This window comes from Stenella coeruleoalba, assembly GCF_951394435.1.
Source record: "Stenella coeruleoalba genome assembly, chromosome: 5".
NCBI classification, from domain to species: Eukaryota; Metazoa; Chordata; class Mammalia; order Artiodactyla; family Delphinidae; genus Stenella; species Stenella coeruleoalba.
The window spans coordinates 114,463,721-114,535,809 of record NC_137150.1 but is presented as its reverse complement, the minus strand read 5'-3'; positions in this window follow the sequence as shown (position 1 = coordinate 114,535,809).

The window sequence follows — 72,089 nt, the reverse complement described above, 5'->3', positions numbered from 1 at the left end:
TAGATTTCCTTTGCTACTTCAATGAAAGTTAGGGGATCCCTGAGGAAAACAAAGTGGGATGAGTTTCTTGGGCATGGAAAAGTGGGCAGGAGGAGAGAATGAAATGGAAGGTGGGATACTGAAGAGTGAAAACCACGAGCGATGTTGAAAAGGGAATGATCTGGGCAGGTAGACAAATCAGTACCTGCCCTGGAGGCCATGAGTCCTCAACAATGAGTAACAGGCGTTCTGATGCCATAGTCCAGTTTATTGGAAGATTTCCTTAATTCATGAAGACCAAGGAAAGTCATTGAGTACCAGGGAACTCCTTTTCACTGTTGCATGATTCTAAGAATCCTTGAAAGTCATGTTTTTTCAGGAGAAAATATGCTTTTTCCCCTAAAAATCATGATCAGTATATCATTGTGACCTTACCCTGCTTTTCTACTTCAAACCCTCAGTTCTAGGCCACAACACAATTTTTTTTCAAGCCCTTTCTCAAAGGTAACTCATAGTAATACAGTATTAATACAGCTGTTCACTGTTGCCTAGCGTTGAATGATCAGGTGCACAAAAGACACCTTGTCAGTAACACCAACTCATGGGGAGTTGTGCGGCTTTGTCACTCTTCACCACTTCCAGATACTTCATTAAGTAAAATTGTCATCTTTCGGGGACGAGGATTTGGCTGTCCAGAGAAGACACCATTACATGGCCGTATAAAGAGCCACTTAAACAAAGATCAGGTCCCAAATACCATGAAGGTGTAAGAATAAGGTTTAAAATAAACCTTTGATATAATTAATTTACTTTATCCCTTTTCATAAATTAGATGAATCTCAAGAAGCCAAAGCAATTGTGTAGCTGGTGCTTTTTGACATAAGTAACAACACAAATAAAAACTTTTCTGCAATCCCATCAGTAGACAGTGAACTTCAGGTGGGTAGAATTTAGTGTTGTTCTATTTTGTGTGGTGTTAGGCATTTTCACATTGCAAATGCTCAGTGCATTCATGGTTAAAGGAGGCTGTTAAATGTTGCTAAGTACTCCCTACATAAAGGCAGTTTTTATACACAAAATTGGTTATATAGCAGAAAAAAATTCCCCTTTTCACCAATAAATGTTTTGTCTGGAACATTGGCTTCAGTGGATAGAGGAAGACAGAACTCTAAGATCAATGAAAGAAAGCCTGCAGTAGTTAATAACTCATAAGTAGAAGTGCAGACTCAAATGAAACCTGCCCATCTTTTATGTAAACTGGGCTTTGAAAAATCACTTGAAAACAGTCATGTAGCCTTATTACCTAATGGTATGATTTTAGCTATTTTATTTTGAACTTGAATATAATTTGCATATTGAATCCATGAAAATTTTTTTGTAAACTCTAAGGTAAAATCATTACTGTATACTACTGGTTCTCAGTGAGAATTTACAGCTTTCTGTTTAAAGAAAGTACCTTTCTATATCGTCCACAGTAAATGGTAATCTGAAATATGTGAGGCAGAAAGGAATGGTAGTATTTCATTGTTATAGCATACCCCATCCTGCTTTTATGTGCATTCCCAAGATGTGCATACACAAACTCTTTCTAGGGAGCAGGCTGTGAATGGTTATTGAGAATGACAAAGAATGAAGCTTTACAGGTTTAAATATTTGATGTTAAGAATGAAATGTTTTGGGCTTCCCTGGTGGCGCAGTGGTTGGAGTCCGCCTGCCGATGCAGGGGACGCGGGTTCGTGCCCCGGTCCGGAAGATCCCACATGCCGCGGAGCGGCTGGGCCCGTGAGCCATGGCCGCTGAGCCTGCGCGTCCGGAGCCTGTGCTCCACAACGGGAGAGGCCACAATAGTGAGAGGCCCGTGTACCGCAAAAAAAAAAAAAAAAGTTAAATGTTTTGGGCTTCCCTGGTGGTGCAGTGGTTGAGAGTCCGCCTGCCGATGCAGGGGACGCGGGTTCGTGCCCCGGTCCGGGAAGATCCCACGTGCCCCAGAGCGGCTACGCCCGTGAGCCATGGCCGCTGAGCCTGCGCACCTGGAGCCTGTGCTCCGCAACAGGAGAGGCCACAACAGTGAGAGGCCCGTGTACCGCAAAAAAAAAAAAAAAGAATTAAATGTTTTTACATGCAATAATTGTAACCATATTTTGCATATTAGAAAGTAATATAGTGGCTTTTTTTCCTCTTTGAAATATAATTAATTCACTTCTAGATGAAATTTATGTATGAATAGTTTATCAGGTATTATTTATATCTGTGTTATTTTCTAGTGAGAAGGAAGTTCACATTATTTTTATCATTTAGAACAGTTTTCAATGTTGACCTTTTCATTATTCACTGATTTCTTTTTCTGGTAATCCCTGTTGTGGTTTCTGCTGTAGCCATTTCTCAATGTTCAAAAGACTGATTTTCTCAAATCCATTTGCAAGTTATTTTCTGAGACTTGAATCCATTTCTTCATATGAAACAATTAAGCAAACAATTCAAAATGTTAAATGGTGATTTGAGATTCTTGACCAGTTCAAAAAGGACTATTTAGCCTAAAATGCTGTATAATAACCTAAATACTCATCAATGGTAACAGACTTGAATCCAAGCTACCTTGAACTCTGTTTTTCCTTAGCTATAAATCTGTAAGTTTTCTCATCTCATCTCCCAGCATACAGGTGGAAGGAAGGGTGGGAAGCAGCAAGAACTTCATCTTGAACCCCTCTGGGGAAGTTGTACTGTGGAGTTAGGTAAACAGTTCTGCAAGGGTGAAACCAATCTGTTTTACCATTAGTCCAAGATTTAAATAGATTGCTAAATAAAGCAATAATCATGTAAGAGAAGTTTGCTGATGAAATGTAAAAATTGCCTGCCTAATATGAGGCAAGTCACTTTTCTACACACAATGAAAACAATAAAAAATAAAGGTAAGGACTCATGAGGCTTACGTTCTTAGTGAGAGACACAGACAAGTGTTCAGAGCTGTGGGATGTTGTTGAAAGGCTGAGATGTTTAGGCTTTCTCAACCTCAACAGTATTGACCTTTGGGATTAGATAATATTTTGTGGTAGGGGGGCTGTTCCGTGCACCGTAGGACGTTTAGCAGAATCCCTGATTTCTGTCCACCAGATGCCAGTGGTAGCACACACCCCCAGTTTTGACAACCAAAAATGCCTCCAGACATTGCCAGCTGTCCCCTGGGGGAAGGAGAGGTAGGCAAAGTTGTCCCCAATAAGAGCCACCATGCTAGATGAGGAGAGAAAATTGGTCTTTGTATATAGTAAGATAGAGGTCATTAATGATCTTGATAAACACCCTTTGAATAGGAGGGCTGAAAATGAATTTTAGAATGGTGTGGATGAGTGAGTGAGAAGAAAGAAATGGAGACAACTCTGGAGAGAAGTATTTTCTGTGAAGAGGAGGAAATAAGAGGTACAAAAGCTAGTGGTGGATGTGGCATCAAGTTAGGCTGTTTTTGTTATTTTTATTTCTTGATTGTTTTCTCTCTTTAAAAAATGAGAGATGCTCCTACATATTTGTAAGTGTTTAGGTGAGATTCACTAGGGTGGGAAAAGTTGGGACGGAAGAGGGTAACAGTCCCTGAAAAGGAGGTTGGGTGAGGATTCAGCCCGAAAGTAGAGGAGTTGACTTGATAAGATACTTTTTACATTATAGCAGAGCATAGAGATTTAGCAAAAGTACAGCACTGGTGATACATTTGCTTACTGAAGTGGAGAGCAAGGTCATCCACTGAAAAAAAGATAAGAGTAGGTTGTGGAAGTAATAAAAGCAGAGTTCAACTTTATATGCATCAAAAATGGGTAAGGTCCAGAAATTCTCTGTCAAACTCTCTGACACAGATCTTGAAATAATACATTCTCCTAATTCTAAGTTTTATTGCTAGAAAAAATATACTTTATGTAAAATTAATCACAATTCCCATTAAAAACTTTTTCTACTAAAACAATTTTATTAGCCTTGTTCTTGTAGTAAATAAAAACATATTATTTAAGTCTTCGACTTCAAAATTAGGAGCAAATACATTTTTGTAGATCATTTTGCCTGTACAACACTGCATTCCAAACAATAGCAATAGTATAAGGAAAATTATTTTTAAGGAACAACTTTATCATTAAATCAGTATAGTCTCTGACTTGAAGTCAGTTGGCTTAGAGTTTTATATGGGTTTATTGAGTTGAGTCATAAAGGATACAAAAGAGGATACATTTGTACAAGTTCAATAACATAAAAAGAAAGTGTCCCCCATGAGAAAAACTCAAACTCAGTGTGTTGATGAGTGCACAAATTTGGGAACAAAGAAAATTATTTCCTACTTTGTCACAAACTTGGAAGAAATCTGCAGTCAGTCTGCTACCTTAGCCTCTCTTCTGACCTAGATATTCTACATAAGATATATACCAGTGGCTCATTCTTTAGAAAGTAGTAACTCACCCCAGAGAACTGAACATAAATTGAGGAAATGTTCACTTTGACCTTTATTTTAAAAGCTTGACCAATGCTTTAATTTCATCTTTAGTTGAAATTTTCTGACCTGGAAGAGTGAAACGTATTTATATTATGAAACATATTTACATTTATAAAAAGCTCTGACTTTCATGACTAATGGATGTTAATCGCTATGACAGTGACCTTTTGTATCTTACCCGTATTTCTGTGTTACCTTTTATGGGAAAATCTTTGAGAACTAAATTACCAGGGCTTTTAGAAAAACTAAAATATACTGCTTTGTAAAAATACCAAATTATTGCTAACATAAAGCTTCATATAAATCACGTGAGATTCTAAGACTTTTTATAAATTTCTTTGAAATATATTGTACTTTAATAAATTTGGCTTTTTTAAAAAGGGTAAGTAAGTAGCTACATGTACAAAAAGGGTTATTCTGTTTTGGGTGTTTGTAGAATCGTTATTTTACCAGTATTCTTGCCGTATTCTGGTCATTCTAAAGAAGTATAACCCTTTGAACTAGCAAACAGTATTGAAAAACCAGTGGCTTCCTTCTGATAGTATTTTATAAATGCTGTGGTGTTTTATTATAATCCTTTCTAGCTGGTTCTGCTTAGCCTGTTCTTCTCTGTAGGGCATTCCTAATCTCATTAGTTTGGTGGGGACTCAGTTTATAGGCTAAGACATTTAAGGAAGTATCTGAAATGCACTTTGGTCTCTACCAGAAATACCTTGTCTATCTACTGTTGCCAAATGTGTTTAGCTCAAATCCAGGGAGAAATTTTCAATTTTGAAAATTATAAAGAGAAGTAAAATAAATAAAGGCTGTTCAACTTGATGATTAAGTAATAATTAATGAAAAGCAGCTAAATGGGACTTCCAAACTTTTTAATTTTGTGTACCCAGATTTTAAATGTCAGTCTGCCCGATCTTCGCTTTATTAAGGTGGCCAGATAAACTCCACACGTCTTTGACAATAAGTAAAGAGTTCCTTGCCAGTAAATAGGCCTAATATTTTCTACAACAGAACTAAGCAAGAATCATATTTTATTTATTTATAAGAGTATAAAATTTCTCTATAGTTTTTAAAAACTTAATTCATAGCATGACTGCCAAGTATCAAGATTAAAAACTTTATACTGATTTCTAGAACACGAGGTTGGGAATTTAAGAATTACAGGTAAGAATGACATTGTGTTTCTTATTCTTTTCTTTTGAATGTCCAGGTTTCATTCTTCAGGGCACTGCGAAGTGAATAGCATTCTTTTTATCCATCAGTATAGTAGGGTAAGGCCTATGTAGGAGTTATAAATATAGTTATCTGTGAATGGTGGGTGACGTATCACAATTTGATGTCACCTCTCATCAGTGATGTAGTTTATTTTTGGTAAAATATTTATTTTTATTAGCTTATTCTTGAATCAGGCACCAGATAGTAAGTGAGTAACTAATGTCATCACATATGGAAAGTTACTGCTTTCACGACAGTAGATACAGGTCTATCTCTTTAGATTCCTGACAGTGATCAGATTCTTCGGAGATGCTGTGTACAAAGATTAGACGTTCTGCATATTTTAGCTAAGAAAGGCACTCCCTAGAACTCCCTCATACCCTTAATTTTTGTGTATTTCTAAAAGATGAAAGGCTAGCTGATGATCAGATCTCAGTCAGAATTAAAATTTGAATTCTTACAGTTTAGGCAAGTGAATGTTTCATAGGTAAAAGCTGTCTTTGTTCTACCTGAATAAAATAGAGTCGTTTTTAAAAATCTACTCTACCTGAAAATACAGGGCAAAGAAGTTTGTAAGCACACACACAATGGAAATATAAAGGCTGAAAGGATGATGTAAAGAAAGGTTCTCAGGGTCTCTATGAATTAATATTCCATTTAGTTCACAGAAGAGATGAGACCATATTTCTCTTACCTCACCCCAAATAAAGATTAAAAAGACGTGTGAAAATGTATGTGCTGGGGTGATTAATTACAACTGTAAGACTGATTTTCATGTAAGCCTTTGGAAGCCGGTTAGCTTTTTATAAGCATTTCACACCACATTAGAGTTATTTGGTTTTACTATTATTCTATTTTTGAGGCTGAATAAGACCTACCTTCAGCAATTTTTATTTGTTAAAAAGGACTTGTTGGGGCTTCCCTGGTGGCGCAGTGGTTGTGCGTCCGCCTGCCGGTGCAGGGGGCGCGGGTTCGTGCCCCGGTCCGGGGGGATCCCGCGTGTCGCGGAGCGGCTGGGCCCGTGAGCCGTGGCCGCTGGGCCTGCACGTCCGGAGCCTGTGCTTCGCGGCGGGAGAGGCCACAACAGTGAGAGGCCCGCCTACCGCAAAAACAAACAAACAAAAAAAAGGATTTGTTTTGGAAAACAACACATACACTCAAAATCAGTACACACACAAAATCAATGTCCTCATTCATTGCATAATGAAATTATTTTAACTCCTTAATTAACCTTGTGATGAAATCCAAGGGATGGGGATATATACAGTTAAATACAATCAGATCTCTGGCCAATAATATTATGCTGAGATATTAGCAAATTATTATGCACTTTTTATTAGCACACTCTTTTAGAGAAATCCTGTGTCAGGTAAGTATTTTCTGACTCTCTTTGGCATCACAGGATGGCTGCCAGGAGCAACTGGGACAGTATAATCTAGGTCATGTACAAGGGCAAACAATTTTCCTCTCAAACTTAGAACACAAGTCCTGCACTCCTCTCTGATTGGATGACCTTAAGTCAAGTGCCAATCTCCCAACCAATCACTTTGGCTAAAACTAAGAATTTCGCAAATTGGTTTAGGCCCAAATCAATAATGAAATAAAACTTTAATGAAATAAAAACTGAGTAGTTACTCATAAATGAGAGAATGGATCAGGTCAACTAAGAGTGTCATGCAAATTTTGCTGGTGATATCTGAACAACTGTGGATAGTATTTAACAATTAAAAAGTTTTACTCTGAGCAAAGAACTTATATTCTACTTTCTGAGAATCAGGTGAACATAAAACAATTTAATGAAACAAAAGAATGAGGTGGAGGACAGAGAAGAATTAGATATTTTAAGAAATATTGTCATTTTTGAGACTTTTATTCTCTTTCATGATCCATTTTTTTCCTCCTATGCTATGTAAGTCTAGTACCTATATTGCTTGAAACATCATAGAAACTCAATAAATTCTGAATTATTAAATATAAACTAATGATGGAAAATCTGTGTAGTAACAAGTTGAGTTTTAATGTAGCCTTTAAAAAATTCAATTAAAAATTTAAACTCAAGTAAATATTTTAAAAGAGAATGGTTGGTTGTCCTACTTTTTTTCTCAAGGAAGTATGACTTTTTAGCTTGAATAAAATTTGTGCTATGAAAAAATGCATATGTTCATTCTGGCCTATTCAAAGAGTGCTACTTTTTCTCTTCCCTGAAAAAGAAGAACTTTATACATGATTTCTTCAGCTTTATACATGCGTTATTGTCTACTTACTTTTAGCTTTCCCTGCAAAAGACAAGGGACTCAGATTAATGACCTTTTCTCATTCTACGAATGTTCTATAAAATGATCCCTTGCCTTTCAAATTACATTGGAAATCAAAAGTACATATATCTTTGAAACGACTTACCTTTCCTTAATTTATCTGAGGATTTATCTTTTTGCTATTAATCTTATTTGGGTTCTAACAAGTTAATGTTGATGTTGAGCTGCTGTATTTTGAGGAGAAATAAGTAAGTATCTACCATTCCAATCTCTCTCTCTCTCTCTGGATATAGATTCTGCTTTATGAATATATTGATGGATCCCTCAATGGATAGAGATAGATAGATATTATATAAATTAATCACAGAAAATAGAAGTTTATTATCTCTGTCTCTGTCTTTATCTCCTCAGGTTTCCAGTGACTAATTTTATCTCAGGTTCTTTGATATCAACAGTTAGCATGTTTTTCAGTACTACGCCTCTTCAGCTATTATATATGAGCCGTAAAAGACACACTGTAATAAGATACAAGTCCAGAGTTTTATTCTAGATCATCCTGGAATTACATTGTTTTGGATTATGCCATGTTTTTCCTTCCTAGGGGGAAAGAGAAGGAACAATGTGTGTATGTATATTTTCTTAGAGCTGGTAAAAAAAAAAAAAATGGCAATAAAAATCAAAGTGGCCCATTTCCATTTAGAATCTTTCTTACCTCTATTCCTGAGGGTAACTTTCTTTGTGTGCTGGGGCAACTAGATCAAGTGTATCACATTACAGCTCCATGGCAGTTCTTTTGTACGTGTGAGGATAGCTATTACATTTTCTTTGAGCCTTCTCTGCATTTCCTGCAAACTCCCTCTTCATCCCTGAGGAACTCTCCGCTAGACACACTCAAATCTGTGTCAGGTCCTTATTAAAACATGTGATTGGTTTCTTATCTAGGAATATATGTAAACACAAACACCACCTGTTCCGTTTATTTGACCAATGAAATGATTTGCAAAACAGTGTAAGAGAGAATTTCATATGGTAGCCGTAAGTGACTCTGAAGGAGTTTATGGCAATTTTCTTGTTCAGTCTATTTTTCATAATGGCATTGTTTGAGTATGTGTAATTTTTAAAAACTGACATCTCTATCTATCATTCATAGATGTTTTAAGTTTTTAACTGTAATGTATTAAGACTCAGGTTTGACCAAAGAAAATGGAAGGAATTTGTGTTAATATTATGACTTAGAGAAATCTACTTTTATACCTTGTCATGAATAGGTGAATACAACTGCATTTGAATGGTGGTTGGTTACAGTCAAAAATTAAAATACAGTTAATTTTAAATAAAGGAATCAGATTTTATTGCTTTGAACACTTCTCTTTATAATTTTACTTCAAGTAGCTTTTCTTAAACCTGACTAAAACCTAACACATTTCTAAGTACTATAGAAAAAAAATTTCAGCCCTTGTCAATATCCTGTGTAAAAAGGTTGTCAATATGCATTTTTTATAATAGTTGATTTTACACAAGTAGAATGCTCAAACATCTTTGTATCTAGTTTAAATAATTTAAACACGTATTTTCCCTCTGAAATTAGCTTGTGGGTTTAATTTAACGCAGGTGTCAATTTAATTTAATATTTGATTTTTGGAGGGAAGGACAAAAAACATTTTTATAGATTTAGGGGTCTTTTTTGGAAACTCTGTCCCCTATGATAACAGGAGAGAATTGATGGCTATAAGATGTCCTAAACTCTATATAAACAAGTTGCTATGGGGCCATCAAATAGATCTCCTATTTATCACATTCTTAAAATTCCTGAAACCTGGTGATACCTTTCAATCCATATAAATTTAATGTGGCAGCATATTTACCCTAAATATTTGTTAGTAAATTAACAGAAGGTCCTAAAATTAAAGGTCAGGATATTGGATTGTTGTCTCCTCCCCACCATAGTGGCTTGACTGATAAATAATATGCATTAAAATATTATTTGTATTAAAAAAAAAGCTGAAAATAATAGAAGAAAATATAAATGATGATTAATATTATGTTGTATTGATAGTTATTTCTAAGCCTAAAATTAAAGATAAAAGTCACAAAGAAAAATATTAATTAATGAGCCTTCTGCATTAGAAAGCATCTTAAAAATTTTTAAAGCCTGTATATTTATTTGTAATATATATAACATGCTTGATTATAAAGTTTTAAAGATCAATTAAAATATGAATGAAATACTAAAAATAAGAACAGAATACTATATATAAATATAGTTGTTAATATGGAAATAATTAAATCTCACTAGAAATAAAAGACCATTAGAACACGTATGTATATTTTCACCTAGTTTTAGATTTATTAATGATATTTATTTGTGACATTTATTTGTTCTTTTATTTTTGAGTACAACACCCAGGGTTAATAAACTATGGGAAATCATATAGTAGGGCTATAAATTGTTAACAATTTTAAAGGATAATTTTAAAAATACACCTGAAAAGTGTTTAAAATTTGCATAACTTTTGATCCAGTAATTCTAATTTTAGGAATTTGTTTTAAGGAGGGTAATCACAGATATACCTATATAAATCTATTAGGATGTTCATCACATTGTGATTTGTAACCCTGAAAAGAAAACTAAAAGTATCTAAAATTTAACTGCATAATTCTGATTAAATACATTTTGACTTATCTTTCTCACAATAAAATATTTATGCTTCTTTTAAAATAATGTAATTATTATTTTACAAATACTGTATGATATCACATGTATGTGGAATCTAAAAAATAAAACAAAGTAGCGAATATAACAAAAACTAATTATAATAAAGTTATAGTAGAATATTTAATGAGGTATATTGTACTGTATTATTAAATAAAAACAGTATACAAAATGTATAGTATGATACATTTTTATAAAAATCTGTACATATGGAGAGATTCAAAGACTGAAAAAATACAGACTGTGTTAATAGATGTAATTTTTAGACGTTTAGATTGTGTATGATTATATTTTTATTTCTTAAATATTCAAAAATAGTCATGTATTATTTGAAACAACAACTAAAAATAAACAGTGAAGGTATTCTGTATGATACTTTAATGGTGGATACATGTCAGCATAAATTTGTCTAAACTCGTAGTATGGACACCACCAGCATGAACCCTAAGGTAAACTATGGACTCTGGATGATTATGATGTGTTAATGGGGGTACAACAATTCTTAGAAATGTACCCCTCTGGTGGAGGATGTTGATCATGAGGGAGGCTGTGCATATGTCAGGGCACACAGCTACATGAGTAATCTGCTCAATTTTGCTGTGCCTCTAAATCTGCTTTTTAAAGATAATCTATCTCAAAAGACAGAAATAGAAATGTTTATTTTCTTTTCCAATTGTATACATACAGCTACTATACAGTCATACCTTAGAGTCAGCCCAACTTACATTTAAATAGATGAAACTCAATGTAATTATTCGTTTTTTTAATTGAAGTATAGTTGATTTATAATATCGTGTTAGTTTCTGGTTTACAGCAAAGTGATTCAGTTTTATATATATATATATTCTTTTTCATATTCTTTTCCATTGTGGTTCAGTTCAGGACATTAAATATAGTTCCCTATACTATACAATAGGATTTCGTTGTTTATCCGTTCTCTATATAATTGCATCTGCTAGTCCCAAACTCCCAATCCAACCCTCCGCTGCCCCTCTCCCCTAAGAAATCAATGGGATTATTCTTAAAACCAAATTGAATAGACTCAGAGAGAATAAATTTAAAAATATCAGAGTACTTTTCTTGCTGTTCCTGTCCTCAGTTGCTCACAGTTTATTGGGTAAGATAAACATATCATCACAAATTCTAGCTTGAGTAGAATTTATCAGGAACGGATGTAAGATATGGATATTCTAGGCAGAAGGACCAGCATGAGCAAAGTCATGAAGGTTGAAATAAAACAAAAGAATACATACCATTAGGTGTTCAAGTTTTGTTGGCAGGGCATAGGCCAAACTATGTGCCTTGGAAAGATGACTGAACTTTCTCCTATAGACAATAGTGGGACATCAAAAATGTGGTATTGAGGCTGTGGGTGATTGGTGGTCACTAGATAAGGGCTTGGTGGGGCAGAGTCAAGAAAGTACAGCCCTGGGGATGTGGCCACAACAGTCATCTGTGATACAGTCTTTTTCCTCTGGATCAGTCTTGAATGTCCTGAAGTGCCTAAGGATGAGGAGGTTTTAGGAATTAAAGTACACTTAGTGCTCTGCCTCAAAGAATTAGAATTGTGTTACACAGAGTGTTCCTCAGAAAGATAAGTTCCACCATATCTTGCTAGGTTTGCTATGAAAATGAGTTCCATGTCACCGAAAAGTCTAATGAATCCTGAATTAGAAGTTAAATATGTTTCTCTACTAAAGGATATAGCAAAGAGTTTAATACACTAATTTACATTCTGAACCTTTAAGAGAACATAGTATGTAGAATTTTTTAAACCTCTAAGGCTATAGAGACTTTTTTTCTTATGTGTTCTGTGTATTTATTTATTTTTTGGCTCTGTTGGGTCTTCGTTGCTGCGCTCAGGCTTTTCTCTGCTTGCATCGAGCGGGGGCTACTCTTCGTTATGGTGCGCAGGCTCTAGGTGTGTGGACTTCAGTAGTTGCGGCGCGTTGGCTCAGTAGTTGTGGCTCACGGGCTCTAGAGCGCAGGCTCAGTAGTTGTGGCACACGGGCTTAGTTGCTCCGTGGCATGTGGGATCTTCCTGGACCAGGGATCGAACCCATGTCCACTGCATTGGGAGGCTCGCTCATAACCACCGTGCCACCAGGGAAGTCCCTATTTATTTGTTTTTAAGTAACATCTTATAGAACTATGATTCCACAAAACACACTTTGCAAAACACTTAGAATGCAAAGAGAAGGAAAATTTGAAAATCCAGTGTTAGTGAAGAATTTATAATGGCATCAAATTAAACAAATATACTAATGTTTATGGTTTGGTTATTAATTCAAAAGAGTTAAGCAAACATCTATGATTTTTTTTAAAGGTAGATGTAACATGTATTTACAGACAAATCATCTCAGATTTTTATTGGAATATAAGCCAAAGACTTAGGTGGACAGAGAACTACTGTTCTGGAAATAGGTGGAACATATTTGGGAGGACAAATCAAAGGAAGACAGGAAAAATATAAAGCACAGAATTATTTCAGTTTGTTTTAACTCTTTTTATTATTTTCCCTATTTACTCCCCTGCAAGAAGGAGTATAGTTTTTAAATATTTTAAACCAACTTTTGTTTGTCTTGTTTCATTTATAGAGCCATAATTAGAAGCTTATATTTTATTCTGTTATTTTAATATGACTATATTATGCACTTTAAAAATAATGATCTAATGAAGTGTGAATCTAGTAAAGTCATACTTTTAGTTCAAACTACAAATATGTACCCACAATAATGCTTCCTTAGTTTTCCTCTTATAATCGGTGAGTTTTGGGGAGTCAAGGGGTGCTGATTTGGGTAAACTATTAAGTGAGTGGTTGTTTGAGCTATTTTTTAAAAAGATTGCTTCAAAGGAAAAGAAACTTTCAGATTTAGATATTTGATAATTTATATGTGATTTGTGGCAGACATTGCAGGTCACATACTGAAAAAGTGTCAAAGGAGAGATCATGTGTTATCGAAAAATAAAGAACTCTCCAGTATCTTCTGTTCTTTTTTCAACTTCTTTCATGAAAATTTCCCATGACTCAATTATATGACAGTAACCAGCAGGGGCTGCTCTTAGCATTACAGGCAAACTAATTTTCTCTGTAATCGAATTATTTTCAATCCTTGTTCTGAATGTAACTGAAACAAACTTAGCTTGTTGAGCATTTTACGGTAAAACTTCTGGGCTTTTATTTTCCAGTCAATTGTTTTTGTTTGTTTGTTTCTTTGCCTTTATGCTTTGTCTTCAATCTTCCTCTGTATGAGGCCCATAAAAATTAATGAAAATAATACCACTTCTTAACAAATCTTTGTAAATTTTTTATTGGTACATATATAATTAATGAAAGACAAATTAGGGAATATATGTTCAAAAAAAATAAACAATGCATTTTTAATAGAGATAGCAGGAAGGAGAACAAAAATATACTTTCATTAATAGTTGTGATTTCAAATAAAAGCTGGTTTTACTTAGGGCAGTTCACAGTAATACACAAAGCTTTTTTTTTTTTTTTTTAAGTGAGTTTCTTTTCCCTAGGTCATTGGAGAAATTAGAATTTAAGATGGTTCTGAGAAATGGCTTTTGAACGTGTACTTGGAAAGATACAGAAATAATCTGTGTATTAGTATCTGGACAGAAGTGGTGTTATTTGTCAAAGGTTAACTGCACCATGTTCATTAAAACTTCTACACCGCAGGTGGGGGGAGTATAACCCTTTCACAATTCATAAATTGCATTGTCTTGCTACTCTTCTGTATTTGATTTATGTCCCATCTTTTCTGGAAAAGCTCCAAATAGTTGAATAAATCACCTGTCTTATGATGTTTAAGTATCATAACTAAGAAAATCTGATTACTTGTGATAATGCTGCTGCTTTTATTACTTGCAATTAAGAAACATACTGCTAATCAGATGCTATTAAGACTTTCTAAGTACCCAAATCATATTTTTGGATAAGACCTCCCTTTTAATAACTCACTCATAGAGCCCTCAAGGTTATTGCTAATAACATGTTTGAGATTGTTAAATTTGAGACAGCACTAATTAGGGAACTTACACATATGCATTTGGGTATCAGCTTGTGACACTGTTGTGTGATAGGTGGGGAGTGATGGGGAGGAATTACAAAGGAAGTTCAGGGGTTTTAAAATCTAATGGAGAAAATATTGAGCATGGATGTATCCAGTCTGAATTCTACACAAGTAAGCACCTTTAAATGAAAAACCAACAAATGCTATTCAAGTATTCACATTACGTAAAATTCATCTGTAGTAGCTCTGTACATTATAAACTTTTTCTATAGTCAAATTTCATGAGGAAATTAAACAAATTTTATGATTAATTTTGTTTCTTGGAAATTGACAGTTCATCTTTTTATATTCAGATGATTGATTTCATGAATCGTTCAATAAAATAAATTCTCAGAAATATCAAAATCTATTTATTTTGGTGCCTAGTGTTTATTCATTTATTCACTGAATACTTACTAAACAGTTTCCATGGGACAGGCACTTTCTAGGTTCTAGAAGAGTGCTCATTCAAAAAAGACTCATTCTTTACCTTTGAGGAGTTTTCAGTTCTTGTGTTATTCTGGAATCAATAAGTGTTGTAATAGAAGTGTCCAGAGAGTGTTATGAGAGCCTAGCTAAGAGACAACTACCCTAGAGTAAAAGTTAGTAACCATAGGTACTTGGGGATTTATGTCATAAGCTCATTTTCAAGTTTTATCCTGAGAAAAAGGCATGTATGAAGATTTGTGCTAACAATATTCAGATTAATAGAAACACAGAGATACTAGAAGCATCAATAAAATGGTGTTAGAAAATTAGCTAGACTTCAAGACATAGCCCTACCTCCACACTTGTACCTGCCCTGATTCCTCTCTCATCTCATCTTTTCTAGGGTCAAATATTTGCTTTCTCATGCCCCTACCACCCAGCAAACTGTAACTTCTTTGTTGTAACGGATTATATCTCTCTTCAACTCTAAATGAAACATCTAGAATAATGATTTGTACATAATTGTCCTCAAAGAGTGAATAAATCAATGACTGATTCCATTTTGCCCATCTGGGTTACTATTTCTGTTTATCTCTACGTTATTTGTGGGAAAATCAGTTTTTCCTCTTTGAATTTGCTTGGGTTAGATCAGAAGATCTCAAAACTTGTTAATATAAAAACTCCCTAATCCAACCATTGTATCCCTTTTTCTGGACACATGATCAGCAAAAGGGGAGACTACCCTACTTACCCAGTGATAGTGAAAGTAAGAAATCTGTGGTAAAATGGAGAATTTCTTTAATTTTTAATAGCCTATATATAGTATAGGTTATTAATTAGCTGTGAATATATGAAATTTGAATCCAATAATAGTATTTAAGAGTCTTAGGCCTTATGCTATGAAAATATAAGCTGTATCTTCACTGTCTATTGGCCAGGCTTAGGAAAAACTCTTGAATCAGTCAAATATGTTACTGGGTTATTTTTACTCTTTGCAAATGTTTCTGGCTATAAAATATAAAAGCTTTTAATTATCAATATGAGAAATAAATGAAATCATGGACATTAATCATAAAATAATAATCCACAATAGAATATCTATAAAACATTTGTACAGGAGGACATATGAAGCTACGGATTGTTTTTACATTTTGCTCCATTCCTAAATTTGGGAAATTTTTAAAATAAGCTAGAATAAAGTATATCTGTAGTCAAAACTCTGGACATTCTATTTCAGTAAGCTTAGAATGATTTGGGGGGTGAAAAAATAATACATTGTTTCAAATGGCCAATGAAAATGTAGCTTATTATTCCATAGTCATAAGAGTATTATTATTTCAAGATGTTTGGGGACTCAAAAGGAAGAAAATGCAGTGGATATAGTTACCACAATTTCCATGATAATTTCACTAAGCCAGATGATCCATTAGGGTTAACATAGTTTTTTACTTTTAATTATCTACTTTTCTTAGTCTGTTTTCCTAACTGGATAAGTGGTCCACAGTATGCTCCAAGAATGCTCCACCTATGATCAAAGGAGCTACCAAGTTGTTCCCAGCGAGCTTTACAATCTGTTTACATCCTGAGTAGCCCTGTCCACAGGCAGATATGGTCCTGCCTTCCAAGGCCATGTAGTCTTATTGAAGGAGGTGGAGTGGGTTTTTATGAAGTTCTCTGAATTAAAACAGCAGCTTGTCATTTATATACACCGAATACACCTAAGAGGAAAGGAAGAATGAGGGAATTATTAGTGATGAATAGGTAAGAGAGCTCAGTACATAAAGCCATTTGGGCCTGATCACGTTGATGTCCAGGGACCTTTGAGATTATGATCGCTACACCCTCAAGTAATTGCAATTACGTATATTTTTGTGGTGCTTTGGATTTTGCAGGACATTTAAGAGCATGTTTTCTTGTTGTTGTTTTTTTTCTTTCCGTTCTATGCACACAACAGCCCAGTGAGGAAAATAAGGTGATTGTCCTTATTTTGCAGATAAGAAAATGGAATAAAGAGACATTAAATTTAATTAAAGTTCACAAAGAAGATATTAGGTCTTACAGTTCTAATCCTATATACATGGGCTCACAGTTTGTAAAAGGTAATTTCATGAGACCCAGAGGCATAGAACTCTTAGGTTGTTCACCAGAAATAAGGGTAGGAACAATTTAAGTGGAAGGGAAAGAAGATTGTACATACCTTCAGATCCTTAATCATATTAGTCCTCTTCCATGTTTGAGTTATGTGGAATCTGTGTGGTCATCAAGGAAAAGAAAGAGAGGGTTGGGTTGATATTTCTGCTGCTTAGAGGTAGGGCTGGCGGCCCTGGACTGACTTGAACTTCTGGGAGATGTCACAATGTAATGAGAATCGTCAGTTTGACCTTATAACTACGGCACCTCTAGTAGGTGAAGAGTTGATCACTTACAGAAAAATAGTCTATGTTATTTATTGATAAGATAAAAAAATAGTCTATGTTATAAAATAGTCTATGTTATAGACTATGTTATAGTCTATGTTATAGTCTATGTTATAAAATAGTCTATGTTATAAAATAGTCTATGTTATTTATTGATAAGATAAATCATGCTTTTTTTTCCTGAAACACTTAATAAAATGAGTGATTCAATTATTGGGAGAAGGAAGAAGAAAATAAACATACTAAATGATATGCACTTACACAAATGAGTTTTTAATTCTCATCCAAAGAGAGATGATCAAACCTTCTAAGCCATAGAGAGATTTCACTCAACAGGACAGGGTAGGAAGGGTTAGAACTAGATGTGATTAACCAGTATCTCTAGGGAAGTTGTCAGTCCTTTCCATAGTAAGGTTACAGGAACAAACTTTTCTCCTAAAGACAAAATATGTTAAAAAAAAAAAAAAAGCTGCTTCTAAGGGAGAACCAGAATTATAAAAGCAGGAAGAATTAGAGAAGGGTGGTCTCTCCTACACTAACACTAACACTTTCATTCTCTTTGCCCATTTATCCCCTTCCTCCATCTACTTTTCCTGACAAATTTGCCTAACTCCTCAGTTCTCCAGCATTATCTTATCACATTCACTAGAAACACTCATCTAACACTGCTACCCATGGCTGCCCCAATTAAGCTATTTCTGTCAAACTTAATTGTCTTCTATTTACTTTCCTGTTTGTCTCATGTAAGTTTTCTAGAGGGCATTGTGTCTTTAGTATTTGGTGTACTGCCTGACCCAGATTAATTGTTCAATAGATAATTGTTAAAGTAATAAAGATATAGTACTCTAGTATTTTACTAAAGGCAGACTAGAAACAGAGCCTTAAAAGTTAACTTGTTACAAAAGCAAATAAATGGATTTTTAAGTTAACCATTGTCAAGGTGCATAAAATTAATATTGACAAAGAAAAATACATAGATAATTTTGTTCAATGGGAAAAAAAGTAATACCCATTCCTGCAACACTCTTACCATTTAATGCCTCTACTACTTGAAAGTAATTATCAGGAATGTCTCCTGTTGAGCAAAGATGTTGGGAGGAGACCTTCAGGACTAGATGAAGAAGACTTGCCCTGTGCTGAGACAGAGGAATTTTCCTCTGTTAAGGAAAACTGACAATTAAGGTGGAGGCTCTTGGTTGCACTTAGTTTCATGGACATGGTGTGAGGCCTGCAAAACTATAGGCTCAGGTTTTCCTCTGGACCACCTTCACCTTTGCAATTCTCTTTGAGGAAGTGCCTTTACAATCTCTAGTGCTCTGAAAGATGGAGCAATGTCCTTGATCCTCCAGAAATTCTCTAAGGAGCTGAAATTTCCCTACCTAGTTCTTAAGGATTGCACCAACCCGTCACTTTCTCATTAGTTGCGCCTCTCCGTTGGGAAAATGAAACCCCCCTAGTCAAAGCTGATATACAGACATTTGATTGATATAGGCCTTAACACAAATTATACCGTTATGTCTGTTGGCAGTTCACTTTATTGTCCACTGATGTCTATTTTCAATTAAAAAAATGAAGATCACATGCTAAGGAATTATACTGGGAAAGGCTTTGAATATAAGAATACGTGTTCTGGGCTTCTCTGGTGGCGCAGTGGTTGGGAGTCCGCCTGCCGATGCAGGGGATACGGGTTCGTGCCCCGGTCCGGGGAGATCCCACATGCCGCAAAAAAAAAAAAAAAAAAAGAATACATGTTCTTTGTTTCTATTAAACTACACTATTGAAAGGGAGTAGTGTGTGTAACTTTAAAGAGGTATATTATCTGCCCCCTACATACACACACACACACACACACACACACACACACACAGGACTTCTGTCGCTGCATTTCGCTGTGTATATTATGGACAGATAGAAAGGGAGAAAATGTGAAAATGGAGGCATGTATCAGAGTGATATGGCCACAAGCCAAGTAATGCCAGTAGCGATAGGAAACTAATAAATATTCAAGAACCCCCCTCCCCCCAAAAAAGGACAGAGCACACATATTGCTCTAAACTGGATGTCAGTAGTTTGGTATCTCTTGAGCTATCCTTTGTGTAAGGAAACTGTCAACTACACAAATTATATTTACTCTTTTAGGTCTCAATCATGTTAGACCTACAAGAAATCTTAGATGATGAATCAAATTTTCTCATCTTGCTAATAAAGAAATTGAAGCATAGGTAGGCCAAGCGGTTTGCCAGACTCAAAGCTAATAAATAGAAAAGTTAAAACTAGGAGTCATCTTCTAAGTGTTTGGTCCTATGTTTTTTCTAATAATGCTTTTTTCCCCTCTAATCTGACCTAGTCCCTAAAGTCTAATCAAGAGTATAGCTCTTATATTCAGTGACATAATTTGATCAAATATCAAAATTTAAAGAATAAAGAACTCAAATCTTTTTTTACAACAGTTTTAGTGCTTTGTCCCTTATACCACTGTTTCTCTTTATTCTCTTTAATCATGAGTCACTACTATGATGTGGAGTTTTTTGGAGTGTGCCTATAAAACTTAAGAGTGCTAAACTTAAGCACATTTTAATACATATTTGAGGTTGGCAATTTAATAGACAGTAAAAGTGGTAGATGCAGTTGTGGATTTGTCTATAAAAACATTTAAGTGTGATATGCTACCTAGCACATAGTTGAAGCTCTGTAACACTCTGTTAAATAAATGTATTCACGAAGTAGGTGCAGAAACATGAAAAGCAACCATGTATTCGACCAAACCATGAACAGTAAACGGAGTTTCTGAAATGTCTCTCTCCTGGGACGAAGGATTTCTACAGGATATTTTTTGTGTTTGGGTTTGTGTATGTGAGACATAGCATGGAGTACTGGAAAGTGATTAGCTAGCTTGGGAGTTAGAAACTTGGATTTCTAAGTCTGTTTTTGTTGTAAACCTGGAGAGGTTGCCTCTCTTGGGCCATAACTTCGTAAAATATAAAATAATTTGGAATCAGTGTGATCAATCTTGTGAAAAGAAATTCTTTTCTCAGCAATGGTTGCATAATTCTCGTTACCTAGTCCTTTGTATTAGTTTGTTATAAGGTGGCCAGAACAAAGTACCACACCCTAGTTTCAGCTTTTCCACCTTCAAGCGGTGTGATCTTGATTATGTCACTTCCTCTCTTGTGGCCTCAGAATTCTACTCCATAACATGGCCAAGTTGAACCAGATTGCCTTTTAAATCCAATCCAGCTCTGACATGTGGAAGAAAGAAAATAAATTAATACAGATTCCAAGGAAGTAGTAGCTAAAGCAAAAGGGTGGAGAGGCCATATGGAATAAAACTAACCTGTGGTACTCAAACCGAGATATCAGGTTCCTTCAATGATTTGATCTGGAGAGTATGAGTCTAACAGTAAAATATTATTGAAACTGTAAGTTGCAAGTGACTCTTTTAAAACTTTTTAAACGCTTACGAGTACACTAAAATAGACTCTTTGCAAATTACTGAAAATATTATCCTCTCTTTCCCCTTATAAAATAGTTTCCTATTACCTACAGACGAATTTAGCCTCTGAATTTTTTAATAGGCACACCATGGCTAAAAATAAATATCTGGCTTTAAAAGAAATGTGGTTTTTAAAAGAAAGAACAACAAAATGCCAAGGACACTTCTATAGCCAACTTCATGCTTTGCCTGCTTCAGGAAGAGACTAGTAAAAAACAGGTGTCACTAATCACCGTGCAATCTGGGATCTCCAGTTGGAGGTGGAAAGAACCTCAACCAGCTGCTTTCTCCTCTGATTAAAAATTCCTTCATATTAAACTCTTAACCTTTTGCTCTTATACTTTCATGCGTTTTGTACTTTTTTTTTTTTATGGGCTTGGGGAAATGAACGGATTAGCAGCATCTTACCTCTGAGTCAGTAAGTTAATTAAAGAGTGTGTATATAAAATGAAATAATGAATTATTTAGCTGATAACAAACATCATATAAAATTCCATTTATTGGATAGTCAATTCGATTTTATTAGTTTTACAATTACATAAATTATTTTTAACAATGCGAAAACATTTAGTATTTATAGATTTATTTTTCATGTGGTATGTTTGTTGTTTTACAACCATAATTTTTTGTACTTTATGGAATGTTTTAAATATCTGGTTGAAGAAGGGTGTAGTTTGATTAAGAAGGAAACGATACAGCTACTGAATCAGGAAGACATAAAAGGCTGAATGATTCTGGCATTTTTCCTTCCCTTTTTTCTCTAACCTGGAACAGTTGCTGACCCTTTTAAGAGTATCCTTTTCAAAGTTAATTCATTATATCAGATCACTCTAACTAGGAAGCAATTTGTTAAACACAAATAGCATTGGACAAATTTTCCTAACCCTCATTTGGCATGCCTCTTGCAGAAGGCAGAAAATTCTATGAGGTATATACAGTTACTTAATTCAAGCCTTAAGGAATAAAGCACTCCCGATTAAGAGTTCAGGTTAGTCTCAGTTCTGTTTCTCTCCTTCACCAATTCAACTTTATCAGCATTTATCACTCCTCTGTGTACAGGATGACCATACATTCAGATTTTCCCAGGACAGTCCCTATTTAAACCTGCTGCTCTGCCATCTGTCTGGAGATTATCCCCTTTCACTCTCAGAAGTGTCCTGGTTTGGAAAGTAAGTTATATGGTCCCTTTACTACCATACATATACTCTATAGGCCTTCCACAAAGTTATCCCTAGCTAACTTTAAAATGAGGATATTCTCTACCATTGCCTTCAAATTTGAATATTTCAGAATATGCTGTCTTTTCCCCTCTGAACTAGACCTTATGATGTTATTGTGTAATTATTGAGTAATAAGGTATCATAATATTGTGTTATCACTTCTCCTTACCTAAAGGAGTATTCTTAAGAGATTTACAGAAATGCAAAGCCCAGTGACCTTCTGGAAATGCAAACACTATCTTGTTAAAGTTGTGACTTTGTATAATGCAATAAGCTAAGCAGAGCATGGTAGGAAGAACACAGTGGCTAGAATATAGTCTGGCTGAGTTGTGATCTTGGGCAAATTTAACTTCTTTAAGCCTCCATTTCCTCTTCTATAATTTGAGGATAATGACATTTTTTTGAATGATGGTTGTAAGAGTTGAGGCATTATATATTAAGTGTTCAGAACTGTGCCTGATGTACAACCAGTGTAGAAAACATGGAAGCAACTATAATTATCACTTTTTGTTGGATAAGATCACTGGCCATTTATGGGTATCAATGGAGTAAAAGAGTTTCTTTTCCATCTTCAAGAGAAAATTCTCTAAACTATGTAGTTTGGTAGAGTTCAATCCAAGTTGAACTTCGTAATGTGGTTGACTCTGATTCCAGAGATTAGTATTCAGTTCAAATGTTTAAAAAGTATGGATTTTAAGCACTTAACCAATTAGAACTAATGATGGAACAAAAAACCTGAATTATCCTTTAAAGGGATTATCCTTTATGTAATTACTTTGCTTATGATGAATTTGAGCAAATTTAAAATGAACAATACATTGGAAGAATCAGCTTGTAAAATAATTTTTTAAAGAAAAGATCTTTGATTTGTCAGGTAACAAACTTCTGTCCTCAACAATAGAAAAAAGTTTTAATATCTTAAGAAAGAATTGCTCATTTAATAAAATGTATAATTCAATATACCTTTATATAAGTCAAATATTTATCTCATAAAATAAAGCATCATATGTTCTTTAATTACTTTTGTTCTTTCTCTACAACAAGAATTCCAACTTTTATTTGTTCCCTTAACATAAGCAAGCTGTTTTGAGAGGCAAGTTATGTTGAAAATATGTTCCAGATTTACGCTGATGTTCAGTATGAACTGCAAACAACCATCTTTTGGTCAGATCACACATTATACCATGTGTTCCAAGTTTGGAATTGAAAATGAGGGTCATTATGGAGGAACATTTTTTCAAGTTTTAATCAGAAAGTGTGACTTCAAATCCTAGTCTCACCTGTGATTTTGAAAATTTGCTACTTGTCTGCATTTCAACATTCTCAAGATCCTGTATTTTATGCCTCATGTTAAAGCACATTTCTTTTTGGAGGTTGTACAGGCTTAATGGCCAAATGTTCTACACTGAGGGAAAAAAGATGCAAAATGTGTTCCCAGAGTCACCTACAGCATCATGCTATTTTCATTTGTATTTCAATAATGACAAAGTGTGGTGTGTTCCCAACCTAGCTCCCTCCCTCATATATTTTTAAATTGCATTGTTCATGATGCCTGTGTTAAATCCTTGATGTAACAATGTAAGATAATTTGGTAAATTAGTTAAACTGAGTGAATTCCCTATTCAAAGTTAGTTAGCATTTACATAGCAGTTAACTATCCTAGGCTTTCTTAAACAAAGTCAGTAACATGTAAAAATTATCCTCCTTCAAAGACAATTGAAAATGCTGTCTTTAATGCATGAATATTCTTAACATCAATTATACACTAAAAGGTTTTGTCATACCTGTTGATTTTAAGTTATTACAAAGCAGACAAGTTGAAAGCATTTGTCTAATGATACCAACTATTCATTCTGTCTACTTTACAGAGATGTTGTGAGACTCAAAGTGAAATAATGTGTGCAAAATTACTTTGTATGATAAAGTGATATATGTAAAGCTTATTCACTCCATATTAATATTGAATGTCTAACATGTGCCAGCCACTGTCGTAGGCACTTAATAGTAGTCTACAACTACTAACTGTCCATTATTTAATTCAAATTCAACTGTATAGATATAGATATGGATATAGGTAGCAATTATATGTATGAATTGCTACTCCTTCTTGATTACTTATTCAATCCCTACCATTTGAAATTTTTCTCACCTTTATTCCTTTATATGTTTTCCTCCTGTTCAAGATTTGATTCATGCTCTTTAAACCAACTAATGAAAACAAATGCAAAGGTCTATACTACAGTTTTCAGGGCTTATCCTAAGCCTACAGTGTCCTGTCCCCAAAATCTGTGCTTCCCAGATTTTAATGTCCATAGGAATCACCTGAGAATCTTGTGGCTTCTGATTCAGTGGGATGTGAAATTCTCCATTTCTAACAAGCTGCCACCTGATGCCCATGCTTCTACTCTAAAGAGCACACTTTGGGGAGCAAGCCTCCATTGTATGGAGACTGAGGATTGGTGCCCCACTTGGCCTGTAAAATTATTTTCCTGCATCCCATTTATTTTCAACAGACATTCTTCTTATAAATAATTAAATCTTTGAGCTGCAAACAACATCCTGCATACTTATCCTACTTTAACACATGCCATGTGCAAATAATTTTAACCACAAAGGATCTTTGTTTCATACCTGATCTAGGAAACTCAACTCACTTTAATTAGCTAGTTCACATGCAGTAAAATCACAGGAGCCAGGTGAACTGAACTCCATGTGTTTTGTCCCTGGAGAATTAACATGTAGAATCCATTCTCCCTGCTGCTTGCCCCGCCTTGATTACTCTATGTAATGAAAATACTGGATGATTCCAACATAACCCACCACATGCCATGGCAAAGTTAAATTAAGTCAACACCGGATTTCAGTCTAGTTCCATTTACGTTGCCCTTTGTATTAAGCATCCATGGTTTGTTTCAATACGCTTCCTCTCTGCTCAAAATTCTATTTGTAACTTTATGTAGTTTGGACTACTTTTAAATATTTTAATTGCACTGTTTCCATTGTTTAAAAGTATCACCACAGAAATGTTAGAATACCAACTTCCGCTTTTCAATTATTTCAGTTACATCATTAATATTAAATGACCAGATAAATATTTTTATATACAAAATATAAATATTTTTATATACAAACTCCTGATCGTGATAGAAAAGGCTTCAAATTCTGGCTCTTATTTAATTTTCCACACTCGTCTTCTTTAACCACATATGTATCTTAACCTTAGCCTTATAAATTTAACTCAATTTTTTAATTTAAACTTTTCTCTAATATATGTTTTGGAATGCCGTGTGTTTGGTCAGGGAGAGGTCTGGCCACCTTGTTAGTCAAAGATCCCTCCAGATGCTTCTCTAACCTCAATTCTCTGCAGCCATTTCTTTAACCCCATTCTTTAACCTTCAGTAAAGCCCTTCCATAGCCAACCCTGTGCATAATTCAGTTATAACAACTTAGCAACATTTTTTCCAACGCTGTTATTACTTTTTGCCTTTCCTAATAGACTGGAGGGCAGTTTTTTTCTTTAATAGTTGTACTTCCAGTACTTAGGTTTGGGGCTCTCACATAGCAGTACTCAGTTATATTTTGTTTATTTTTTAATGAATGATATGTACCTAAATTTTAAGTATTAAATATGTGACACTTTTCTTATTTCCAAGTCCAGTGTAGTTCTAGCATGAAAACTATATACCTGGCTGTCCAGGAAAACATAGGGAAATGATAACTTTTCATAAAGTTTCAGAAGGAGTGACAGGATATAATAGGGTATACCAGAGCCAGACTGAACCCAGATTATGGTGTTTATTTTAAATGGTTATAAATTCTTTGACACTCCTACCATTGAGATACGGGGTGTACGTCACCTCCCTTTGAAATCTGGGCAGGATTGTGAATACTTCAACCAATAAAATATGGTGGTGGTGATGCTGGATGATTTCCAAGGCCAGTTCATTAAAGGACGTTTAGCTTCCACCTGGTTTTTTTTGGCACTCTCACTCTGGGGGAAGCCATACAGCACGTAAGAAATCCAGCTACTCTGAGACCTTCATGTTGGAGAGGCCATGTGTAGGTGCTCCAGTCGAAAGCGCCCAGGTGAACTCCTAGCCAAGAGCCAGCGTTACCTGTCAGCCAAGTTATGGGACACTTCGGAAGCCCAGTTAGGTAAAATTCATTTGACTGCAGGCAACCACAACTGACATCAGATTACAACTGCATGAGAGACTCCAAGAGCAAACGACCCAGCTAAGCTCTTCTCCAATTCCTGACCCACAAAATAGGGAGCAAATTAAACTGTTTTAAGCCACTCAATTTAGGGGTAATTTGTTACATAGCAACAGTAAATAGAACCATTCAGAGTCACAACCAGGACCCTGGGCCCTACTCTATCTGTATGCCTCCAGGAAAGTCACTCTTCCTCTTTAAGTCTTAATTAGTCTTGGTAGCTATCAACAATAATGACTTGTATTTTCAAAAACTATTATCAACATTATCATGTTTCTAAATTCAGAGATAGAATAGCTATCATTATTATCTCTCCAACTGTGGCCTGACATGTCAGGGGTAGGCTTTTGCCACATAAGAACTTGAACATAAACCTTACTCCAGGTTCTCTTTAGCCAAAGGAAATTCTGACCTAGACATTTGCATACACCCTTGCCTCTAATTCACTTCACCTGTGAGAAGTACCAGTTCAGTGGATGATCTCCAAAGTCTGATCTAGCTCTATGATTCCAAGATTCTATAATCTTCTAATAATAATATCTTTCTACTTTAATCTATGAACTTAGAGTAGGAAGTAACAATGTGAGCATGGAGGCTAGCAGTTTTTCAAAATGGAGTATTGCTATAAAGTATGGGGAAGAAAGTCACAGAAGGGAAATGTGAGTGATGGCTTGCTTGAGAAATGAAAAGACAAGCAATAATTCATTGAAAATAGGTGAGCGAGGCAAAGTGGTGGCATTTTTTTCCCAGTCGTTATTTTTATAATGGGAAACATGATGCACATTCCCCTACTTTGGACAGTGTGCTTGCCAAAACTCCTGAACTGTCATGATTTTACTGATATCCTCAATGGATATTTTCCTTAAAAACAAAGTGGGGGTGAAGGTGCAGTAATTTCTAAATAGGCTAAGCTCTCGTTGGGATAAATGGATAATGGGACAATAGCTAACGATTTACCATAAATCATTTATTAATATTTGCCATTGCTCTCTGGTGGGTAATTGAATACTCTGAGGACACATATAGGACTAGGGAACAATAGACAATGTATCTTGGCTCTAATATCGACTCGTTGAATGACAATAGGAGAGCAATTGAGCCTACATAGCTTGAAAAATGGAAGAATTTCTATAAGGTGAAATATCATTCCCATTTCACATTGTTTATAAAATTTATAAAGAGATTAATGAATTAATACTTAGAGAAAAGATAAGTTACCTATATGATAAATATAGGAAAATTAACTGAAACTCAAAACAAAGGTGGTTAAAGACACCTAAAATAATTGACATCACTTGAATTCTGCTTTCAGCTTATTTTCTTTGTATTAACTCATCAATCAACAAGTATGACAAAAACCTTTTAGTTAAGTGATTGAACTTCAGAATATTTATGCATTAAGAATGATGTTTTCAATTATCTTCTAAGAATGGATGACTTTTATATTTTATTGCCTTTGTTATATTAAAAAATCCTGAAATATGTAACTCCCATGTAAATACTTATTAAAGTACCTAGATTAGCGGGATTAGCCAGTCAAGATCCGTAAAGTAATTAGTAAGCAATTAATTATCTAATCATACATCTTCTTTCAAGAATGATTTAAAGTAGGCATCATGATCATTGTTATTTATAACATACGGATGACATAGATTCATAACATATTAAACATTATAATTAAGTAAATAGAAATGGAAATAAAATTTTGTTTTAAATGACACAAAGAATAAACATATCCTATATTTCTTTTTCTTCCATATACTACTTCGGACCAATTTAGTCCAGAACAACCTCCATAAAGAAAAGTGCATACAAAGTTGATTTTTATAAAATACTTTTCAGGGTGTAATGCTGGTTTTTGTTTGTTTATTTCTGTTTTTCTCTGTTGGTTTTTCTTTCTGAATTAAACTTGTCATTGTTCTAGTTTTGAAGTAATATATCATATCGGCATGTAGGTATGGTGATATAAGAGAAGTGCATCTCATAGATATTTTAGCCTCCACTTCAGTATGTCCATTCATCGATACAGAATGTCATTGAAATGCCCACATTATCAAATAATGGTAATCAAATATTAATTTTCAGTTGCTATTTTGAGCACATTAGCTTTTGATGAATGTGGAATCTTCTTTTTTGGATTTTTTTTACTGAAGATAGGCAAAAGGGACAATATTTTTGGTAGCAAAGAAATATCTATTTAAATTGGTACACTAATATAATAGTAAAATTTGCTTTTATCCCATTGGAACTGTTACAATAGGTATTGATAACTTCTTATAGCAATCCAAAAAGTGTTCTATAATCAGTATATTTATCAGTATATCAGTATTCTACAATAAAATCTAAAGGAACACATTAATGGAATAAGTTTGAAAAACGCAGATAAAAAATAGTTATGTGTATGTTTCTTTTTAATTGGAGACCTCATAAATGTGATATACTAATCTTCACTGAACTTCCTCAGAGTGCCCCAAACTTATTTTGTTTAGTGCACCCTTTTTCTCACACCTTTGTGAGGTCAGAGTTCTGCAAAACACAATTTGGAATAATCTGCTCTATGCAGCATTTTCTAATGCAAACAATCTCATTTTCCCATTCTGTCACTAACAGATGGATCTCACTATCTTTTTTCAGTGTTTCTAGAGTTTCACTGTCTTGTTTTCCTTTCTTGATTTAAATCAAGTTGAAGTTGACTTTTAATCTTTTCTTTGTTCTAGAAGTATTTATTAGATAAAAAGTTACCTGAAACTTTAGCATGTTTCGTTGGTAAATGACAGAGAAATATATTAGAAAACTATAGACTATGTAGTATGAAGTAAAAAATTACTTTATATTTGAGATGAAAAGTTTTCTAAATAAGTGACTTGTCAAGATTTAATATAATCGGTTTCGGTTTCGGACGGAGCGCAGGGAGAGGACTGGGGTTGGCGGCTTGAACATAGCCTGAAGGGGTTAGTGCACCACAGCTAGCCGGGAGGGAGTCCGGGGAAAAGCCGGCACCTGCCGAAGAGGCAAGAGACTTTTTCTTCCCTCTTTGTTTCCTGGTGCGTGAGGAGAGGGGTTTAAGAACGCTGCTTAAAGGAACTCCAGAGACGGGCGCGAGCCGCGGCTAAAAGCGCGAACCCCAGTGACGGGCGCGAGCCGCGGCTGAAAGCGCGGACCCCAGAGACGGGCGCGAGCCGCGGCTGAAAGCGCGGACCCCAGAGACGGGCGCGAGCCGCGGCTGAGGGCGCGGACCCCAGAGACGGGCGCGAGCCGCGGCTGAGGGCGCGGACCCCAGAGACGGGCGCGAGCCGCGGCTGAGGGCGCGGACCCCAGAGACGGGCGCGAGCCGCGGCTGAGGGCGCTGACTCCAGAGACGGGCGCAAGCCGCGGCTGGAGGCGCGGACCCCAAGGCGGGCGGGAGACGTTGGGGCTGCTGCTGCCGCCACCAAGGGGCCTGTGCGCGAGCGCAGGTCGCTCTCCACTCCCCTCTTCCGCGGAGCCTGTGCAGCCCGCCACTGCCGGGTTCCCGGGATCCGGAGACGACTTCCCCGGGAGAGCGCACGGCGGGCCTCGGGCTGGTGCAGAGTCACGCCGGACTTTGCCGCCGCAGGCCCGCCCCGCATTCCGTGCCCCTCCCTCCCCGCCGCCGGCCTCCGTACGCCAGAACCCCCGAATCAGCGGCTCCTTTAACCCCGTCCTGTCTGAGCAAAAAACAGACGCCCTCCAGCGACCTACACGCAGAGGCAGGGCCAAATCCAAAGCTGAGCCCCTGGGAGCTGTGAGAACAAAGAAGAGAAAGGGAAATCTCTCCCAGCAGCCTCAGAAGCAGCGGATTAAAGCTCCACAATCAACTTGATGTACCCTGCATCTGTGGAATACATGAATAGACAGCCAATCATCCCAAATTAAGGAGGTGGACTTTGGGAGCAAGATCTATGATTTTTCTCCCTATTCCTCTTTTTGTGAATGTGTATGTGTATGCTTCTGTGTGAGATCTTGTCTGTATAGTCTTGCTTCCACCATTTGTCCTAGGTTCTATCCGTCCATGGTTTTTTCTTAAAATTTTTTTTTTTTCTTAATAATCAATTTTAATTTTAAGAACGTTATTATACTTTACCTTCGTCCTTTCTTTCTTTCTTTCTTTCCTTCCTTCCTTCCCTCCTTTAGACAACGAATCATCCCAAATTGAGGAGGTGGTCTCTGACAGCAAGATTTATGATTTTTCCCCCTTTACCTCTTTTTGTGAGGGTGTATGTGTACGCTTCTGTGTAAGACTTTGTATAGCTTTGCTTCCAACATCTGTCCTAAGGTTCTATCCGTCCCTTTTTTTTCTAATTAAGAATTTTTTAATTCAATAACTTTATTATACTCTATTTTATTTTTACTGTATCTTCTTTCTGTTTTCCCTTCTTTCCCTCCTTCCTTCCTTCCTCCCTCCCTCCTTTCGTTCCTTCTTGCCTTCTTTCCTTCCTTGCTTCTTTCCTTCTTCCTTCCTTCCTTCCTTCCTTCCCTCCTTCCTTCCCTCCTTTAGACAACGAATCATCCCAAATTGAGGAGGTGGTCTCTGACAGCAAGATTTATGATTTTTCCCCCTTTACCTCTTTTTGTGAGGGTGTATGTGTACGCTTCTGTGTAAGACTTTGTCTGTATAGCTTTGCTTCCAACATTTGTCCTAAGGTTCTATCCGTCTCTTTTTTTTTTCTAATTAAGAATTTTTTAATTCAATAACTTTATTATACTCTATTTTATTTTTACTGTATCTTCTTTCTGTTTTCCCTTCTTTCCCTCCTTCCTTCCTTCCTCCCTCCCTCCTTTCGTTCCTTCTTGCCTTCTTTCCTTCCTTGCTTCTTTCCTTCTTCCTTCCTTCCTTCCTTCCTTCCCTCCTTCCTTCCCTCCTTTAGACAACGAATCATCCCAAATTGAGGAGGTGGTCTCTGACAGCAAGATTTATGATTTTTCCCCCTTTACCTCTTTTTGTGAGGGTGTATGTGTACGCTTCTGTGTAAGACTTTGTCTGTACAGCTTTGCTTCCAACATTTGTCCTAAGGTTCTATCCGTCCTTTTTTTTTTTTTTTTTTTTTTTTTTTTTTTTTTCTTCTAATTAAGAATTTTTTAATTCAATAACTTTATTATACTTTATTTTATTTTTACTGTATCTTCTTTCTTTTTGTTTTTCCTTCTTTCCCTCCTTCCTTCCTCCCTCCCTCCCTCCCTCCTTTCGTTCCTTCTTGCCTTCTTTGCTTCTTTCTTTCTTTCTTCCTTCCTTCCTTCCTTCCTTCCCTCCTTCCTTCCCTCCTTTCCTTCTTTCTTTCCTCATACGTCTACTAATTCCCTCTACTTTTTCTCCCTTTTATTCTGAGCCGTGTGGATGAAAGGCTCTTGGTGCTCCAGCCAGGAGGCAGGGCTCTGCCTCTGAGGTAGGAGAGCCAACTTCAAGACACTGGTTCACAAGAGACCTCCCAGCTCCAGATAATATCAAACGGCGAAAATCTCCCAGAGACCTCCATCTTAACACCAGCACCCAGCTTCACTCAACGACCAGCAAGCCACAGTGCTGGACAACCTGTGCCAAACAACTAGCAAAACAGGAACACAACCCCACCCATTAGCAGAGAGGCTGCCTAAAATCATAATAAGGCCACAGACACCCCAAAATACACCACCAGACGTGAACCTGCCCACTAGAGAGACAAGATCCAGCCTCTTCCACCACAACACAGGCACTAGTCCCCTCCACCAGGAAGCCTACACAACCCACTGAACCAACCTTAGCCACTGGAGACAGACATCAAAAACAGGAGGAACTACGAACCTGCAGCCTGCAAAAAGGAGACCCCAAACACAGTAAGATAAGCAAAATGAGAAAACAGAAAAACACACAGCAGATAAAGGAGCAAGATAAAAATGCACCAGACCTAACAAATGAAGAGGAAATAGGCAGTCTACCTGAAAAAGAATTCAGAATAATGATAGTAAGGTTGATCCGAAATCTTGGAGATAGAATGGACAATAGAATGGACAAAATGCAAGAATCAGTTAACAAGGACCTAGAAGAACTAAAGATGAAACAAGCAATGATGAACAACACAATAAATGAAATTAAAAATACTCTAGATGGGATCAATAGCAGAATAACTGAGGCAGAAGAACGGATAAGTGACCTGGAAGATAAAATAGTGGAAATAACTACTGCAGAGCAGAATAAAGAAAAAAGAATGAAAAGAACTGAGGACAGTCTCAGAGACCTCTGGGACAACATTAAACGCACCAACATTCGAATTATAGGGGTTCCAGAAGAAGAAGAGAAAAAGAAAGGGACTGAGAAAATATTTGAGGAGATTATAGTTGAAAACTTCCCTAATATGGGAAAGGAAATAGTTAATCAAGTCCAGGAAGCACAGAGAGTCCCATACAGGATAAATACAAGGAGAAATACGCCAAGACACATATTAATCAAACTGTCAAAAATTAAATACAAAGAAAGCATATTAAAAGCAGCAAGGGAAAAACAACAAATAACACATAAGGGAATCCCCATAAGGTTAACAGCTGATCTTTCAGCAGAAACCCTACAAGCCAGAAGGGAGTGGCAGGACATACTGAAAGTGATGAAGGAGAAAAACCTGCAACCAAGACTACTCTACCCAGCAAGGATCTCATTCAGATTTGATGGAGAAATAAAAACCTTTACAGACAAGCAAAAGCTGAGAGAGTTCAGCACCACCAAACCAGCTTTACAACAAATGCTAAAGGATCTTCTCTAGGCAAGAAACACAAGAGAAGGAAAAGACCTATAATAACGAACCCAAAACAATATAGAAAATGGGAATAGGAACATACATATCGATAATTACCTTAAATGTAAATGGACTAAATGCTCCCACCAAAAGACACAGATTAGCTGAATGGATACAAAAACAAGACCCTTACATATGCTGTCTACAAGAGACCCACTTCAGACCTAGAGACACATACAGACTAAAAGTAAGGGGATGGAAAAAGATATTCCATGCAAATGGAAACCAAAAGAAAGCTGGAGTAGCAATTCTCATATCAGACAAAATAGACTTTAAAATAAGGACTATTAAAAGAGACAAGGACACTACATAATGATCAAGGGATCGATCCAAGAAGAAGATATAACAATTGTAAATATTTATGCACCCAACATAGGAGCACCTCAATACATAAGGCAAATACTAACAGCCATAAAAGGGGAAATTGACAGTAACACATTCATAGTAGGGGACTTAAACACCCCACTTTCACCCATGGACAGATCATCCAAAATGAAAATAAATAAGGAAACACAAGCTTTAAATGATACATTAAACAAGATGGACTTAATTGATATTTATAGGACACTCCATCCAAAAACAACAGAATACACATTTTTCTCAAGTGCTCACGGAACATTCTCCAGGATAGATCATATCTTGGGTCACAAATCAAGCCTTGGCAAATTTAAGAAAATTGAAATTGTATCAAGTATCTTTTCTGACCACAACGCCATGAGACTAGATATCAATTACAGGAAAAGATCTGTAAAAAATACAAACACATGGAGGCTAAACAATACACTACTTAATAATGAAGTGATCACTGAAGAAATCAAAGAGGAAATCAAAAAATACCTAGAAACAAATGACAATGGAGACACAACGACCCAAAACCTGTGGGATGCAGCAAAAGCAGTTCTAAGGGGGAAGTTTATAGCAATACAAGCCCACCTTAAGAAGCAGGAAACATCTAGAATAAACAACCTAACCTGGCACCTCAAGCAATTAGAGAAAGAAGAACAAAAAAACCCCAAAGCTAGCAGAAGGAAAGAAATCATAAAAATCAGATCAGAAATAAATGAAAAAGAAATGAAGGAAACAATAGCAAAGATCAATGAAACTAAAAGCTGGTTCTTTGAGAAGATAAACAAAATAGATAAACCACTAGCCAGACTTATCAAGAAAAAAAGGGAGAAGACTCAAATCAATAGAATTAGAAATGAAAAAGGAGAGGTAACAACTGACACTGCAGAAATAAAAGAGATCATGAGAGATTACTACAAGCAACTCTATGCCAATAAAATGGACAATCTGGAAGAAATGGACAAATTCTTAGAAATGCACAACCTGCCAAGACTGAATCAGGAAGAAATAGAAAATATGAACAGACCAATCACAAGCACTGAAATTGAAACTGTGATTAAAAATCTTCCAACAAAGAAAAGCCCAGGACCAGATGGCTTCACAGGCGAATTCTATCAAACATTTAGAGAAGAGCTAACACCTATCCTTCTCAAACTCTTCCAAAATATAGCAGAGGGAGGAACACTCCCAAACTCATTCTACGAGGCCACCATCACCTTGATACCAAAACCAGGCAAGGATGTCACAAAGAAAGAAAACTACAGACCAATATCACTGATGAACATAGATGCAAAAATCCTCAACAAAATACTAGCAAACAGAATCCAACAGCACATTAAAAGGATCATACACCATGATCAGGTGGGGTTTGTTCCAGGAATGCAAGGATTCTTCAATATACGCAAATCTATCAATGTGATAAACCATATTAACAAACTGAAGGAGAAAAACCATATGATCATCTCAATAGATGCAGAGAAAGCTTTTGACAAAATTCAACACCCATTTATGATAAAAACCCTGCAGAAAGTAGGCATAGAGGGAACTTTCCTCAACATAATAAAGGCCATATACGACAAGCCCACAGCAAACATCATCCTCAATGGTGAAAAACTGAAAGCATTTCCACTAAGATCAGGAACAAGACAAGGGTGCCCACTCTCACCACTCTTATTCAACATAGTTTTGGAAGTTTTAGCAACAGCAATCAGAGAAGAGAAGGAAATAAAAGGAATACAAATCGGAAAAGAAGAAGTAAAGCTGTCACTGTTTGCAGATGACATGATCCTATACATAGAGAATCCTAAAGATGCTACCAGAAAACTACTAGAGCTAATCAATGAATTTGGTAAAGTAGCAGGATACAAAATTAATGCACAGAAATCTCTGGCATTCCTATATACTAATGATGAAAAATCTGAAAGTGAAATCAAGAAAACACTCCCATTTACCATTGCAACAAAAAGAATAAAATATCTAGGAATAAACCTACCTAAGGAGACAAAAGACCTGTATGCAGAAAACTATAAGACACTGATGAAAGAAATTAAAGATGATACAAATAGATGGAGACATATACCATGTTCTTGGATTGGAAGAATCAACATTGTGAAAATGACTCTACTACCCAAAGCAATCTATAGATTCAATGCAATCCCTATCAAACTACCACTGGCATTTTTCACAGAACTAGAACAAAAAATTTCGCAATTTGTATGGAAACACAAAAGACCCCGAATAGCCAAAGCAATCTTGAGAACAAAAAAAGGAACTGGAGGAATCAGGCTCCCTGACTTCAGACTATACTACAAAGCTACAGTTATCAAGACAGTATGGTACTGGCACAAAAACAGAAAGATAGATCAATGGAACAGGATAGAAAGCCCAGAGATAAACCCATGCACATATGGACACCTTATCTTTGATAAAGGTGGCAGGAATGTACAGTGGAAAAAGGACAGCCTCTTCAATAAATGGTGCTGGGAAAACTGGACAGGTACATGTAAAAGAATGAAATTAGAACACTCCCTAACACCATACACAAAAATAAGCTCAAAATGGATTAAAGACCTAAATATAAGGCCAGAAACTATCAAACTCTTAGAGGAAAACATAGGCAGAACACTCTATGACATAAATCACAGCAAGATTCTTTCTGACCCACCCCCTAGAGTAATGGAAATAAAAACAAAAATAAACAAATGGGACCTAATGAAACTTCAAAGCTTTTGCACAGCAAAGGAAACCATAAACAAGACCAAAAGACAACCCTCAGAATGGGAGAAAATATTTGCAAATGAAGCAACTGACAAAGGATTAATCTCCAAAATTTACAAGCAGCTCATGCAGCTCAACAACAAAAAAACAAACAACCCAATCCAAAAATGGGCAGAAGACCTAAATAGACATTTCTCCAAAGAAGATATACAGACTGCCAACAAACACATGAAAGAATGCTCAACATCATTAATCATTAGAGAAATGCAAATCAAAACTACAATGAGATATCATCTCACACCAGTCAGAATGGCCATCATCAATAAATCTAGAAACAATAAATGCTGGAGAGGGTGTGGAGAAAAGGGAACCCTCTTGCACTGCTGGTGGGAATGTGAATTGGTCCAGCCACTATGGAGAACAGTATGGAGGTTCCTTAAAAAACTACAAATAGAACTACCATATGACCCAGCAATCCCACTACTGGGTATATACCCTGAGAAAACCGAAATTCAAAAAGAGTCATGTACCAAAATGTTCATCGCAGCTCTATTTACAATAGCCCGGAGATGGAAACAACCTAAGTGCCCATCATCGGATGAATGGATAAAGAAGATGTGGCACATATATACAATGGAATATTACTCAGCCATAAAAAGAAACGAAATGGAGCTATTTGTAATGAGGTGGATAGACCTAGAGTCTGTCATACACAGTGAAGTAAGTCAGAACGAAAAAGACAAATACAGTATGCTAACACATATATATGGAATTTAAGAAAAAAAAAAAATGTCATGAAGAACCTAGGGGTAAGGCAGGAATAAAGACGCAGACCTCCTAGAGAACGGACTTGAGGTTATGGGGAGGGGGAAGGGTGAGCTGTGACGGGGCGAGAGAGAGTCATGGACATATACACACTAACAAACGTAGTAAGGTAGATAGCTAGAGGGAAGCAGCCGCATGGCACGGGGATATTGGCTCGGTGCTCTGTGACAGCCTGGAGGGGTGGGATAGGGAGGGTGGGAGGGAGGGAGACGCAAGAGGGAAGAGATATGGGAACATATGTATATGTATAACTGATTCACTTTGTTATAAAGCAGAAACTAACACACCATTGTAAAGTAATTATACCCCAATAAAGATGTTAAAAAAAAAAAAAAAAAAAAAAAAAAAAAGATTTAATATAATCAAAATTTAGTTGAAATTAATAATCATGTTAAACTACAGGCTAGTTCAGTTAACAAAATTGTATCTTATAAATCTAGGTAGTCATTTTAAATATAATGTATTTTCCTTTTTTTAAAGCATCTGTGAAATGATGTTTTATTTCAGTGTTTAGCAACAGACACACAAACAGACACACATATCCATAGATAGTCATTTTTTTTTGCATGGCTAAACATATCTATATGTCTAGATCAGATTAAGGAAGTTTCCTATATAGTAACTTTATATATTTGAAGATTGTTAAATAAAAATTAAATTTGTTAATCTAAATCTTCAGTTTATTACTTGTTCAAAATTTTATAGATTAAGTAGAAAAATATTAGCAAAAACATCTAAGTTAAAAGAACATCATAGACCTTTTTTTTCCTCTAAATGTGACTTTCCACCATGGCCATAGAGACTCAGCAAAACTTATGGCAACGCTCTACAACCAAAAACCAAAGTTTTGTTGACTGGCCCATTGTTCATCTTGGTTTGGTACATGTAATGGTCAAAGTATAGCTATATCTAGCTATACTCAATGAAATGGAAGTGAAAACCAATATATGTAGCAGTTCTTCTCATTTAATACACATTCAAATCACTTGGGAATCTTGTCAAAATTAAGATCCTAATTCAGTAGGTCTGGAGTAGGGCCTGGGAGTCTTCCTTTCTAACTAACACCCAAATGATGATGATGATGTTGATGGTGATGATTTAGTTGGTCAGCTGTACAGCTCAGGGCTCTGTCAGTGATCTACATTGACCAATTCTGTACATGTGATTTATCATTTATTGTTTATAATCAGTTATTGTTCACCTGTAAATCATAATTCAGAACAAAAGCCAAAATAAAACCACAGTGAGAGGCAAAAAGACAATGGTCGTTTCTTATTAACTAGCAATCATTTATTGTTATGATTGAAATCTGTATTTAACATTTGCTTCATATTCTTCAAAATGGAATCTTCACGATGAGTTCCCCATCTGTAATTCCTTTGTTGTCTCTTACCAAGTAGTTTAGACCCTGCTAAAATTCATCCCTGATGTTTCAGTGTATATCCAGGTAGGTAAATTATTCTCCCATGCTGTCCATTGCAGGGACATATTCTTTTTTTTTAAATTAATTTTTATGGAAGTATAGTTGCTTTTCAATGTTGTGTTAGTTTCTACTGTACCGCAAAGCGAATCAGCTATACGAATACATATATCCCCTCTTTTTTGGATTTCCTTACCGTTTAGGTCACCACAGAGCATTGAGTAGAGTTCCCTGTGCTATACAGTAGGTTATCATTAGTTATCTATTTTATACATAGTATCAATAGTGTATGTATGTCTGAATTGGGAGGTTGCGACATATTCTTTTATTTAAAGTAATCTAGCTTTAGAAAAAGATCTGCTCGATAACTTAGTCATGTTTGCTCATCTCTTCCATGGTTAGTTTAGTGTCTAGATACCTATCATTGTTCTCTCCATCCTACCATCTCTCTTAAGTGTCCACTTTCTATTTTTAAATAAATACTGGAAGCTTCCAAGGAAGACAATTGCCATTTAAAAATACATATTTTCACTTATTGTCAACTTCCTATTTTATTCAAAACTAATTTTAATAAGATATTATTATCTAAGTATAGCAGTTTTTTAAAATGATGATCATACCATGTTTTACCTCATTCCTTTGACTGAATATTATTCCAAAAATAACTAAATCGGGTATAATTGTAGAATAAAATATTCACAGATTTTGTCAATTCACAGGGTTTTACTAAGTGGATGGAAAATTCAAACAGCTTGGGAGTATAAACTATGATTAAATTATAAATCCACTTGCCTAACTTTCTGCTCATATTTTCTCTCTTCCTTGCTCCCTCTTTTTCTCTTCATTGTTTCTCATTTGAAATATTCTATTTATTTAATGTACAGATGGAAAATACAGCCTCTCATCATGGCGTTACCCTTTTTTCCTAGATGATGATGATTAATCAATTAAGAATTTATGAAAAAGAAACACCTGGCACACTTCCATAAACAAACAGGTTTCCTGTGGTTTTCAGAGCAGCTGAGGGTATTTCAAAGGGTCAGGAGCCTCTGTGAGTAACACTCTCTTCACAGTGTGACTTCCCCACATGCCTGGTTCTCATAAATATGCACCCTTACACCCAACATACAAGTATGTATGTATGTATGTATGTATGTATTTATTTATTTATTTAGCAGGCACATGTTGCAAAGGCTACAGAGGAACAAAGAATATAAGGGAGAGAGGGGAAGGATTAAGTTTAAAACACATGGGTTCTGACAAAGTTGTTTTTCTAAAACTGTATTTTTTTTGAATAACCATAAGTGTGAACCAGAGAAAATAGAAATAGATGCTATGTGGTAAGAAACATACAGCACAATGCCTGTACCTCAGGTGATTTTGTCTTACAAGTTAACGGCAGCAATCTGTGTTGGATACAGGGCACCAATAAAAGAAGTATACTACCATACCTCCTTCAGCTGTCCTTCCAGACCTACTTTCTTGCCCTTGACTACACTTCTGTGGAAAATTCTGTTTTTCACATCCAAGGGGGTTAATATCATAAATATTAAATTTATGGTACTGTGATATTTTCTTCCTTTTGATACCTTCTCTATATATTTTACCTTTCTTGCCTTAAATGCCAATTTCTTTTAAAAGGTAGGGTCCAAGAGCATTGCCACCTAGTCCCTTAAGGCTTTGTGTTCAGTAGAGCAGCTACTAATCACATGTCCAAATTGAGATGTGTTGTTAGTATAAAACATAACCAGGTTTTAATGACTTAGAACACATGAAAGAATGGGAAATATGTTATTAATAATTTTTAGAATAATTGTATGTTGAAATGATATCATTTTGGATATATTGGGTTAAGTAAGATATATGTTAACATTAGTTTCACCTGTTCCATTTTAATATGGTTACTAGAAACTTTAAAACTACATTTGTGGCTCACATGATATTTCTTTTGGACAGTGTTGATATAAGGTTGTATTTTTTTTTTAATTCTGCAGTGTGCAATATTGTTTTCTCATTTTGATAATGTCATTCCCAATCAATCTGAATCCTAAAAAAACCTCCTCAAACATGGTAAAAACCTCACAATAAAGATCATTTTCCCAAACCATATATTTAAGTCAAACTCAAAGTTAGCATCTGTTTTCTAAAGCACTTAAGTATCATAAAGTATTCAAATTTAGAAAAGTGATTTTTCATTCTTAGCCTTAAACAGTAATCAACAACTGTGCAAAATGACTATATGCTCTTTATAAATTAAAAATAATTGTTTGAAAATAAGTTTAAAATCGAGGGGGAAAGTACGATAGAAAAATTTTAAAATACTAAATTTGCTATTTTTAAACTTATGGTATTTTCTAATTAATTTATAGCTAAGTATTCTCTCATTTCTTGTAAAATGCTTAGTATAACACTAATTTTTACTCTCTTACTTTGAAAAAATATATTAATCCTGATTTTAAAATTACAATAGAAATGTTGAAGACACTCACAAACATGTATTGCCACCAGCATATTAATACATGCCTTAATCATAGTAGGGTAAAGAGGTATTTCAACATTATTTAGTAAACAAGAGAAATCAGCATAAGACAAATCTGCTCTGGGCGCTCTCCTCTCCAGGCATGTAGAGTGAGACAGCAAAACTGCCTCATATAATGTGGGCTTTGTTTATAAGCCAGCCTTATTCTGTACATTTTTTTACGAGATCTTTATATTTAACTTAAAGTGTTGTTCTCCAGAATCCATAATAGTCATATCTAAAGAGATACTTTGACAAAGGCAGCGTGCTTTCTCAAGATTATTTTTTTGTTAGTCACCAAATAATCATGAAGAGTAATAAAAACATATATGTGTGTATGTATATATATACATACACACACACGCATGCAGGCACACACACACACATATATTTTTAAAAACACCTATTTGGTAAATTTTTCCATGGTTAGTGTAGTACACCCCCCAGCACAACATCATACCTCATAATTTTTAAGTTATCTTTTTTTTAAGTTATCTTTCAGGATCCACATTAAGGAAGTAGATCTTGATTTTTCTATACACTCTGATTTTTGTTAAGAGTTACCTTACGTTTACTTTGTTCTTAGTGGACTATTGAGTTAGCAGAGAAGTGAAGTGAGCACAGAGTGGTCAGTGCATTACAATTTACTACCTTTTAAGGCGTGCTATAATCGTCGTCTCATGGTGATTTGCCAGAGTGGACTATTGCTGAATCATGTTAATGATTTGTACCAGTTCCAGAGGATTCAGCTGGTTTCCATTTTCATTAGTGAGAATCTATGTCCTTAACAGTCAATGATTTATACTTAAGTCAACAACTGACACAAAGAAATTTGAATTAATGCAGTAATGGGATGAGGCTAAAATTTCTTCGTGTGCACAAAGTCTTTAGAATAGACTGAAATTCTGAAGGACTGTGATGATGAGAGCCTGCAATTCTGATAAAAATCATAATAATTACTATAATCATTGGAAATTAAGGCAAAAAAATTTAGATACAACATAAATGTGATAAATGTGCATTGTTTTCATGTAATGAGAAATGGAATCTGATGGATGAAATGTCATGGTCAAACCCTTTCAATCAGTAATAAAATGCAACATTGTTCATACCATGATTTTATCTGTCTTGAAGGTTTCTTTTATTGTGAAGCAAACTTTTATTCTTTTCTTTTAAAATTGTAAGTTTTATTATATTATTGAACTGTTACATTTATTCATTTTTTTTTTAGAAATGAACTTGTGATTTCATAAATGACCTTTTTCTTGGAAACTTCCAAGACTAGGTTAATTAACCGTATTAGACAGATGGACAGATGTATTTTATTCTTTCTTCACATACATTAGCTTTTATCTGAACTTGATGAGATTTCCATATGCATATGCCTTAGCTTTCTGCTTTGATCTTTACTACTTCTTCATTAACATATGCCATTCTTGAGTCATTTTTTGGATCTTATTATCTATGAAGGGCTTCATATTTGAGGGTTTTTTTAAGATTAATTTTTAAAAAATCCTGTAACACAATAAACTTTCATCTTTAATATAAACATTGCCAAATAAATACACATACCTATATATCCATATCTGTCTAGCTATCTATAGCGAGTGTCATGTTCTTATATGTTTTTTATATATAGTCTTAGTTGGATATTTTTAGAGTACTGAGATCAGATTTTGACCTTCTGATTAAATAAAGATATCTTAAGAGCCATCAATAAAGAATGCGGGGGAAAAAAGCTTGCAAAATAATCCTAGGCAGAATACAAAGAAACTGGATTTATTCTGTCTTAAACCAAGTCAAAGATGGGGATAGTAATAACATGAGTAATGAATTACCAATTGAGGCATTGAAGCTGTGAAGTTTTTCCATTGGACATTTTTAATGGAAAATATGAACAAATATTGATTGCTTTTTTCTCAGCTCATACAAATGTGCTCCTTTTTAGAGACACGTGGCTGATGTAGTTGTTCTTTTTTTTTTTATTTTTTTTTATTTTTTTGCGGTACGCGGGCCTCTCACTGCTGTGGCCTCTCCCGTTGCGGAGCACAGGCTCCGGACGCGCAGGCTCAGCAGCCATGGCTCACGGGCCCAGCCGCTCCGCGGCATGTGGGATCTTCCCGGACCAGGGCACGAACCCGCGTCCCCTGCATCGGCAGGCAGACTCTCAACCACTGCGCCACCAGGGAAGCCCCTGTAGTTGTTCTTTTGATGGGACTTTGAGGCATTGAATAATTGAGAAAGCTGTAAGTATGTTCAGATGCTAAAACAGAAACACAATTCAGATTATTATATTCTCTTTGAAATGATGAGCCTTCATCCGGTGGATATATTGTGTAGCTTATATTGTAATTCTGGAATTCTTGAGTCATTGTTTTATCTCCAATGCATTTGTGAATAACCAATCAAAAATATTAAGTTAACGCTAATGCTCTAAATTGCAAGAAATGATTCCTTGGTCCTGGCATAACAACTAAATGATTGTTTCTTCTGCTTTTAAATATAAAAATGATTTTATAGTCATGGAATATCAGAGTTGGGAGAAAGAGTCCATCTGGTAACCCCCTTATTTGTTGGAAAGAAAGGTGGTTCTATACAGAAATAATTTTTTATCTTGGTTTAATTCACAGTATATCTTAGTTTAAATCTTTCTATTTTCAGGTAAATCACATTTTTAAGAGAGAAGACCTGATATAACTCATGATTTTTCTTAATTCCTTTAAATTGGTGCTTGTAGCCCCTTTAACAGGCAGGCTATAAAAGTGCCAGATACCTTCAGTTAGTAGGAATAAGGAAAAGAAGAGGGATGGCCAAGCTCAATGACAAATAGAAAGTAGGCTTTGTTTTTAGTTTTGAATTGAAAGAAATCTTGCATAGTTTCAAAAACAGTATTTTCAGTGGCTGCTTAAACTTCATATTTTTTGCATTCAATGAGAAATTAAGAAAGCTTGGAAATTAAAATATCCTTTTTTTCTGAGAAGTAATAATTGTAAAAATAAATATTTCTTTTATTATGAATCGAAAACTTTATGAAATAATTGAAAGAGATTTTGATGCAAAGCTGGCATGAAGACTCAAAATACAAGAAAGGATGTAATTCATCCAAAGGAGTTTTGGGACAAATTGGATTTACTTTGGTCTTGCTTCATAATCAAGGTCAAATTCATGGAAAAATGGAATTGATATAAAATATCTAAAATAAAACTATAAAAAGATCCAAAGTTTTCTAAAAACATCTTTCTCTAAAATGAAAAACTAATCTAAATCTTAATATGGTTATTAAATTAGGGAAGAAATTCCCCCCGTCTATATGTAACTATGTAATTCTGTTTAATACCTACTACTTAACCTTGCATACATGAAAATAGAATAGGCTTTATTGTTTTATCCAGGTTTATTACTGTTCTGCATCTGAAACCTATATATAATTATCTGTTCATAAAGACTGCAAAAAAGAAATATTATTTATTTTTAAACTCTTCAAAAGAATTTCCCCCTGATTTGCAGAATATGACATGTAAATTATACATAAGCCTGTGGCTCCAATTTTTGAAGTAGCTATTAGATATTAAATTTATTTTATAAGGGATTTAAGTAATTGACAAAATGTTGGTAGACAGAAGAAATGTAAAATGAAATCTAAAATTAATTTTTTATGTACTTCAGTCTTTTTACTGTTGGTGACTTATTGTACTTAACAGTGGATAAGTTGGTTTTAAAACAGCTGCACAGAAAATACTAAATAAATAAATAAATAGAACTTATTCATATCCTAGGTTTTTTCTTTAGAATCAGTTGAACTTAATTCCATCCATAAAATTAACATCTTTACGGAAAGAAGTGTCGATGAAAATATTGGTCTTTTGACAAAATCCATTTCATGGAGTATATTGATGCTATTTAATTGTTCAGTCATATTAACTAGGTTTCCAAATTATTTTGTGTAGCTTAAGAATTTAGCCTAAGTGAAATATAAAATTGAAATAGGATTTTTTATTTATAGTGAGAACTAAATAAATTAAAAATGTATTTATCTCCTAAACACCTAGGAAACAGGGGTATGGTATATATTATCTATTTATGTGGTTAAAATGGTCTTACAATGTAGCTCTTCTCTACTATCCCAACCCATAGTATCACTGACTTTTTGAACGTTTGCCCTCGGTCTTTGTTTAATTCATGTAATTCAATTTAATACTTAGTGTAAGCTCTTTGTATATCCATCTATCCAGAATATTTCCCACCCTTAACAGAACATTGATTTCAAGAATCTGACTAAAGCTATGGATTGTCTCCTCCAAAGAAAAGCATGGATGGACACTAACACAAATGTTCAAAATTTGGGGGGCTCTACAGTTATAAACTACCTTGAAGAAACTTCTCTTGATTGAAGCCACACTAACTGTATGCTAGTGTTAGTCTCAACTACTAATATAAAGTAGTTATTATATATATATAAATATATATTATATATTTATATATATATTATATATATATATAAACTTAATAGTGTGTTTTCAGATGATGCTTGATGGCTGATTAATTAATAAAAAAATAAGCCTCTGGCAGTAAAATATACATGTGAAGTAGTTTATCGATGTTTTTACTTAGAAAGCTCTTAAGTAAGAATTAACATTTATCTATTATAGATTATAATTGTGATTATCTTACATAAGTATTGGTTTTGATCATCAAGCCAGCTATAAAGGAAGTTGGTTCTAATCACCAAAAAAAAATAGTAAACTAAATGAGTCTAGTGGTACCCACAAGAAAGAGTTCTGAATACTTCATACACTTTGGGAGCAGATAAAGATATGCCATTTCCCTTTTTCATGGTTCAATTCTCCATGTGAGTAAATGATCTATTTGTCATCAAATAGTGATGGTGATGCTTTACACATAGTGTGCACATAATAAGTATTATTTATTGACCCAAAAAAGAGCTATGAAAGTATATGATGAATTATTAGTATGTGGGATCTTTAAAGGAGCATATATAGCAGAGGTATAAATATCAAGCACAATAATAATACTAAATTTGGCTACACTGCTGATTCTAACATTACCAATAACACTTGTGAAACTTTCATTTTCAATGGCAGATTATAATATTATCATAAAGTAACCCATAGGGCAAACTCTCAAACTGCCTTTTACCAGCTGCCTTTCCCTGTGGATTTAAGTTTTCTGTTGCTACATTGCATGGTAACTGTTTTGCAGTTCACTTTTGTCTGAATCTCCTGTTAAAAGTAACTTATTCAATGCTAGAAAACCACACTGGCATTCCTTTAGTTCTGCAGTATAATCCTTCATTTGAAATGAAGTTTGATTGTTTTAACTACACAACATAAAGGAGCCTGCACTACATCAAGACCTTTAATGGAAACTAATGGAATTTTTGGCATAAAATAGTAGAATTAATTAGATCCAGCAATGCACACTGTTTAACTGCTAGCCTGCCATTTTACACTGATTTGAAGTCATACATACGTAACAAAAGACACTGGGTTGATTGCACAAAGGACTTGAACACTCTTTTCACATTCACTGTGTAAGTTATTATCCACTGTGAAAAGATTATTGACATTTTTTAAGGAGATATTATGGAGAGAAATGATTGTTACCAGGATGACTGGTATAATTATGTATGAGATAGGTAATAAATCTTAATTTCTCATCTTCTGAAAAAATGACTTTAATTTTAAAATACTGGTTAGTGCATATGAGATTTCTTCTGAAATGAGCAGAAATATCAAAGCTGGGTTTGAAATGTAGCGGACACTGAAAGTGAAGTGGACACTGAAAGTGAAGTATAAAACAAAACCTTTTATGTATACCTTTGCATGTTTGATGGCTACATATCTCAGATTCTTAATGATGTTTCCTGTATTTTATCTCATCTTGAAGGTTGATCTGAAAAAAATTACATGTATGTGTCTTATCCTGGATTTATACTAATAGAGTGTAGAAAATGCCCATGGCCCTGATTCTTATATAAAGATCGATCACACTTATTGATAATTGATGGCAGTTTAGTTATCTGGAGAAAAGGATAAATTATATCCATGTAAACATAAAGAGTCTAAAGGTTCTTGTGTATTCTCCCTATAGTGTTTCTTTCCCATTATTGTGATTTTCTGTAACAGTGTGCCTCAACCATGCATGATCACTATAAATACTTGAAAAACTTGTTATAAGATACAGATGCACATCATGATTAGTGACCAATCAATTACTTCTTTGAAAACCTGTCAGTGATTGGCCACCACATACCTGGTATTCTGTATGCTCACAGACAGCAACAGCAATGCATGTATTTGTGTTGACTCCTTATCTCCCAGTGATATCCTGTGGCACTTGAAAAAATGGATAATTGAAAGAGGGAATTGACTGACAAAGATGAAACTGCAGCAGAAGAATGAAAGGTGATAACACTGGAAGTGAAAAAATTAAATGGAAATGAAGTTATAGAAGAAATAGTTCACCCTGGGAATGGTGATACTGTCACCATTCAAGAAATCCCAGATATTCAGCTAGAGGAACTGAGAAGGTGAACTTATCAACATAAATTAGGAAAATGGTTGTGATGAAAAAGCTAAAGATATCCCAGAGGAAGTGCTCTGACAAAATACTTGACATTAAAGGAATTCTCAGAGATATTTCATGACATTGAAAGTGTGAAAGATAAAATGTTGGAAGCTGATCCAAACTTAGTAAGGAGTATGACAGTTCACCAAGACACAGCAAAGATACTCCATATCACGTTATATGATGAGAAGGAGGCAACAACTGTTCAAACGACTGTTGATAAGTATTTTTTTTACAAACAAATAATATACTTCAATTCTTGATTTTTCCAAAATTTTAACTTAGTATTTTAAATGAAAATTACTATTATTTTTATTTCCCTATACATTTTTAACTGAGAGTAAGAGAGGTTTTAATATTTTGACCAAAATTTTGTAGTTACAGAATATCTTAATTTTCCCATTAATATTATAATTGCTTTTCATGGTTTCAGCTTGCACAGTCCTGCACTACCATGCAAAGTGAAGATTGCCTGTATCTGATTAGGAGTAGCTCATTAACTAGGTAGATGAATGAATGGTAAAATACCTGGGAGAGAATGTTAATGGTAGCATCTTTAAGTACGTCTTAAATCATCCTGTAGTCAACCATCTACTCCACCTTCAGGCTAGCATTCTGTAAAAAATAAACATAGCTCCTATTTTCCTCTTCCATCTTGTAATATTTCTCTGCTCTAGACATAACATCCTCCTTTCCTCACAGTCAACATGTCTCTTTTCACGCATGCTCTCGCCTATGCTTTTGTTTTTCTGCCTCTCTCCATCTGCTTACTCCTGTTCACTTTCAGATATCAGCTGAGGTCTCTTCATCAGTGCAGCCTTCTCAGGTGTCTGTATCAACCCCTTCACCTCACATAGAATTTGTATTTATACTTTCACTTACAACAGTTACTGCAGTTACAATTTTACGTTTAACAAAATAATCATTTCACCAATGCCTGCCTTAGCCACTCTGTTGTAAGTTTCTTCGTGGCAATTTTCATGTCTAATATGCAAGGTCGGTGCTACGTAAATTTTATTGATTTTAAAAAATGAATATGAGGCAATCTTGTCTTCTCTCCAAAATATTTTACATTTTTATCCTGGGTGACTAATAATTCTAAGAATCAGGTACTTTTAGCTGGGAAAGGGACATTGTGAGTTAACTGCTCAAATGTTCACATTATTTAGGAATTATTTATACCCAACTAATGGTTATTATTCCTTTGGTCAGGGTTAATGAGTGCTTGACTATTCAGGATTTTTCTTTTTAGCTCTTATAGTGGCTAGGTTTTAGTAATTAAATGTAGGGACATTTGGGGGTGTAAAAAATGGAAATATTAGCAAGTAAGGGAAGAGAGGGGACTGAAAAATGCCAAGAACACACACACACACACACACACACACAAAGATTGCACACAGAAAAGGCAATACATTAGTATTTGTCATCTTTCCTAATTTCAAGAACTGCATTTGAAACTTCACATGTTATTGTTTTTAACATTTATCCTGTTGGATAGGTATTTTTCCCAATTTACTTTTGTAGAAAATAAGATTCAGAGAGTTTAATTTGTACAAGGTTATAGGGCTAATAGGTACTTTATAAAGGATTAGGACCCAGCTCTGTTTGGCTCCATAATCCATGCCCTTTCTATCATTCCAAGGTGAGTCCTAAAGGAAAGAGACCCCAGTGTTAGTTCGTGGCACCATGGAGAAGTTTTCTTCATTGGCATATATTCTTTTTTTATCCTCTTTATTTTTGGCTCATTTTAGTTCCAGTCCCTTTTAAAGCTCCCAGGTCTTCCTTCTGTCTTTTATTACTATTTTAATCTCAACAGGAAATTAAAACTGAGCTTCAAATTTGGCATGGCACTGTATAATAAGTAGCCTATATTTTTGTTGTTTATATGCTGGGAAATCTCAGGATCTGAAAACCAGTCAACCTGAGGCTTCACTGAACTAGGACTGTCTTGTTAAACTGTTAAGAAAACTTGGCCCAAGTTCATCAGTGAGCAGCACGTCCTCCTAATGCATGGTATTATGCTAATAGCTCATCTAATAGTACACATACCAAGGGTATATCTATTTTATTTATTAAGTCATACATGTCTGGGGTTCTTGTTATAGTTGACATGGCAATGGACAGTTTGATAATACTTTTTTTAAAAAAGAAATACTAATAAAATTAGCATGAAATCAATACTCATTTCATATTACATATTGTTCTAGAAATTAAAATAACCTAAACTCAGAGACAACTGTTTGAGAGAGAAAGAAGAATTATATTTTGGCAATCTATCTGCACACAACATTATACCTTCTCTCATAAACTCCATCCCCTCTCACCACCAAAAATGTCCTATGGTAACAAGTAAGCCAATCCTGCTTGCCTACTGATTAAGAGCAGAGTAGAATGTCTCATCAAGACTCCCTCTCTCTCACACACACACACACACAAATTCCTGGACTTCAGATCCTGTTCTCAGATCAACAAAATCTGTAACTGTTCCTTAGCTCCTCTTTCTGTAGCAATAATACTATTTGTACCTACTTCATAGGATTGTTGCAAGGATTAATGGACATCATGTATATAAAGAGCTTAGCACAGAGTCTAGGACGAGAGAAGTGCTCGGAAAGCATTAGCAATCGTGATTTACTAAGATGTTGCTATCTCTCTTCTCCTAGGTATTTCTTCTGATTTACAGGACACTTCTAGCTCATTGTTTCCAGATGTTTTCTATTAGTCTGAACAATTGGCTTTAATGGAAACAGACGGCCAAAATGGCTGTTACAAAGTGGATATTTCAAGATGATGAAACCTGGGCATTTGATGAGTGTCAGAACATAACGTTAATTGGGTAGAATCTTTTGATGATGTACAATTATGCATTTTAAGTGACCACCAATAGACTGGTGCTACATATCGATGAAAGCTATCTGTGGAGGCATTATGCCTTATCTTAAAAGGTTGTTGGTCTTTATGTCTAAATTAATAAGGATCTGTTACAAGCAGCTTCATAAATGCTTAATTGTTTCTCTAAGTTTTTACTTTCATTAGAGTCAGGTTTAGAGAGCGTGTGGAGAACGAGGAAGCCACCCAGTTGAATTTCAGTCAGTGAGTCCTAATCAAGATCAAGTTCCTGCTCTAACATTTACCCTTTTAACCACATATATGTGTGTATGTGTGTGTGTGTGTGTGTGTGTGTGTGTGTGTGTGTGTGTGTAAATCAATCTGTATCAGAGTTGGAAAACCCATATGCCTTATTGGTACAATTCAACTCTGTCCATCTGTTTTTCATAATTTTCCAGGACACAAATCTTTCAAGATTTTAGTCTCCAATCGAATGTACATTTTTCCAGCTTGTCTCTCTGATCAATGTATACATAATGACTGAGATATATTCTACCCTATTTGATCTAGGAGAGTACTAAATTGTCTCAAAATGTTAATGATTCCTTAGGCCACGGGTAGACAAACTTTTTCTGTAAAGGGCCAGATTGTAATTATTTAGGTTTTGTGGGCCATATGGGCTCTGTCACAATTACTAGACTCTACCATTATAGCATGAAAGAAGTCACAGACAACATGTAAATAAATGGATGTAGCGGTGTCCTAGTAAAATTCTACTTATGGATGCCAAAATTTGAATTTTGTATAATTTTCACGTCACAAAATAGCATTCTTGTTTGAATTTTTTCAACCATTTTAAATTTAAAATAAGCTTTTTAGCTTGTAGGCCACACAGAAACAGGCAGCTGCCTGGGTTTGGCCCATGGGCCATAGTTGGCCAAACCCTACTGTAGCATTATTGGTTATTTTCTCTAGAGTGTAAGGTTTAAATTTGTTTCATCAGCCACCAAAACCTCATGCAGAAAGAGATACCACACAACCCTCAAATGATAAAGTGCGTGCGACTTCCTGCAATATGATTGCAATTTTATCTTTTGATATCCACAAATGCTTTAAATGCATTTTATTCAATATAGAGTTGACCCTTGAACAGCATGGGTTTGAACTGTGTGCATCCACTTATACACAGATTTTTTCAATAGTTAAATACTACAGTACTACATGATCTGCTGTTGGTTGAATCCTCAGATGCAGAACCAGAGATGTGGAGGGACTGCATATACAGAGGGCCGACAGTAAGTTATACCCTGATTTTTGTCATCACGTCTAAACCCAACGTTGTTCAAGGGTCACCTGTATCTTCAGAAATGGTAAATGGGATACACGTTTTCATTCTGTCTCAAGTGATCAATCTAGTGCCTCACATACCAGCCAACAGTGATTAAGCCAGAGATTTGGCTAATGTGTAAAATAAAAATATTTTAAAAGTCCAAAAATGTCCCCAAATCCCAAAGTATTTAGGTCTATGACAAGAGTCAGATAACAAGAGCAACTGGCGTATATTTGGATGTTTACATTGTTAGCAAAGTATTTTCATAAACCATATGCCATTTGCTTTCTATAACAACCCATCATGATATTAATATTGCAATATATACAGCAGAAATGTAACTAAGCACCCAGATAGCAAGTCTCAGTTGCAATAAAAATAAATCTAATGTTGACAACAACTTAGAAGAAACTTGAAAAAGTGATTATCCGGCTTCTGTCTTAAACCCGTCCAAATAGAGGACAGAATTAAAGGAATAGGATTTTCTTTTATCTCACCAACCCTCCCTCCTTATTTGCAGAAGATTCTCATTCCATTATCAATAAAACAAAAAGGAAGGAATAAAAAAGGGAAATGTGGGTTAAAAACAAAAAAGGAACTATCTATTGAGTGCCTAGATTCTGCCAAGCAAGTAAAAATATTAGTAATAAAAATAGACCTAGGGCAAAGTATTTGGGAGAAAAGGAAAGGATATTTTCAGCAGTCTACCTCCACTTGATACGACACATACTCAAAAACACCACCCCTCCCTGCTTCTACCTGAAATGGTGTAGAGTGCTAGCTGAGCCTACCCTACTTAGCGCTTACTATAACAGGTGTATTGTTTAAAGTTCTTTTAATTGCTCTTAACAAACCTATTATAACTTTACCAGTGGGGAAACTGAGGATCAGAGAAGTTAACTTGTCCAAGTTCACATATTTAATAGAGTCAGAGACAGGACTTGGACGAGAACAGACTCCACTGTCTTCTAATGCCAATTTAGTATTAATTTTATAACAAGAAATTAGACTATAAAATTATAGCAGCTTGGCATGAAAGTTATTTCTTTATATTATATCCACTTCGTATGATTTTATAATGACAAGAGAAATTATATAGCATATCTGTGTAGTGAAATATTTTTAGTAATCTTTATCTGAGCTTCTTAAGGAGAAAAACATCTATTATTGGGAACACAAAAGCCTCCACTAATATTTCAATAGTAGCAGCTTTGATATAGCACAGTTCAGTAAGTCTTTTTCCTCTAGCAAGCTAGGGGACCTAAGAGAAAGTTTAACCGTGATAATCAAAAGAACCTGAGTGTTGAACACTGCTCCTATTATAGCAAATGATTAGTACAGGTGGACCTTTCTCCATGTTCAATGACTGTTGGTAATGCTTAAATAATCAGGCAGCTGCTAGATAGCAAGAAAATGTCAAGTCGAGCACCTGGGTGTTAAACATTTATACATGCTTGTAGGCCACTTTTGATCTATCTCCCAACATGCCAAATGTCAGTGGCTTCACATAGGTTAGGAGGAAAGCACCTCATTAGAGCATGGCTAGAGTTTGCTTGGCATCAAAAGGCACAAAGAATCCTGGACCCTTAGATGCAGGGTGTTTATTTCTCTGTGCACTCAGCTTGCCGGTGTTTTGAGTAGCCCAGGTCCTCTGTTGTCTATATGTCTATAGATTACTCTTTCCCCATTTCTCTTTAAAAAGAACATTGCAATGGCTTCGTTTTTCCAAGCAGAACAATATAAATTACTATTTAATGACCTAGGGTGCCATTATATGAAGGAGCAGCCTGCACTGGCAACTCCAAATTGCACTTGGAGTTCTTCAAGGAGTTCATGGCCGGTGGCTACACGCTGTATACAGGGGTAATCAGCAAAAGATAAGGCAGCATCCTGGCTCGCAGGATGCTGTGCAGACAGAGCATGCTGTCTGATTGCCTTCCCTAACCTTCTGCTAGGCTCTGTTCCCCTTGCTATTGTACTGCAGATGTAGTAATTAGTTTCCAAAGGGCTTGGGGAGAAAACAGGCTCACAAGCGAACTCATTTTCTTTTTTTTCAAAGAAGCTGCCCAAGTTCATAAGCTGTGGTGAGTGCCTTACTAAAATCAATGTAGAGTTTATAAGTGAAAAAGGATAAAGAGCATAACACAAAATGAAACTTGATTTTTCCATCCAATTTAGAGGACGGCAAATGTGATTTAAGAAACAGAATGTCAGAAAAAGGAATGTCATGTATTAAGTCAAGGGCCCAGACGCAAAAAAAATAGCAAGTCCATGGAGAGCCTTTGATTCTCCCATAGCTCCCCTGTTATACAACTCTCCTAGCTACATAAATTGAAAAGCTAATTTAGAGCACAGTCTAAATAACTCATTCAGCCACTTATAAACCATGGATATTCTTATATTTTCTATGATTATAAAAAAAAGTTAAAACTAAATCTTTATCTTAGCAACTGGTTATAACCTATGGCTTAAAAAAATATCGGTATACACCTTCAACTAGAATTCGGAATTGGCCTCAAACGGAATCAAAACATCCACCCACTCTGAAAGTTAATATAGCTTGTTGTATCAAAGACGTAGATGGCTCCTTAAGAGATAGTTACCCCTAAACCTCATCAGTATCCTGCAGCTGTCCTCGGTAACGAGGATTTCCAAGTAATATGGGAAATTGTAGCCAGTCTTGAGCTTTAGGGCTATTACAGGAATCGGCTACTAAGCGAAAGAAAGTGATGATGTAGTTGCAGCGTACATTTTTAGGTCTTAATAATGTGCAGTGCAGTCCCGAGCACTACTGCTATGGCCTTGCCTTTCTAGTGATGCTAATTTGGCTACATTTATTTCTAATATTTGAGTGAAGTGTCTCAAAAGCAGTCAAAAAATCAATTCTCAACAAATTCCTCCTCACTTACCTCTTCCTGCTCTGTATCCCTTGGCCCTCACTACACTTGGGATTACAAATTCTGACAGCATCAGTCTTGACCAGAACATAGTTAAGAGAGCTAGGGCCTTGGTAAACTGACTTGTATATATTGTGTATTTAGAAAGAGCTCCTTATTCAACCTTTTCTCTAGTCAATCTGGTTATCTCCTATATGTAAACCAATATCTCATTATCGATGGTGAGTTTCTAAGTGGAAGTCATGGTGATATTTGTATATATGTGGATGTAGTCACAGACAATGATTAGTTAACTAGCAGAAATGAAAGGTGATCTTCATTTACTGTGCTAAAACAAATCTGTACTTGCAGGATAAGATACGGTTTATCATGAACTTTCTACTCTGTGACATAGACACAAGAAAATTATTAAAGAGATAAATATTAAAATGTAGGAACGTATTTTTCATAGTATTATTTTGTTAAAAGTGAGGAAATACAATAAGGAATAAATTGAGTGAACGGTAATATTCTACATAAGAATAGATAAATAAATGCACTCGTTTAAAATATATGTCAAATTTAAGTTAAATCAAATTTGCAAATGTCCTGTTTTGCCTTTCTTTAAAATATCCTTTGTTCATAAGGCTGTAACATAAGTGCAATTAAGCCTTTTCAAGCTAAAACTATAATATGCATTATATTTTAAGCTGAAAACATAATATATATAATATATATTCCCAAATTAAATATATCACTATTTAAAAAATAATAATATTGTAAATAAATACTTAGGTAGTAAAATCAAAACCAAAAAAGTTCATTACTGAATTCAAGCTATTTCTTAACTATAGCTTTAAATAATATATTAAAATATTATAACATACAAAAAGAGTATGTGATCTCATGACAAATAGTACTGGGTTCTTTCCAGTCCTAACAGTTACTACCTGAGTAACCTTGGGCAAGTCATGTTTCTTTAGTTCCTTTTTTAGTTAAACAGGAATAATAATAGCTCCTACCTCACAGAGTTGTTGTAGGATTACTTGAGATAAACCATAAAAATGCACAGAAAAGGCTCATCAAATGTTAGGTTCTATTACTAGCATTATAATCTCCAAAATCATTATTATTATTTGATGAGTAAAGGGCAAAAGCCCATTTTTTTCCCCAGTGTGATGAAAAAAAGTCCCAGAAGTGTACCTTGCAGAGTAGTGTACATGATGTAAGATGTGGATTGCACAAAAGAATAAGTACAAGTAGAGCAGAACCTGGAAAGGCTTGGTGAAAGTAAAAAATAAATAAGTGGATAAGTAAAATATCTTGGTATTGCATGTGGTAGCCAGCCTCCAAGATGGCCCCCAATTATCCCTGTTCCCTGATATTCACACCCTTTTGTGTAATCCTCTCCCACATTGTACCAAAGTTAGTCTATGTGACCGACAGAATGTGGCAGAAGTCATGGGATATCACTTCTGAAATTGTTTTAAAAAACATTGCTGATTCCGTTTCTCTCTCCATTGCTCTGAAAGTATTTAGCTGCTTATCTTGTAAGAAAATCTATGAAGAGACCCCCATGGTGATCAATTAAAGCCTCCTGGTAATAGACACATGAATGAGCCAATCAGACATTTACAGGCTGTAACCATGGTCTACAGCTTGATTACAATCTCATGAGTCTTTTAGCCAGAACTACTCAGCTAAACTACTCCCAGATTCGTCACCCTCAAAAACTGTATGAGATATTTGTTTTAAGCCCCTAAGTTTGGGGTAATTTGTTTTGTCACAGTAAATAACTAATACTCTATAAACTGTTATCTAAATGTAAAAATAGATCATTATAATTTATTTTCCATTATAGCCTCTGTTATTACATCCTGAGGTTCCCTTTATTTATTATTGAAAGCGATTTTGCCTCTTCAATAATGGAAAATATTTTTAGCCAATATTACATTAAAATTTGAAAATATTTCACCTAGATGGAAGCTATCATGTAACTGTTTATGATTAAAATATAATTAAAGCATTTGGAACCAGGGGACTGTATTGTTCTCCTTACAGGAAAAAACAGTGCCTGGTAAAAAATAAGTTTTTCAAACAAAATGTTCAAACAAACGTTGTAGGACATGAATAGCTGCAATAGAGCTAGATTCTAAAATAAGACTCAATAATAAAAGTAATGTTAATGTTCAGAGCTCTGATGTGTCACAAAGTCTTTTAAAATATTAAGAGGGTATAACAGATATTTAAGAATGTTTACCTATTTAAAATTTCTTAAATTCCATTCTTTTGAATATTTTCATTTTCACATAAAAATTACAAAAATTTTAAATGTATAAAGGCAACATAATACTAAATAAATATAAAAATAGAGACAAAAACATAATCCCATTTTCCTACCTCTCAAATTTCTGATGTTTGTCGAATTCTGTCCAAAATATGCCCATATGTAAAAATTTACATTTCTATAAGCATATATTTATATTTACTCTGATTTCTTTTACTTTTTAATTTATCAGTAGCACATAAGCACATAATTAAAATAAGCACATAAATATATAACATATATATATAACACATAATATGTGTTAAATATATATATATAATATATATATATATAAAATATATATATAAGCACATAAATATATAACATATATATAAAACATAATTAAAATAAGCACATAAATAAAATAAGCACATAAGCACATAATTAAAAATAAAATCTCTAGAAATACTAACTTAACAGTAACCATTATTAATATTTTGTTATCTATCCTCCCATCCTCTTTATCATTTCATCCTATCATCTATGTGTGGTAATAGGAATACCCAATCCCAAGATCCACATTTCCAATAGGGAGAACATGAATGGTATTAGCTTGGGCCACATGCTCCCCTTTAGGTATGGGGTTTGGAGGGGAAGAGATAGAAAGTAGATGAGAACACCTTAACAAAATTCTTACAATGCATAAGGGAGCGTGGAAGAAACTGCTCCCAAATGAAAGTGTTCCAGGAAGTCGAAAACATAGTAGCTGTCAAATCATGTAAAATCATGATAGTAAATTCTCAGCAATGCCTCCATTCTACTAATTCCTCAGCTTCCACAAGATCACTCTCCTGTGTGTTTACCACCAAATCTTGCCTCCATTTTTTACCTCTTTCTCTCCCTAATCTACCTTTCTTTTTAAAGGAGCCATAGAAACAGCTCAAGGAATACATAATGCCCACACTCTGTCCAATGACGTTGTAATAATATAATATTTTGATTATCAAATCTTTAGTCTACCTGGTCTCTTCACAGAATTTGATATCATTGTCTACCTATTCTTATCTTCGTTCTTTAAAGTATTCTTTTTTTAATTTAAAAATCTATCTCCTTTTTTAAAATTTGTTCAATATGCTTTCTTTTTTTTAATTAATTAATTTATTTTTGGCTGTGTTGGGCCTTCGTTTCTGTGCAAGGGCTTTCTCTAGTTGCGGCGAGCGGGGGCCACTCTTCATTGCGGTCTGCAGGCCTCTCACTGTCGGAGCCTTTCTTGTTGCGGAGCACAGGCTCCAGACGCGCAGGCTCAGTAGTTGTGGCTCACGGGCTCTAGAGCTCAGGCTCAGTAGTCGTGGCACATGGGCCTAGTTGTTCCGTGGCATGTGGGATCTTCCCAGACCAGGGCTCGAACCCGTGTCCCCTGCATTGGCAGGTGGATTCTCAACCACTGCGCCACCAGGGAAGCCCTAAAGTATTCTTTTTATTTGCTTCAGAAGTGCTCCTCTTTTCTGGTTCTGCCTGTCCCTGGATTAGGTCTCTTTTTTGGCTCTAATAACTTGAATGACCTTGAAATATTGTAATGATGTTTAAACAGGGTGAGGGTTTAAAAAGAAAACATTTTTATTAAAATACATTGTAGAGAAATGTGCACAAGTCATCCCTGTACAGTTTGATAAATTTTTATGAAACATACCTATATAATTAACACACAGATAAAGAAATAGAGGATTACCGGTATCCCTGAAGCACTAATCATGGCCCGTTCCTGTCACTGCATACCCCTAAAGGTTCACACTATCATGACTTCTAAACTATAGATTAGTTTTGCATTCTTTTGTATTTCATATTAAAAAAATCATGCAGTCTGTAGTCTAATATTTAGCTGCTTTCGCTCAATGTAGTATATGTGAGATTCATTCGTGTTGTTGCATATTGCAGTTCACTTATTCTCATTGCTGTATAAATTTCCATTGTATGAATAAACCACAGTCTTTATCAAAGTATAGTTGATATACAATATTGTGTTAGTTTCAGTGTATAGCATAGTGATTCAGTATTTTTGAAGATTATATTCCATTATAGGTTACTACAAGGGTATAATTCCCTGTGCTATATAGTATATCCTTATTGCCTATCTATTTTATATATAATAGTTTGTATCTGTTAATTCCATACCCCTCACTTGTCTCTCCTCCCTTCCCTCTCTCCTTTGGTAACAAGTTTGTTTTCCGTATCTGTGAGTCTGTTTCTGTTTTGTGTATACATTCATTTGTATTATTTTTTAGATTCCACATATAAGTGATATACAGTATTTGTCTTTCTGTAACTTATTTCACCAAGCATAATATCTTCTAGGTCAATCCATGTTCCTGCAAATGGCATTATTTCATTTATTTTTATGGCTGAGTAGTTTTCCATTTATGTATCGATATATATACCACATCTTCTTTATCTATTCCTCTGTCAGTGGGCACTTGGGTTGCTTCCATGTCTTTGCTATTGTAAATAGTGCTGCTATGAACATTAAAAGTGCACATATCTTTTCGAATTAATGTTTTTGGTTTTTTCCGTATATATACCCAGGAGTGGAATTGCTGGGTCATAGAGTAGTTCTATTTTTTCGTTTTTTAAGAAACCTCCGTAGTGTTTATCATAGTGGCTGAACCAATTTGCATTCCCACAAACAGTGCAAGAGGGTTCCCTTTTCTCTACACCCTCCCCAACATTTGTTATTTGTAGACCTTTTTAAAAATCGATTTATTTTTGGCTGCATTGGGTCTTCATTACTGCATGTGGGCTTTCTCTAGTTGTGGCGAGCAGGGAGTACTCTTGTGGTGCACTGGCTTCTCATTGCGGTGGCTTCTCTTTGTTGCAGAGCACGGGCCCTAGGCGCATGGGCATCAGTAGTTGTGGCACGTGGGCTCAGGAGTTGTAGCTCACAGGCTCTAGAGCGCAGGCTCAGGAGTTGTAGCACACGGGCTTATTTGCTCCCCAGCATGTGGGATCTTCCCAGAACAGGGATCAAACCCGTGTCCCCTACATTGGCAGGTGGATTCTTAACCACTGCTCCACCAGGGAAGTCCCTTGTAGACTTTTTGATGATAGCAATTCTGATAGGTGTGGGGTGATACCTCACTGTGGTTTTGATTTGCCTTTCTCTAATAATTAGTGATGCTGAGCATCTTCTCATTTGCCTATTAGCCATCTGTATGTCTTCTTTGGAAAAAAAAAATCTATTCAAATCTTCTGCCCATTTTTTTTACATTTAATTTTTACTTATTTATTTTTTTAAATTTTTTTTGGCTGTGTTGGGTCTGCGTTGTGTGTGGGCTTTCTCTAGCTGTGGCGAGTGTGCACTACTCTTCATTGTGGTGTGCGGGCTTCTTATTGTGGTGGCTTCTCTTGTTGTGGAGCACGGGCTCTAGGAGCGTGGGCTTCAGTAGTTGCAGCACATGAGCTCAGTAGTTGTGGCTCGCAGGCTCTAGAGCACAGACTCAGTAGTTGTGGTGGATGGAGGCTTAGTTGCTCCGTGGCATGTGGGATCTTCCCAGACCAGGGGTCGAACCTGTGTCCCCTGCATTAGCAGGCTGATTCTCAACCACTGCACCACCAGAGAAGTCCCGTTCTGCCCATTTTTTGATTGGATTGTTTTGTTTTGTTTTGTTTTGATATTCAGTTGTATGAGCCATTTGTATATTTTGGATATTAAGCTCTTGTCAGTCACATCATTTGCAAATATGTTCTCCCATTCCATAGGTTGTCTTTTCATTTTGTCAGTGGTTTTCTTTGCTGTGCAAACGTTTTTAACTTTAATTAGGTTCCATTTGTTTATTTATGCTTTTATTTCTTTTGCCTTGGGAAACTGATCCAAGAAAATATTGCTACAATTTATGTCAGAGTGTTCTGCCTATGTTATCTTCCCAGAGGTTTATATTTTCAGTTCTTACATTTAGGTCTTTATCCCATTTTGAGTTTATTTTTGTATATGGTGTGAGGAAATGTTCTAATCTTATTGTTTTAATGCGGCTGTTCCGTTTTCCAAGTACTACTGTTGAAGAGATTGTCTTATTTCCATTGTATGATATACTATATTTTACTTGTTCCAGTTTTCTTCTGTTGGTGGACATCTGTATTGTTTCCTGTGCTTCACTATTGTAAATTATGCGGCTGTGAGATATTTATTAATTAAAATTGTACATAAAAATTTTTAAACAGTCCTTTAGCAGTCAACTTTTATTCTTTGCCAATCTGTGTTCCCTTACAATAGACACAAGTAGAAAAATATTGAAAAATTGTTGAACTTTTGTGGGAACATATTTTACTTTATATAAATTCTAGAAACTTTCACCTTCATATTGAACAGTAATAGATTTGATTCTAAACAAACTAGTCAGAGTAGACTTTAAAGTCATATTTTTAAACTTAAAGTTTATGTTAAATTTAGAAACAATTGCATTTTGTACTTTGTTATAATGGCTCTTCAGTTCGTTTTGGAAGTGAGAGTAATAAAAGCTATTGAACTTTCGTAGGGTTTCTAACTTTAAGGAAAATTCCTATAAATATACTATATGTGAAGGTAATATATCGAGTACATTGAAATTTGGGATAAAGCTGTAGATGGGTTATCATCATTAAAATGGTTTTCTATATCTGAACAATCTATATTATTCATTTCTATATATCATGTTCTGATTGTGTTTTAAGCCATTTTTTGACCCTATAGCAAATGGGTTTCATTAAAATTTATTATAGCTTTATTAAATAAGGGTAGCAATATATCCAGACTAAATCACTTGCGGCAATTCCTGTGCCAGTCTACTTAAAATAAAACGAATGCCCTTATGCTAACTTACTAGACCTTCTAGTGAAAGTATTTTCACTAGGGTTTCTATTCTGGCTAACTAATCAGTTTTGGTAAAGCTAATCATTCTTCCAAGACACAATTTCCTTATTGGTAAAATAGAAAAAACAACTAACTCTCAGGATTATTTGTAAGCGTTTTTCCAATAGTCCAGAACAAATATAGGAAAAATTATTCTGAGTATACACTACTTCAGTTGTCTTGCAAATCTGCTTATTAAATCTGCCATTCTTAATACCTGACCTTTCAGCATATTGGGGCTCATAGTGGGGTGATTAAAACCACAATAAGATACTACTTTCAGAATTGTTTCTTTTGACCTAAAAAAAAAGTTTTTTCTTAGGATGATGAGTGCTGATGGTAAAGCAAATGCCCTTCATAGTGATTTGGACACTATTTACGTTAGCTTAGTAAATATTTAGCTATATGCCACATGGGTGAAGGACAAGGACAAATGTATCTGAGGCCAGTAGAGAAGCAGAACACGGATGTCTGTGATTTATGTAAAGTTATCTGGGTAGCTGTTTTCTTTACTGCTTGCAGAGAATAAACTTCAAGACCATGGATAAATACTCAAATTTAGAGATTTTTAAAATCTCATTTCATAGATGGAACAGAAATAAGAGTATAGAGTATTCTACTAAAGACAATTTTATGAGATCTTGAAAGATACAGCTAACACAGTAATAAATATTAGTAATATTTGTATAATTTGTCACCTACTTGATAAAAGAGATACTGTAGTAACAGTTGGGTACTTCACTTTTCTGCTTATTTTGAAGGAATTCAGAGGAGACTGGCAGCTTTCATCTGATTAAGTTGAGCACACTTTCTGGAACAAGGAGATTCTCCCAGACAGTAAAATATCTCTTCTTCTTTTTCTTTCTACCTAACCAAAAAGAAGAAGGAGAAGGAGAAAAGGAGGGCCTGCTCGAGGGAGGGAGGAGAAAACACACACAAAACAAACAAAAACCCTTATCGTTCTCCACTTTTCTTAAATTATTGTAGCAGTTTTGCCTAGTATTCTAGGTTTACTTAATTGTTAAATTTTGTGTGTGCACTCCCAAATATTAAATACATATTTGTGTAGTACCATATTTTGTACATTTTTATAGGTTTGTCTCTAACCTGGACACCTAAAACAAATGTATAAGTGTTTTTAACAACTTTCAGAACAAGTTAATGGCTAGAAGGACTGTGGTAAGCAGAGAAGGTAGTCATTTTGGCTAAGTTGTATAAGAGTGTCATCCTTAATATTGACAAAGGACATATTTAAGGGAGTTAAGATATGAAGCTATAGAAAAATTATGTATTCACTTGAAGTGAGGAGTTTTTATTCCAACTTAGCTTCTATTCAAATTTAGGTGGGCAAGCAGAATGATGAATTAACATTTATGGGGCACATTCTAGGCATAAGGAAATGTCCTAGTCACTTTATGCATTCAGCAAATATTTACTAAGCTCCAATCTTGCGTGGATTCTGAGGTGAACAAGAGTGGTGGTGACATATTCTTGGGGAGACATTAAAAATAAACAGGTGAGAGAGTGATGAATGGTCAGAGGTGTGTGGCTCTTGTGAAGGGGCTGCACAGGAGGTGGGCTCGTGTGGCACTAGAGAAGGTGCTCAGGGGAGGCTTCTCAGAGGGGACAATTTGAATTTAGACCTAAATCTCAGGACAAACTCATCCATGTGAAGATCAAAATGGAAAAGAAGCATTTTTGGCAGCAGGAACTGTAAGCACAAAGGCCTTTAAGGAGACTCGAACATGGTATGTTTACAATACAGAAAGGCCAGTGATTGATAGCAGACTGTTGTCTAACAATGATAGGTACCCAAACTGAGAAATGATGTCAGCAATAACTTGGCAGGATTTTTATATTAATAGTGGTAGCTAATATTTGTTGAGGACTTTACTTTGTGCCTTGAGGTCAAACTTTTTGTATAGATTACATTGAAAAACAACTATAGTATGATGTTAAAGTTCACATCTTGAGGGCAGACAGACCTTGGGTTTGAGTCCTGGCTCTGCCAGTTATTAACTTTGCGATTGCTATGAAATTTCTTAATCTCTCTTCATCTTTTCTATCCTTTCTTTAGAATGGGGATAATAATAGTGCCTACCCTCCTATGGTTGTTCTGAGAATTAAAAAACAAAATAATAACTAACATCTTCTGAATACTTACTGTGAGTCCACCCTTTAATCAGAATTCATTTAACTCTGCCAGGAATAATCCTCGTCAGTCTACTGTCAGAGCATATGCTCTTTTTAATAAGCAGACTGTAAAGCATTTATATTAATTCTTTATATGTGTTCACTAGCAAAGTACTACAGGGGAAAAACATTAAAATAGTATAAGACCTGGTTCCCTCCAATGAAGATCAATGATGATAAATATTGCATTGTAGTTATCATTTTGAGAGTTTGGAATTGTGGTCTATTCATTTTCAAAGCTCCATATTATAGTATCCGACAGACAGTACGTTCATAATAAATGACTGTTGAATGAGCAAATAAGCTTTAGAATTTCTGTGGGTAGAATCTTTATTTTTAGCTGACTACCTTCTTCTTTTCTTCTCTTAACTCCGTCAATATAAACGACCTTCCTTCACACTTTCATTTTTGTTATTTCTGCTCCACTTCACCTTTGATTATTTTTTTCCAACTACATGTTCCACTGAACACTTCTACAGCTGGGAATATCTGCTTTTCTCTTTAAAGCCTCTGGTTTTACTTCTTCCCTTGAATGCTTTCTTTATATCATTTTAAATATATCCTGCCACCGAGATGTCTTGAAAAGAGAGCTAAGCATCTTTTCTTTCAACCATTGCTTTTACTTTGATTTCTTTTTGTTCAAAAAAAATGTATATAATATATATGTATATCCTATATATGTGTATAAATGTCATAGCTTTTGAGGTAGTAATTTTTAGCTATTATTGTAGCATAATCAAAAAAGCAATATTATATAAAGCTCTATTGTTTCTTGCTCATGAAGTTTCTTAGTTCTACTGACCTATTCTCGTGTGTGTGTGTGTGCGTGTGTGTGTGTGTGTGTGTGTGTGTGTGTGTGTGTGTGTGTGAACTGTATTCCAAATTGTTGGCAGTTATATCTAAATAAGCATCTTTCAAGTCTTACAAACTGAATCTAAATATTTGGCCTGTGGGGTCATTTTCTGTTCTCTGTAATCCTGTCTTTGTTTCCTAAGACACAGTGGAAAGTCTGTGTGTTCTAAAAGACACATCATGCTGGAATGTGTAAGAACATTAAATCATTTTTCTCCTTCATATTTCTTTAGAGATGGTGGGATGTTACACATCCAAAAGTCTAATATTTTCTCAATTCGTTTCGTGGTCATACATCTTCAAACTTGTGTCTTGTACATCTCCAAACTTAGCCACTGTTGGTCTAAGCTGAAGTCCCTCTCTGTATATCTTTTCCATTTACAGACCAAAGAAAGAGCCCCAGTCCCTCCCTTGATGTGAAATCAATTTCCATCTTTATATTGAGGCTTGTTTCTCTTGTACTAAGATTACATCTAGTCTTCTTCCTCTAGCTGTCTGTGTTCTTAATGCATTACATGGTTCTGCTTGAAGGTCTGCTTTCTCTGTATCTGGGTGATTTTAATTAGTCTTTGAAGTTTCTTTTGAAATCCTTCTTCTCTTTCCCTTTTGATTATTTACTGTCTATAATTTCCCTTATCTCCATCTCTGTGTTAAATTCTTCTATGTTATTATTTCTTCTGGAATTTTAATTCCAGTTATCAGGGTATTGGTCTGCTTATTTTCTTTGTGCCCACATGTGCATGCACTTGTGTGTGTGTGCACGCATGTGTAGGTACACACAAACACACACAAATATACTTTTCCCCTATTCAGATTCTTCTCTACCCTCCTCTTGAATACCAGGTGGAACAGAAATGAGCCTCTATTCTTGCACTAGGATTCAAGATATCTAGATGAGTAAACCAGTGTTCTCTAAACAATGAGGTAAATTCTGTGACACAGAAATCCATAAAAGAAGTATATTTTAGCCAACTCTTTCAAGTTTTTGAAAATAAAATTCCTTGGATTTTGCTTTGAAAAGTGAAAAGGAGTGTGCCAGAAAACATGGATAAAAAATGAAACACTTTAGTAAAAAGTAGCTGCATCTTCTGAAAGAAAGCACCTCAGCTTCTCAGAGATGCCAGCTACAATGGTTGGCATATTCACCATTTAAAAGTACACAGTAGGAAAAAGTAAATAAATGAAACTACACAGTAGATTTCCTAGCAGCATTTAGTGCTTCATTAGAAGAGCTTTACAGCACAGGGAACTATACTCAGTACTCTGTAATAATCTATATGGGAAAAGAATATGAAAAGGGATAGATATATGAATATGTATAACTAAATCATTTTGCTGTACATGTGAAACTAAAACAGCATTGTAAATCAACTATACTCCAATATAAAATTTAAAAAATTTTTAAATACACATTAGAAAAAAGAGGAGCTTTAGTCTACCACAAAGAAAGTTATTGTCACATTTGGAACCCTAAAGATAAACTTTTAGTACTCAGATGATAGATTTTTGTTTGATATATATATCTAATATTATTTCTGTAAAATCTTATGGAAAAACCCGAAAAAACTTTTGGGCCAACCATATATATATATATATATATATATATATATATATATATATATATATATATATATATATATATATATATATACACACACATATATATATACACATACATATATACACATATATATACACACATATATATACACACACACATTCACATATGTACCTATACATATGTGTATATATATATAAACACACATATATATGTAAACTTTTATATATGTAAATTTATATATATAAAATTTGCTGTACCTACTATATTTACTATATATTTTATGTACTTATATATTAATATATAATTTATATACTATACATATATATTTATAATATGCCCTACCTATTTCAGGTAATAAATTTGTGACTTGTGCATATGATGAGAAAACATATTAGCTCTCTTGTCTCAGTAACACACTTTGGACTCAAATTGTGAGCTGTACAATCACACTTAGAATTGAGTAGTTACTGACTTATGATTTGTGGATGAGCTTTTATGATGAATTTATGAGAAATTCGAATCAATACAACGAAGCTGCGTTTCTCTACATTAAAATTGTGGAAGAAGTCTTTTAAACTTCTGGTTACAAAGGAATTAACACTATTTAATTATTGCAATTTAAAATGTTAGTCTTATATATGTTGTATGTGAAATGGTTGTATATGCTGTCATTCAGATTTATTATAGAATGATACATCTGAGTTCTTTGCAAGTGGTTATTTATTATTTTTCCCTCCAGATGCCAGGAATAGAATCCTTTATATCAAACTGAACTTGCAGATTTTTGCTTATAATAGAAGCTGTAATTGTGGTTCTTGCAAGAAATTAGTTCTCAGCTTCAGTATTTTTATTTCCTACTGTGTTCATCCCTGAAAATAACCTATATAAACACACTTTTTAAAATGCCTATTTTCCATTTAGTGAAAATTTTCAGCTCCTTCATTTATTGACAGACCATGATGTGGAAGACTCCCTACAGATATGTTCATTGATAAGAACCTACTAATGTATTTTCTTTGCCACCTACTTCAAAATTTATTAACTAATTAAAAATTGAAAATTCCTTCATCATCCTTTGGGTTCTAACTATTTATTTAGCTCCTGGTAGTGATTTTTTAGAGAAGTAGAGTGAGTTCTGTGTGTGTTTATCCTCCTTTAAATAACATCACAATGAAGAATGTTAGTAACAAATTGGTAGTATATTTCCAGTCTTGTAAAGAGGTGTGCATGATTTTGTTTTTTAATCTCTGACATGAGCGCACCAATTATATGTATTCCGAAGAGGTGTTGCCTGTTTTAAAACAATTGAATATATGAAAAATATCTAAATATCTGGGCAGATAAGTTATGATGAGTTTCTGATCACTAAAAACACATTTATTACAAAATTATTCACTCACACAAATTTAGGACAATTAATGCCTAAAGGATTTAATTATTATTTTGCAGATCATTTAATTACCTGACCAAAAATAAAAACTAGGTGGTTAAGCTGCCAAAGTCAAAATGTTAAAAGCTGTTGTCCATAGAAGATGAATAAATTGCAAGGAATTAACATTCACAATTATCATCTGAATCATTAAAACTATAATTTATTTGAATAAAACTTTGAAGGATATGCTGAATATATAACACTACTTACAGTTATAATACAAAGATACAATGTCCAACTTTTTCTTTTCTATTCTATTTGTTGCATTACTTAGGCTACACTGGCCTTATTCTGGGGATGCACTGCAGTGAGCACTGGTTCCTGGTCCTCAATCCAGATGAGGACATAATATGCATACCCACAAATTAAATGATAATAAGCTAACATATGAGATTAGTTATGGCTTTATAAATTCAACACTAAATAAGTGATACTGACAATAAGTGTTATGAATTTATTCAGCAAATATTTTTTGAGCACCTCCTCTGTGCCAGGCACTATTCTAAGTGCTAAGGATACACTAGTTAACTAAAGTAAACATCCCTCTCTTTATGAGCCTGACAAGGAGAAGGAAAACAATGAAGAAGGTAAATATGTAAAATATATGGTATATTTGACAGTGGTAAGTCTTCTTGACTTCATGGTAGAAAAAGGTCACTAAGCTTTAAACTAATCCAAAGAATTATCAGAATTTCAAAGAATGAAGAGAATAATTTGAATGAGAATGATTAAGAATGTCTAAGGGGGACGGGGGAGGTGGCTCGCATATGGGTATTAGACTAGTATGTGCAGAGGACAGTAAATAGTTGACAACGATGGGAGACATTTGTCTTAGAAAGGAATGAGTTATGAGGCTGGCTATAGAAGTTAGAGCCAAAGGGGCCATGTATGGTCTTTATATTGTCAGTGATTAGGGAATGAACAGATTAGTGAAGAGTGTGTTGGGAAGACATTAGTATGGAAAGGATGGTATAGGGGGGTGGCTGTGTTTTGGAAAAAGAGCCCTGATCTCAGTCATACTACCCAGGTGGGCTTCTGGTTCTCCCAGTGATCACCTTGCAAGAATAGACACTGTAACCCCTCTAGAGGACAATTTGCTTACAGAAAGTAAAACATTTGTTCTAATGAGTTAATGAATGAATGGAATGCTTTACTAGTTTTCCATGATGCTTATTAAATGACCACATACTTAGTAGCTTAAAGCAACATCCATTGATTATCTCAAACCTCATTTCTGACCACTTTTTATGACTCCACTTTTGATGATGATTATTTCTGCTTTTTTAAAATTTGGAGAGGAGGTGTTCTTTTTTTTTTTTAACATCTTTATTGGAGTATAATTGCTTTACAATGGTGTGTTAGTTTCTGCTTTATAACAAAGTGAATCAGCTATACATATACATATATCCCCATATCTCCTCCCTCTTATGTCTCCCTCCCACCCTCCGTATCCCACCGCTCTAGGTGATCACAAAGCACTGAGCTGATCTCCCTGTGCTACGAGGCTGCTTCCTACTAGCTATCTGTTTTACATTTGGTAGTATATATAAGTCCATGCCACTCTCTCACTTCGTCCCAGCTTACGCTTCCCCCTCCCCGTGTCCTCAAGTCCATTCTCTACATCTGCATCTTTATTCAGAACCTTTTTTTTTTTTTAGATTATCACCTTATTCCTTTGGAATAAAATAAGGATGAAGGGAAGAAAATTAAGAAAAATAGAAGAAAACAATTCAATGAAACAAAGGAGAGGAAAGGAATGGGAGAATAAAAATTAGAGACCAGTGAACAGTTAGGATGATTTTTGATATTATGTCAGAGGGGGAGTAATATCTAGATCATGGACAATACAATGGGAATAGGAAGGGACAGATGTATCTGAGGAATATTATTGTGCAAGAATAAAAATAAAGTGTGAGTTGCCAGTACATTTTGAATGGCAGGATTTAGAGTTCAAAATATTAGGACATTTTTAAGATGATTCCAAATACCTGGGTAAATGGAAGAATGAGGATATAAATCATAGAAATTGAAGACTGGTGAAGAACCAAAAGGGTGGGAGAAAAGATGATTAGTTTTAATCATCAAATGACATTACATTGGAGAGTAGAGGAATAAACAACATTCTACCGTAATATCATTCTTTTAGAGATAAGGAAGGTATTAAGTGACCCTAAGGAAGGTCACACAAACAATCAGGGCACATTCAGGACCCCAACCCAATTTTTTAAATTATATCTAGTCTGTAATGAGCTTTTACTGGACCAGAGTTACAGTCCAATATTGAATTTTGGGCTAAAGAACAATATCAAATAGACATAACAAATAATGAAAATATAGAGATAACAAATAATGAAAATATAGAGATAACAGAAGACATTTGGGAAAGTAGCTGCACTAGAGGAAAGGATTTGGGTGTTACTGGGTGGATATAAAGCATTTATCAAGTGAATTCTCCAAGAGAAAAGAGAAAACGATAACCAGCTTACAATGAACCATAGGCAACATTTGTATTTCAGAGGTAGAAGGAGGAAGAATAAATAACAATCAAAGACACACAAGGGACTAAAGACTATTGCATATTACCTGACTATTTAGCATGGAGGTTTTAAGTACAATGCTTTATGAAACTTTCCCCAAGAATGGTGAAAATTTTGCCTGAGGACAAAAAAAAAATCTAATTAAAATTGTATTTTGTAAGTATACTAAGAGACTAGCATTTTGAAATTAAGAAAGATATTAAGAAATAAAGAATTACTATTTGGAGGATTTAGAGAAGTTCCTTTTAAGACTAAACTAATGACAGTTTGTGAGATGAAGATAATTTGGTTGTTTATTAATAAGATGCAAGTTACATCCCTAATGAACCATTTTAATCAGTGATCTATCAGTTAATCAGTGTTAATCAGCGTTTCATTACTAAATAAGGACTTCATGATGAGGTGGACAAACTCATAGTGTTGCATGACTAATAAGTAGACATCATTTTTTTTAAAAGATTTTTCATTATCTTGAATTCTATAATATTCAAAGTTTGGGGAAAAGACTACCTTTAGGCTAACATAATCCAGCAGTTTCAAGAGAGGAGTCCACCATTTGTGATCAGATGTTTCTGAGATGTACGTAGTCATTGGTAAGCGTGCAGCTTCTCCAAGTATAAGAGCCTGGAAAAAATGGTGGTATTGTTTATTTTAGGTAAAAAGAATAGTCACAGAGAAATTTTTCTTTTGTGTTAGTTCTTGCTCCATTTTCTTACCAATAACGTAATACTGCTTGTGTAAGATCTTAAAACTGATGAGATTCTGGAATGTTGAGATAAAAATCAAAGCTCTAGGAAGGTAATCCTTCGACCATTTTCTTGTCAGAACATGCCTGGAACATTGGATTTGGATTTAACCATCATATTGTAAATGTTGGTTAGGTTATATCTCACCTAGGGTCCTTGTGACCAAATTGCCTTTATTGAAAGTTTTGGTGAATTGTCACCCTATAGACAGTTTCAGCTCCGGGGCCCAGACTTTTCAGACCTGGAATACCGAATACCAATCTTTGTCACATCAAGAAAGGATTGAGGGGCTTCCCTGGTGGCGCAGTGGTTGAGAGTCCGCCTGCCGATGCAGGGGACACGGGTTCGTGCCCCGGTCCGGGAAGATCCCACATGCTGTGGAGCGGCTGCGCCCGTGAGCCATGGCCACTGAGCCTGCGCGTCCGGAGCCTGGGCTCCGCAATGGGAGAGGTCACAACAGTGAGAGGCCTGCATACCGCAAAAACAACAACAACAACAACAAAAAAAAAAAAAAAAAAAAAAAAAAGAAAGGATTGAGAAGAAGATTGTGCTGTAATTTCAAAACTTTGTCCCTATTTCTGTTCTCCAGACTGCTTTCCTGGCTTTTTGTATAGTTTCTTGTGCTTCATTTTTTTCTTGGCTCAGGGGACAAGATATTATTCAAAGGCTCTTTTTTTCTAAACTGTCTAATTTATTTTATGTTAAGTAATTTACAGCATATTTTATTGTAGATTTTATCTATACATTTTTTAATTGTAAAATTGACATGTAACATATTAGTTACAGGTGTACACATAATAATTTGATGTTTGTATATATTGTGAAATAATCACCACAATAAGTCTAGTTAACATCTATCACCATACATAGTTAGAAAATTTTTGTTTTGTTGTGATGAGAACTTTTTTTCTTTTTTCTTTTCTTTTTTGCGGT